At 42.8% G+C, this 72,089-nt stretch overlaps 1 protein-coding gene across 1 annotated transcript; it reads right to left on the reverse strand.

The window, feature by feature from the left end:
• Positions 1-11,638: 11,638 nt before the first annotated feature.
• LOC147621243 (uncharacterized) lies at positions 11,639-51,552 on the reverse strand. Its single transcript, XM_086823953.1, has 8 exons — positions 51,381-51,552; positions 50,862-50,885; positions 48,638-48,743; positions 48,455-48,523; positions 27,858-28,351; positions 27,343-27,604; positions 12,198-12,406; positions 11,639-12,100 (listed from the first exon to the last, which is right to left on the reverse strand). Exons 1-8 carry the CDS (start codon positions 51,383-51,385, stop codon positions 12,034-12,036), a joined length of 1,236 nt encoding a protein of 411 aa, XP_086680079.1. The 5' UTR covers positions 51,386-51,552; the 3' UTR covers positions 11,639-12,033.
• Between the last annotated feature and the right edge of the window lie 20,537 nt (positions 51,553-72,089).

A 72,089-nucleotide genomic window follows, 5' to 3' on the forward strand; every position in this document is an offset into this window, starting at 1 on the left:
GAGATGGAGGAGCAAACCAAGGCAATCCAAAAGGATACTAAAGCTGCTCAAGATCGACAAAAGCATTATGCTGACACCAAGAGGTCTGAAAGGATCTTCAAGGAAGGAGACAAAGTTCTTCTACGAGTGCGACCCCAAACAAAGTTCTCTATCACTTGGGAAATATAAGAAGCTCAGCCCTAGGTATTGTGGTCCCTATACAGTTATCAAGTGTCTAGGTAAAAGTGCCTATAAATTCCACCTCCCAAAGTCCACAATGTATTTCATGTAAGTTTGTTAAAACCTTATGTACCCAGTCTTGATCATATTCTTGATGATGAACAAGTTGTAATCCCTACTCAAGGAGTCCTTGAATTATAGCCTAGTAGGATCATAGATTCTAGGGAAAGGTAGAACATCTCTAGTACAGTGGAAAGATTACCCTGAAGAGGATGCAACTTGGGAAGATGAAGCTATACTCTTAAAGGATTATCCCCAATTCATGACGAGATGAGGACATCTCAATTTCTTTAATGGGGGAAGGATGTAACATACCCATCTTCACTAATAAAGAAATGTCCATGTAATAGATGAATTTATGAGTTTTTCCATCACCTTTCAAAAGGTTTTTATTCCTAGAAGGTGATTCCAACCTTCCTCTGCCTAAGAGATATCAGGGTCAAACCCAAGATATGGGAAGTTCCAGAATGGAAGAAATGTCCTTTTTTTGAAACTCAATCCCCTGGATTTCAACTTCAGAAGTTCCACCCTTGAACAAGAGAGTGAAATGCTATAACTGTCAAGGGTTTGGACATCGCAGCATGGATTGCCCAACTCCTTTTGGATCAAGGCTTTCAGGGCAGGAAAATCAGGGATCAAGATTCCAGACTCCAGCCCCTTCCGTCCAGAGTAATCAGGGTTCTATCCGCCAAAATCAGGGAAATCCCAGAGGTAGACCCTCTATCCAACCTGCAGTTTCAATCCAAGGTAATGGAAGACCTCCACCTCAGAATAGAGGAAGTCAAAGAGAGTTATTCCCAAATCGGCCGTCCACTTCCAAGGCAGTAACGCTGGAAGTGATTGAAGAAGAAGAAGATGATGAAAGAGATCATACTCCACCTACGAGATGAGGACATCTCGCATTTTTTAAGTGGGGTAGTCAAATCCCTCTTCAAAAATATAAAAGATCTTGTTTCTATCAGTTTTGGCCTAGAGAGAGAAAATCTTCTAGAGAGTGATAATTCAATTTTTAAATATTTTTAGATGGAAAAATATCTCTTCTTATTAAAATAAGTTCCCCCAAAACAAAAGTAAAAAAAGATTTTCAGAAGGTGCATTAGAAATCAAGTATAATTTGTTCAAGAGGCCTTATCCTGAGGGTCAAGATTTTTTCAAAATTTTAAATTAAGGTTCCTATGGGCCAATAAGATTCATCCAAATGTGTGGAGGAGAAAAATGGAACAAAGAAAGAAAATCCCCCCAAAAATGAGTAAATGCTCACATAAGATGAAGAGTTGACTATGTACAAGGTTTATTAGTAAAAAACTATGAGTATTACTAAAAAAAAATGAGATATTTTGGGTATAATGATTCCATTTTGACACGTGTAAGGAAGGGGAGTCCCTTTAAGGAGGCGCCTACTTCACATGCTTGAATGAGTTTCAAACTCAAAAATAATGTGATATTTTTATCTCTCCTCTCTCTTGGATCAAACCGAATCAAAAAGGAACCAAACCAAATCAAAAAGGAACCGAACTAGGTCCAAATCTGGTCCAAATTCAACCAAACTGAATCTAGAAAATTCTAGAAATCAGTTGATCTTGGTTAGAGCCTCCCTCTCCTATAAATAGAACCTGAGTCCTTTGTTAAAAAATAAGAGAATTATACTATCCCAGAATTATGCTAAAATAATGATAATTTTTACTATTCTCTAAAATTCTCTCCAAATTGAAGAAATTGGAGCTTCCCTCCTTCTTCAATCTCCATTGGTGGCTCCATCAGCATACCAAACCAATTGATTGGTTGGGGGCCTCTACCGTGATCAAAGAATCAAGCAATTTGTAAGGTAAAGTGTGAATTTTGATCTTTTTCCATAATTTCTTAATGTTTCTCTCTTCTCAACCCCTCTCAAGCTTGAGAAGCTTAATTGGAATGGCTTTTTAATGCTATTGAAGTTAATTGATGAATGGAAGTAAGAAAATACATAAATTTCCATGTATGCTTAATTTTTATGATTTTTTTATGATTTTTGTCTTCTCTAAATTGAATATGATGTTATGCCTCATTGAAAAAGGCATTCCCCTCTCTTCTTTAGTAAATCCAACCATTCTTTATCCTAGATGAATGATTAATGGATAAAATCAAGTTTTTTATAATGTTTCGCTTTGATAAGTAGAAAATGTTTACATTAGAATGATTTAAATACTCTTGGTGAACTTCGAATTAATTTTAGATAATTAAAAATTAAAAAATGATCAACCATACAAAGGAGGTTATGGCAAAATTTTCTAAAATTGTGAAAAATAAGTTTAATTTTTTTTATTCAAAAAGAGTAATTCCCATCGTATATGTATTCTTAAAGTGTTAATTTTCATCCTAGGTATAAGAAAATGCATACTAAAAATATTTTATTAAAAAAGTGTTACTTTCTTTAGAATTAAATTCCATGCATAGAAGGAAGTATATTGAAATTGTTATTTTGATTATAAAAGTGTGATTTTTATCATAAATGATTTTTATGCATAAATAGATGCATAAAAGAAATTCTTTTATATTAAAAGAGTGATTTTCATCATAAATTATTTGTATGCATAAACATATGCATAAAAGATATTTTTTTATATTAAAAGTGTGATTTTTATCATAAATGATTTTTATGCATAAATAGATTGCATAAAAGAAATTCTTTTATATTAAAAGAGTGATTTTCATCATAAATGATTTGTATGCATAAACATATGCATAAAATATATTTTTTTATATTAAAATGTGATTTTTATCATATTGATTTTATGCATAAATAGATACATAAAGAATTTTATTTTTATTCCAAAAGAGTTATTCTTATCAATTTTGATTTTATGCATAGAAAGATGCATAAGGAATTTTATTTTTAATTCAAAAGAGTTATTTTCTTCAATTTTGATTTTATGCATAGAAAGATGCATAAGGAATTTTATTTTTAATTCAAAAGAGTTATTTTCTTCAATTTTGATTTTATGCATAGAAAGATGCATAAGGAATTTTATTTTTAATTCAAAAGAGTTATTCTTATCAATATTGATTTTATGCATAGAAAGATGCATAAAAGATTTATTTTTATTTCAAAAGTATTATTTTTCATTGAAATTAAATTTATGCATAGTTAGATGCATAAAAGATTTATTTTTATTTTGAAAGTGTTATCCTCGTTAAAATGGAATTCATGCATAGTAAAATGCATAAAAGATTTATTTTTATTTTGAAAGTGTTATTCTCATTAAAATGGAATTTATGCATAGTAAAATGCATAAAAGGTTTATTTTTAATTCGAAAGTGTTATTTTCCTTAAAATTGAACTTATGCCTAAATAGATGCATAAAAGGATTTTTATAAAAGTGTTATTTCTACTAAAGTTGTCTTTGTGCCTAATTAGATGCGTAAAGAATCTTTATATCAAAAAAATAGAATTCTCTTACATTCAATAAATAGATGTGATGAGATGTGATAGGAATCAGATAGATGTAAATGGATGGATGGAAGTGATATGAATCAGATAAATGTAAATGGATGAATGGATGAGGATGTTTATGAATGTGAATGTGAATGTGGAATGTGGATATGGATGTATGAATGAGGATGTGGATGTATGAATGTGGAAGTGGAAATGGATGTGTGGATGTATGAATGTGGATGTGGATGTATGAATGTGGATGTGGATGTGGATGTGGATGTGGATATATGAATGTGGATATGGATGTGGATGTATAGATGTGGATATGGATGTGTATGCATACATCCACATCTACATCCACATCCATACATCCATATCCACCTTCCACATTCATACATCCATATCCACATTCCACATTCATAAATGTGGATGTATGGATGTAAATATGGAATGTGGATGTGGATGTATGAATGTGGATGTGGATATGGATGTCCACATTCCACATGCATAAATGTGGATGTATGGATGTAAATATGGAATGTGGATGTGGATGTATGAATGTGGATGTGGATATGGATGTATGAATGTGGATGTGGATGTGGAAATGGATGTATGGATGTGGATGTAGATGTGGAAATGAATGTATGGATGTGGATGTGGATGTGGATATGGATGTGGATGTATGGATGTGGATATGGATGTATATGTATGAATGCGGATGTGGAATTGGATGTATGGATGTGGATGTACGAATGTGGATGTGTATGTGGAATAATGAATGCGAATGTGTATGTGTATGTGAAATGATGAGACGTCGATATGAGTGAATGGATGAGATGTGATGACATGTGAATTGGGATGTGAATAAATGATATGTGATGTGAATGAATCTGATGTGATGAGATGAAAAATGATGTGATTGGATGAGAACGAGTACACATATGAATGGAATGTGGAATAAGTAATGTGGACTGATGAGGGATAATGTGGAAAGACGAGAGTTCATTAGAAACTGTATTTGTGACCTGTTTGTAAATGACTGTTTTATGTCAAGAATGCTGGGGAAGCATTTTGGCCGTCTTGTGATTAAGGTCGTGGAGACCTAACTGATAAAGTTGCAACAGCTAACGGAGAGTCAACGGAGGACGTCTCGCGTAGCATGGTCGGCCGAGGTCTTGACAAGCCTCGGTTTGATTTAAATGGTGAGCTTCCGGTACGGTGGATGAGGGACCAAGGAAGCGGCCTATGAGTGAAGTGCTAGGTGACCCGCGAAGGATCCTAGAGGGTGCTGACCATACGGTGCTCAGGCTCTGGGTCGCCGAAGATACCCACACGTGCATCGTGGAAGATATTGAATCAAGGAGTAAGAGTTGTTTTCTGAAACCGGGCATGGATGTGGTTGATTGACCTTGCTGGTCCTCAACGGATGAGTCCATGGCTCTTTTATATGGATTTTTTGGTTGATCTTGCTGATCTTCAACGAAGATTCCATCTTGATTTTTATAAGTGATTATATTGCCGGGTACTATGAGCTAGGAACTATTGAAAAGGCCCCTGAGAGTGGACAGGTGGTGAGCGTTCTGGTTGTGCCAATGATGCCATAGATACTCCGATGAAGGAATGATTGGAAATTAAGATTCAACCGGATATTTTGGAGGATTGTGATCAGTGATACAATGGTTTCATTAAAGGATTGTTTTAAAGATAGCTAATGCTGAGAAAAAAAAGGCAATTTCATATTGGGTGTATAAGTGGTGTGACTAGTTTTATGTTTGCATGAACATCCGGCTAGGGGACCTGGGAACTCTTTTCCCTGGTACCCGGGATAAAACCTAACCAAATTCCTAATTGGATCCCATCACTACACCATTGATGAATAATAAATAATAGTTGTTGCATGACACTCCTTAAATTTCCCTACACAAGATTGGTTATAGGTTATATGGCATCGATAAAACAAAGGAAATTTGCCCTTTCTTTAATGATTTGATCTCAAGGAGATTCAACTTAGTCGATGCCATCAATGACCATAGCCATAGCTCCTAAGAATGCAAAGTTGCATCCCATTAAGTCATGTCCTATGCTAGGAACAATATTGTACATGCACTCCCTGACTCTTTATTAAAGACTTTTTGCATGGGAACAATTGTTTTGTGACCATCCATTGGGGATAAATCTTGGATAAGTTTTCTTCCCCTATTCATTGAGGAAGATGTTATGGGTTCGAGGCCCATGTGTGAGCACACCAAAGGAAAGGTAGTGCTTGTTAAGTCGCTCATAAAACTAGATGAGCAAATAAAGAGAGCTTGTGTATTAGGAACCTAGTGGTTTCTAAAGAGAAACCTTGAGAAATAGGAGGACTCTTAAGAAGATGATTACATGTCAACAAGAAGTGAACATGTAAGTTGTGAGGTTTATTAGGCCAGTGAAAGGAAGCTCATAATGGAGACGGCACAGACTAAAAGCTTAACACTGTCAAGCCATAGCTGAGAGATTGGTAGTAGGATGACAAATCTCACGACGACAGTGGAAACAGGCAGATGCAGATGGTAGCAAAAATGACTGACGAAGATGCCTAGAGGGACCTTTTTGCCGGACAATACATAGAAAAATTACCCATTCACACCACCAAATCATTTGTTCTTATTAAGCTCCCATTCACATGCTTTGAAACACTTTTATATAAAATAAAACCCAATCATACCACCAAATCATTCGTCCGTATATTAAGCCCCCATTTGCATGCTTTAACATGCCATTCCACATGTATAAAAAAGAACACAATCACACCACCGAAACATTTGTCCTTCTTAAGCCCCCATTCACATGCTTTAGAACACTTTTATACATGTATAAAAAAGAACCCAATCACACCACCATATCGTTTGTCCTTATTAAGCCCCCATTCACATGCTTGAACGCATTTGTTCACACATGTATAAAAAAGGACCCAATCACACATAGTGCACAAACAGTTTGCACATAATCTTTTTCAGTCCTCGCAATCAGGTACGAGATGATCTTTATGAATGAAACCCACACAAAAACTTTGTATGGTGTAAAGGGGACCCAAATTAAGCCCATCTTCACATGCGTGATGCATTATTTTTGCATGGTCATGTAGAACCACAATGGTGCTATATGAAAAGCCCATCTTGTGGTGCCTATGGGAGGCACATAATAGCCAAGACAGCCATAGTTTGGTATGTATATCCCAGCTGATGCATTGATGTATCATATGAGGGTGCCCTGCCTAGGTCAATGAGAGCCTTAAAATGGAAAGTTGCCCCATGAGAGTTGTGACAGAGACATATGTTGTTCTTGTCAGCATAGGAGAGTGTCCAAAAATAACACTAAGGTGGTATGTTGAAGAATAAGGTGTTAGTCTCTTGTGGGATTGTGTCACCAAGGGAGAATGTTAGAAAATATGGTCATATATTTATGTAATTGAGGGAGAGTGTTGGAAGTATAGTTGGGTAATATCAATTATATAATGATGGAAGGACAAGCACATGGGTAGGTGCTATCTTGGAAAGGTGACAATTCATGGATAGCAAAAAGTCTTTGCTCGAGGCTATTTATATTAGAAGGATGCCACATCGCAAAGAGTCTTGGCTAGAGGTTGTTCATATTAGAACGATGACACATAGCAAAGGGTCTTGGCTAGAGGCTATCTATATTAGAAGCCTCTCTCATTGTATGGTTGCAATACATTTGGTTGATTGTACTCATTGACGTCCACATATTTTAATCATGGATTATCTTTATTATTGTGAGCCTCTCTAATCTAATCTCTCTCATTATTTGCATCACTCTTCCAAGCCTATCCCTTGCACCTTACATTCTCAACACTTGTCAAGTGGTAGCATTCAGCTTCTCTGAACCCCTTGCTCTTCAAACTATTCAGAAAACCAGGCCCGTATAGTCTGCTCAGTCTGTCTCGATGCATTACTAAGTTGTCAGGATAGTTCATTGATTCTTTCCCTAACAAAAAGTGACCCTTGCTTGATCCTTCCCAACTTCCAGGCAAGCACATCAGTGTTCGAAAAAAACTATTTTCCCAAAAAGTAAAAAACCTTCATCTAAAAATTGTGCAATTATTTATAAAGAAAATTTTCAAATTTTGAAGGTTTTTGTTCTACAACCCCTCAAAATCTGCAGGTTTTTATACCCTCAAGTTTCAAATTTGAAAGTAGTTTTAAAAATCTGCAGGTGCAAATTACACTATACCCGGGTTTTTTTCGAACACTGAAGCACATCTCCTCTTCTTTCTCCTAGTGAGATTAGGTGGAGCTTAAGGAGTTTTTAGGTGGACCAGGTCATAGGTCGAGGAGGTCAAGCGTAGCACATGGATCCTAGGTCGTAGGTCAAGATGGGCACATAGCAAAGGAGGAGGAAATTTTCAAAAAAGAAACCTGGGATTATATCTTTCAAGTTATACCATAGTGCCCCTTTAAGAGATTTGAGTTGAATAATTACGGTGGAAAAAACCCCTTTAAGGGATCTGAATGGGTAAGTCTTCTTTAGGACTGCTACTACTGTGAAGTGTGAGGTAGAGATTACCATTGGCAATCATAGATTAGGTCAAAAAGGTCATGACCTGCTATCGAAACCTCATTTCCTTAAACTTGACCTAAAAAATCACATGCTCTCAATTGAGGCTCTTAGTACCCCTAGTAACACTCATTTGGCAAGTGTTTTAATTAGGCATATGATGTGGGCATTCTTTATTGTGTAGGGGAAATCTTGTCTCGACTTTAATTATGCCTAGAAAATTATCAATTTGGGCATTGAGTAAATATTACAGGATCCTCCCTAACTTCTTAGAGGGGGTAGTGCATACATGGAGGGTTAGAGGATGCAAATCTAACAAAATTAAGGCAAGTTGTTAATAGCCCTAGTTTGGCATTAGACAAACAATCACCCAAAATTACTAGATTTAAGTAAGTCACATAAATAAAATGTTAAAATGACACTACATGCTAGTGTGTAATATAGAAATTTAAATTTTTATTGAATGTATATATCTTTAAGATGATTGGACTCCCTTGAAGAGTGTGTAGGCTAATGAAGACCCTTGATTCAGTGGCCTAAAGCATTTGAAGGATAGTAGTGACTACCCTTGTGGACTCTAAGGATGAGAAATTTAAAGATGCTCTCGTGACTAAAAGAACAAATCCAAATGGGGAAAGACAATGTAAAAAAAACTTGCACCCATTACAAGAATAGCGATAGAAGAACTAGCGAAAAATAATAGAGGTAAAAAGCTACATAGAATAAAATCTAAGTTTGCATGCCAGTCATGATTTGATGAAAATTTTACAATTATTGATGCAATTGTGAATAAAAGTTTGATCTTTTGATTTCTTATATGGATATGGGTGCTTGAGTGAATATGGGTGCTTGAGTGAATGTGAAAAGAGAGCAAGTTGGAAAAGAGGCTAGATTAAAGCATAATAATGTGACTTGACCATTACCTAACCAACTTGGCTAACAATTCTAGGGTCAAGGCCATGTTAGGATCAACGATCCAAAGAGTAATGCATGTGATTTTTCTATGGAAGAACTAGAGGAAAAGTAGGCTGAGAAATTAAAAAATGCGTTGAACACCCCATTGTAGGGTATACATTCATAGCATTTCTTGTTGTCGACTATAAATATCGTGAGTAATGTATGATTGTACCTTGATCCCATAGAGTAGTAGAATTTTTGGGTTTAGATTTGCATAAATTTCCTAAGGGAACTAGTCAATAGTGTTGATGATTAAGGTGGGTGTGAAGATATGATCATGAGCACGTGTGATCCATCTAAACTCATTCTTTTGAGCTTTGTAGGAACATGAAAAATATGGAGATCTACAAGGGGGTATGAGGGTTTCTACTTTCTTGGAAATGATTTTTAAATGGATTACTTCGTTACCTTGAAGGGTTAAAAATGTTTTACTTTGTAACCTTTAAGGAGTAAAAATTACTTCGTTGGGCGAGCTATTGGATGAGCTTTTTACACAAAAGCCACATTGTTTGTTGCTTTGTCTGTCTATGTTCCAAAACAAAAATGGTGTTAGGTAAAAGATGTCTCCTTTTCATAGGGATGGTTGAGGGTACTAGCTTTTGTAAAGTGGACTCTCTATGAAAATTGTCTCATATCTTGTGTATATATACATGTATAAATGTGTATGATAGGTGAGGATTTTGAACCAACGATTTTTTATCCACACTTTTTGAAGGAAACTCCTTCCAACCCCTAAACCTTCCTAAATATTGATTGTCTGCATGTTAATCTTAACAAAAGATGGGTCTACCATTGCTTAACCCTAAGCAATGGTATTTTAAGTTATTGAACATTGCTAGAGCCTAAGCAATGGTATTATAATTTGTTTGGCCCTATAATACCATTGGTTGAACCTAAGTAATGGTATTATAAGTTTTCAAACATTGCTTGACCCTAAGCAATGATATTATAAGTTTTTTTTAACACTTTTGGTTATATGTCATCAATAACAAAGGAAACTTGCCAAGGTGACAACAGATTTAATGATTTGATTTCGAGGAGATTCAACTTACTCAATGCCATCAATGACCATAGCCATGGCTCCTGAGAATTCAAAGTTGCATCCCATTAAATTATGCCCTATGCTTGCCTTCGAAGGTTTTGAAATTTCAAGAATGTTTCTTTTACTTGATTCCATCGATGACCATAGTTATACCTCTTGAGAATGCAAATCTGCACCCTGCCAACAATGCTTCCCCTCATGAGGTTGTGTTGCCATAGCAAGACGGCAACTACATAGCCTTCCAATAAGTCTGGCCTTGACGCAAAAAGGTAAAAAGGGTCTTGGACAAGGTTCGCACAAGGCCAACGGCTGTTCATAAACAGTGGCAACAATATTGTACATGCTTTCCCTGTAGATTTTCCTGCATGTGAACAATTGTTTTGTGACCATCCATTGGGGATAAATCTTGGATAAGTAGGAGTCATGCATAGAAAATTGACATCAATGAGAAACCTAATTTTGGCTCTTATTTCTCTCTAGCCAATCTTGAAAAGTTTAAAATGATTTGTCTATTTCCGATACATAAGAAGCTGCCCTTTTTAGGTTAGAAATTCTCACCAACTCTGCAACCAAAGTCCATAGTTTCATAATGACCCCCAATGCTATGCCAAGAAGGATAGAAAAGCAACTAGGACATGATATATTAAACAGGGCCTTATATGCATGAAATAAGGCTGTACAAACCATCTTAGGAAAATGCATTCATTCAGCTCTGGAAAAGAATAAGCACCAACCAGCATACTGCAACGCTCAGAAATGTATGGCTATAGAGTTCGTAACTTATATAAGATCCATGCACTCGAAATGAGAGAAGCATTGAATAGCCCAGAAAAGGCTTCACTTGACCATACCAGTGTCATGGTACGAAGATGACTTGGGAAGCCCAAAACACACACAAAGGCCACTCTCGTAAGTTTCATTGCTCCCCAACTCAAAAGCCTATAGCTGTAAAAAGTTCAAAACTTCTACAAAACCATGAATTTAAAATCCAATGTTAAAAGAGGACTCTCCATGGCTTCCATTGTGACTATTCATTTAGACTGGTCACATTCAAAGTTGCAAATCCAATGTTAAAAGAGGACTCTCCATGGCCTCCTTTGTGACTATTCATTTAGACTGATCACATTCAAAGTTGCAGCCATATGCACTGCATGCACACTGCCCATGCTTGACAAAAGGGCAACGTTGCCCATCCAAATCCCCACCTGCCATGGAAATCCTCCCTTACATTAGCCTCCCTTACAACATACAGCTTGACCAAAGCGCACACACGTCTAGACAAAAATCGCTCCTTACCTTCTTTTTAAAGAAAAGAAGAAAGGTTAAAGCAACCTAAAAAACAACATACGACGACATATGCATCCTGTGACAAATTTTGGATTAATTTCATTGAGACCTCATCCTCAGTAAACTCATGACTACAAACAAACACTTCTAATAATGTCTACACCACATTGAGCATTAAAAGTACCATCTCTTTAAACCAAAATACAGACAATGCAATCATTCTCCCTCGACTCTGCTCCTGCCCCCTCTATTCCCTTTTCCTTTATATCCCCTAATAAAATTAGAAAAGTTTTGAGCCATTTCACAAGATACATACAAAGCACTTGTGGTAGGTAACCATCCAACTTGTCTTTAATCCCAATGTTATTCGACCTCGCAGCCATCCCCCAAGAGAGGGAATCAGAATAACAGCAAGTGCTTGCAATCAGCCACACAAACTAGCAGAACTTAGAACATATAGCCACAACTGTTACTGGACCAGCCAAACATAAAAGTTCCAAGTGAACCAAAACGCACACACAAATCAACTATGACAATCAGACCAAGTATCTAAAACACCCGTCTACTCCTCCTCTTCAGCTTCCTCCAGCCATTTGACAAAGGGCTCAAGACCCTTTACAAAGGTTTGCCTGTCAAATAGAAAATCAATGTAATGAATGTCTAGTTCAAACAAAGATAATCATCAAAGAGGATATAATATAATCAACCAAAAAGGCTTGCTCTTACCTTCCTTTTGGGTTAGAACCCTTCCTGAACCACATCAGAACTGTGTCTTCTGCAAGTACGTCTTGATCGTACAAAGCACGAATAATTTCTGGAAACAACTTCATCAGTTTTGCATCTTCGTAACAATAAGTCTGGATTGTGTACACAAGCTCCAACTCAAGCTTCCCCGTAATGGTGAAGGAGCCAAGTAACTTTCCCCATGTTTTCACCTAAATTCAAAAGAAATATTCACCTCTCTCTCTCTCTCTCTCTCTCTCTCTCTCTCTCTCAAAAAAGACCTTGGCTCCTATTTCAGCTCAGATTTTTACTAGCATGTTTCCCTCATCCTAGATTACCCACATCCTCATAGCCATTCAGAAGGCAAGAAACCCCTCTGACCCCAATAATTAATGAGCCATCCTGATTGGCCACACATTGGCCAAGACCTTGGCCCCTATTTCCCCCCCCCCTCTCTCTCTCTCTCTCTCTCTCTCTCTCTCTCTTATCGTCACAGGAAACGGCTGTTTCAGTCCTAGAAACGCAGTTCTCCGTTTCAGGACCCCATCCGTTTCCATGGCCGTTTCTTGTTTCCCAAGTGATTGTGTCACAAGAAACGGTCGTTTCCACCCCTAAAAACTCATTTCCCCATTTCCATTCCTCGAACGTTGTTTCTCATTTCTGGTGACTATGCTCTCTCTCTCTCTCTCTCTCTCTCTCTCTCTCTCTCTCTCTCAAAAAGACCCTGGCTCCTTTTTGAGCTCAGGTTTTTACTAGGGCTCTTTATGAGGGGGTTTCCCTCATCCTAACATCCTCGTACCCATTCATAAGGCAGGAAACCCCTCTGATCCCAATAATTACCAAACCATCATGATTGGCCACACACTGGCCAAGACCTTGGCTCCTAGTTCCCTCTCTCTCTCTCTCTCTCTCTCTCTCTCTCAAAAGACCTTGGCTCCTATTTCAGCTCACGTTTTTATTAGGGCTCTTTATGAGGGGCTTTCCCTCATCCTAGACTACCCACATCCTCATACCCATTCATAAGGCAGGAAACCCCTCGGACCCCAATAATTACCGAGCCATCCTGATTGGCCACACATTGGCCAAGATTTATGGAGCTGAAATCCACGAAACAACAAAGGGCCCTTTGTTTCCGTGTTCTTGCCTCCTCGACGGCAGCCTGTATTGTAAAGATGTGAATGCTTCATCTTGAATCTTGCCCAACTTGTGGCCCTCTGCTGCTGTCCTACCCATGAGCTAAACTAAGCCTCCAACACTGGAAGGCCAAGTGCCAAAATCATAGCTTTTCGTTCACCTGCAGGAGCTTCATTTTCCACTAGAGATGACGTAACACGCGGAAGCTCTGGGAGTCTTCTTTCAGCCCTAAACACCACTGAGAACATGCTGATGCAAAAACGCAGACAGAAGAGAGAGAGAGAGAGAGAGAGAGAGAGAGAGAGAGAGAGCTGGAAATTCAGTATATTCATATGGTACAAAGAGGTACCCTACATCTACAGCCATAGGCTGCCTTACATAAAAGGTGGAATCACCCAAAATCATCCTAATGCTGGACCCACTCCAAAAGGGAGTGAATGAGTCCAACAATGAGCACATGCACCTATTTATAGGCCTTTGGACAAAGGAAGTGCTGGCCGACTGGGCAATAAATGCAACTTCGCCTCTCGACTTGTGCCCCTCCTGTAGCCGACAAGACTTCTGGTACAGCCGACAGCATCCATCTTGCTCTTCTACGCATGACTGGTCCACTGGGTCCTTCTCCTTGTCCAACGCTGGCCACTATTGCACCTCATGCTCCTAAATTCTGGTTCTAGTCATCTTTTCTGGCTGCCCCTTCTGGATTAGCTTCTGGATATGTCCATGGGCAAACTTGCACATGACATCCCCTCTGCTAAACTTGATGACGGGATTCCAACCTGTTCTTGGATGACTGTCATCATCCCATTCTATTCTCGAAGTCCCTCTATCATCCATCCATCTCTAGCAACCCTTTTCACTGAAAACCCGGCCCGGTCTCCAAAACCACTCTGACTCTGAATAATATCTATGCATCTGTTCCATCCAGTCCCCAATCCGTTCCTGCCCCGACTCTGAACACCGTCTTGCTTTTCATTCCTAAGAAATGAGTCTGGCACTCTCACATAACCCCTTGGAGGATAATCCTCCCTTGGGACCGTTGCCCGAGAACCTATCTGGCTCACAAGACTGCCATCCCCTCTGGCTTTGTGGAGCACCACCAACATACCTCTTGGGAGCTCTTCCCGATCTTGTGTTCCTTGCCTTGGGCTTCGTATCCGTGCACTTTCCTGTACCTTGGACCTATACACCATCATATGGGACTGAATCAGTGTTTAGCTTTGCTAAGCCTAATGCTCTGATACCAATGTAACACGCGGAAGCTCTGGGAGTCTTCTTTCAGCCCTAAACACCACTGAGAACATGCTGATGCAAAAAACGCAGACAGAAGGGAGAGTAGAGAGAGAGAGAGAGAGAGAGAGAGAGAGAGAGAGAGAGCTGGAAATTCAGTATATTCATATGGTACAAAAAGGTACCCTACATCTACAGCCATAGGCTGCCTTACATAAAAGGTGGAATCACCCAAAATCATCCTAATGCTGGACCCACTCCAAAAAGGAGTGAATGAGCACATGCACCTATTTATAGGCCTTTGGACAAAGGAAGTGCTGGCCGACTGCTGGTCGGCCAGCCAACTGGGCAATAAATGCAACTTCGCCTCTCAACTTGTGCCCCTCCTGTAGCCGACAGGACTTCTAGTACAGCCGACAGCATCCATCTTGCTCTTCTACGCATGACTGGTCCCCTGCGTCCTTCTCCTAGTCCAACGCTGGCCACTACTGCACCTCATGCTCCTAAATTCTGGTTCTAGTCATCTTTTCTGGCTGCCCCTTCTGGATTAGGTTCTGGATATTCCATGGGCAAACTTGCACATGACAGATGATATGGGGAGTGATGAAAATCTAGAAGGCAATGACTGGCTGAGCTCGGACTCTAGGTGCTAAGTGAGATTTGTAGCACCATTGGGGTCAAACAGGACATAATCCTTATCTCGGACTCGGTTGCAAAGAAAAGTTACAGATGCATCTGGATGCACTTCAAACTTTTTGTGAGAAGAGGATCTCACAATGAATCTTGGTAAAACCAAGATTCATTGTGAATCTTGCTCTTAACACCTCACACCAAGAGGCAGCCAGGCACTCTCTCATATAGAGGTAAGGCAATGGAGATAATTACTTCATAAGTCTATCTGGGGATTACCTTCACCAATCCTACCTTCACCAGTTCCACCTTCACCAATCACTCGGCTACACAGGTCCACCTAGCAATTGGAGATGCTGCCCTAGCACCTTTAGAAGTGCTTCCAAGCCCACTTCCAAGAACCTAGCGAGAAAAATTGGTTGTTTGACACATTAATTAGGCCAGTTATGATGCATGGGGCTCCATTTCAGGGAGGTGATTTGGGAGATGAGGACAGAGAGAGTGCAGGTGATAAAATTTTCACACATGATCAGGAGTAAGCCCTCTATACCACATGAGATAGTCCTGGCTGAGTTTGGGGCAGCATCATTGGTCATCGATGCCCTCTTCCAAGATGATCACCTACATTTCCCATCTGTACGCATTGGGCAGAGATAACCTTCCAAGAATGGCATTTGGGTTTTCTAGACAGCTTGCAGAAAAGGGCCATAGTAGGTCCTCATACTCACAGCTCATCAGCTGGTTCGACATGAATGACCTTCAGTTGCACCACCTGACTACTTTCGAGCACAGTCTGCTCCCGATTCTTGGATCACTCTCTGGCAAAAGATCAACCACATCATTCGCCTAGACTTTGTAAGGGTTTTGTGAGATAAACCATCTAAAGTTGCCAAAGAGGGGTGTGCATTTCACTATGCACATATTCGCACTTCCGAAGGGTCTCATTGGATGGCTTCATTTGAGGGACCAAGAGTATCTCAACAAACATCATCACATGCCATGAGGATCACCACCGACCAATTGAGATTGAGATGGAGGAGCATTACGTATGCAGATGCCCAGTCTACTATAAGATATGCTGAATATTTCATTGCCTCTTCCCAGATGGTTTTGGCCCCCTCTCACATGGTTTTGGCCCCCTCACACAGGTGATGCTGTTAGAAGTCATCTCCTGTCTTTATCAGACACCAGGGCCTCTGTTGTGGGTGTGCCTGCCCTTGTGCTGTCTATTTTCTGCACTCTACTTGCTCTTGTGATCTCAGATTTGGTTATCATTTCCGCTGCATATTTTGACATGGTATCAGAGCCCTAGGCTCTTGAAAGATCTTGGGAGTTTTCTGAGCAAGAGGGGGATATTTACGTTGCTGATTGGTGGACTTTGGACTGTTCGGGAAGAGAAGTTGCAAGAGGAAGGCGGGCTAAGGTGCTGGACAGCCACTTGCAGGTTTAATGTTTTTTTTCCCACCCACCCACCCTTTTCAGTTACATCCCTGCGATGGCAGATTTGTTAGAGATGGCTGAGAAGCATGTGAAGATCTCGACTCTCCCCACGTTCCCAGTGGACCGTCAGTTGGACGGGAACAATTACGGCATCTGGAAGGTGATGATGGAGTCTGTGCTGGAGTCATATGACCTTGCTGATTTCATCGTCATCGGGGTTCCACGGCCGGAAGCAGAGGAAGGGGAGTTACTGTCGATGAAGAAGAACCGAGAGGCATAGGCACAGATGTGGCATCGTGTCAACGCCAGGGTCCGATCATTTATTTTCCTCAATTGCACACCACAAGTAATCAATCACGTAAAGCACATGACACTGGCCAGAGGCATATGGCAGCACTTGGCTTCTCTTTATAACAGGGTATCACCCATGAAGAGGATCTCCTTGGAAGTGCAAATGTGGGTTATGAACCCTGCAAAGTCGTCGACGATGCGGGAACACATTAACAAGCTGCAGGCCCTTCAGCAGGAAGTCCTCCAAGCTGGGAAGGAGATATCATCTGAAGACATGGCCATTAATTTGCTCTCCCACTTGCCTGCTCAGTATTCCGCTTTCTACTCCTCTTTGATTACGAGTGGCAGGCTCAGCACCATTACCTGGGAGGAGCTTGTGCCCATGGTCTTGGACTAGGAGGAACGTTTCACAAACCCTCCTCACAGCGGAGGTTCAGAGGCCTTAACTGGCCAACGGTCGAAAGACCGGAATAACAACAAGGGCAAAGGGAAGGCTTCACTGGAGAAGTCTTCTGAGAAGAAGCCCGACACAGAACGAGAGAAGCTGAAGGCCGAACGATCCTACAATGATTGTGGTGAGAAAGGCCACTATTGGAGGAAGTGTCCTAAGCGGACTGGGAAGAGTGCTGATTCTTCAGCCTCAGCTGCAAAGACTCCTGCATTTGTGCACTTATAGATGATGGACTCCGATGCTTCATCGTCTTCAAGCGAGGAGGCAGTTGGCTTCACCACGAAGGATACCCGGGAATGGATTCTTGACAGTGGTGCTTCCAAGCACATGACTCTGTCCCATGACTTCTTTTTGGATCTGAAACGGCAGTAAGGTCACATTTTTATTGCCGACAACTCCACTATTCCGATACACAGTGAGGGCCGGATGGAGATTATTCTCGACGGCAAGGGGGGCAAGCATGCTTCCCGTGTTCTTTACGTCCCTGCTCTAGGTTTTCATCTTCTGTCAGTGCATGAAGTATGCAAGACTAGCTTTCGGGTGGAATTTGAGGAGCATTCATTTGCTCTACGGGACCGTGAGACTGGCCAGGTTGTTTGGGAAGGCGGTGTGGAGAATGGTATCTACAAGCTCTCTGCACTCTCCTCGTTGACAGGTTCTCAAGTCGGTGATCTGTGGCACTTTCGTTTTGGCCACTTAAATGTGGATGCACTGTGGCAAGCTTTCCGAGACCAGATGGTGGTTGGCTTGCCAGATGTTGGCAATAGGGAAGGACGTTGCAGTTCTTGCATACGTGGTAAGCAGCACAGGGAATCCTTTCCGAAGCAAGCTTCTAGGCGGGCTTCGAAACTGTTGGAGTTGATTCACACTGACTTGTGTGGACCTCAGCAGACACCATCATTTTATGCTGCTTGTTGATGACTGTACCAGATTCACGTGGGTCTCCTTTCTTTCACAGAAGGACCAAGCTTTTGCACGGTTCAAGGATTGGCACGTGATGGTGGAAAAAGAGTCTAGATTGCAGGTAAATACTCTCAAGGCTGACAAAGGGGGTGAATTCTCCTCGACTGTATTTCTCAGATTTTGTGCAGACCCTGGCATCAAGAGGAAACTAGCCAATACAGGATCGCCTTTAGAGAATGGAGTTGTAGAACGCAAAAACAGGACTGTGGTGGAGATGAGAGATACAGATTGTATGATCCAGACAGGAACGAGATTGTTGTCAGCCGAGATGTGATCTTTGATGAGCATGTTCCAGTATCCACTGTCGAGGAGCCGCCACTTCTTGGAGATCCAAAAGAGTCTGATGATGATTCCCAGACCATTGCTCCAGTTGATTAACCTCAGTCAGCACACGAGGTTGTGCCCACAGCTGGAGTAGAGCCCCCGCAACAACAGGAGGCTCCACGATCTGTTCGAGTACCTAGGTGGTTGTTAGACACCCTTCGGGAGTCAGGTGTCACGGAGTTACCCTTCGAGTGGACCACAGAGGACGGCCCTCGAAGATCACACAGAGTCCGAGACAAAAGCAATACAGCGGAGCTTCTTCAGGTAAACTATGCTCTGATGTCTCGTATTATGCGGGACAAGGAGCCCACTTCCGTCAAGGAAGCCCTCTCACAGGATACTTGGAGGAAAGCCATGCAGGTGGAACTTGATGCCATCGAGAAGAACAACACATGGGAGTTGGTACCGAGGCCGTCGAAACAGTCAGTCATTGGTGTCAAAAGGGTCTTTAAGACCAAATATGCGTCAAATGGGTCGGTGGACAAACACAAAGCCAGACTTGTGGCTAAAGGTTATGCTCAGCGGCCAGGCATCGACTACGAGGATACCTTTGCACTGACAGCACGGATGTCCACGATTCGGACCGTTCTTGCCCTTGCTTCTTCTCAGAGATGGCCCGTGTATCAAATGGATGTAAAATATGCGTTCCTTAATGGTGACCTACAAGAGGAGGTGTATGTTGAGCAGCCTCCAGGCTTTGTTGTTCCAGGATCAGAAGGGATGGTTTACAGGTTACGTAAGGCCTTGTATGGTCTTAAGCAGGCTCCCAGGGCTTGGAATCAGAAGATTGATTCCTTCTTTGTTCGGACTGGATTTCAGAGATCGGCTGCAGATCCTAACCTGTATCTCTTTCGGGAACGCGGCATGGTTACGATTATCATCCTTTATGTGGATGATCTCATTCTCACCGGCGGTCATGTGGAGCACATTGGCGTGACGAAGGCTGCCTTGTCAAAGGAGTTTGAGATGACCGACTTAGGCTTACTCCACTTCTTTTTGGGATTGGAGATCTCACAGACCCAAAGGGGGTTTTTTGTCTCTCAACAACGGTATGTTCATGAGTTGCTTGAGGCCTTTGGGATGGACAACCTGCAAGCCTATTACTTCGCCGATGGACCCAAACACAAAGTTAACCGTAAATGATCCTTGTGAGCCAGTTGATGCCTCGCAGTATCGAAAGTTGGTAGGTTCATTGATCTGGTTGCTGAACACCAGATTGGACTTGAGCTTCTCCGTGGGACTGTTGAGCTCTTTTATGCGGACGCCATTTAAGTCTCATTGGGACACAGGATTGCGTATCTTGCGATTTCTCCAGAGTACGAAGGATCTAGGACTCTTTTACACAGGAGGGGATGGAGTCAAACTCCAAGGTTGGAGTGACTCAGATTGGGGAGGAGATCCAGACACGAGTCTCTACTTCAGGATACAGTTTTACCCTCGGCTCAGGAGCAGTTTCTTGGAGCAGTAAGAGGCAGCCAACTATTGCCCTATCTTCGACAGAGGCAGAGTATCGGGCTGCTTGTGGTGCTGCTTGCGAGGTTGTGTGGTTGCGGAGGCTGCTAGGCGAGATTGGGTTTCCACAGAAGGAGCCCACAATCATCCAGTGCGATAACCAGAGTTGTATAGCTATTGCTTGGAACCCGGTCTTCCATGCCCGGACCAAGCATATAGAGATACAGTATCACTTTGTACGTGAAGATCTTGGCCGGTGACATCTTGCTCCTTTAATGTTCAACAGAGGACAATGCGGCGGACCTCTTCACGAAGTCTCTACCTCAGGCTACGCTCAGGCGGCACTCACGCTCCCTTGGGTTGATTTCACAGCCAGGACCTGAGAGGGGGTGTTAGAAGTCATCTCCTGTCTTTATCAGACACCAAGGCCTCTGTTGTGGGTGTGCCCGCCCTGTATAGGTGTTTTATCATTTTTCCTCACTCCCCGTATTTTTTTTCCATTTTTTCCCATTTTTCCATGGTGTGGGTGGCTGCCACAAGCTGGCAAGAGCTTCTGATGCTGGCCGACTGCACTCTTGTTCAACTGGAGCTGGCCGACTTGATCAGAAGGAGTCGTGGGTTTTTTTCTCTGCTGGCCGACTGGCTGTGCCCAGTCATGAGGGCTGGTGGGGCATGATGCGCTGGCCGACTGCACTCATGGGGCCATATAAATAGGCCCCATAGCCCCCACATTGTATTCATTCAGTTTTTCCTCGGGATCTTGTGTATAGAAAAGAGTTATACGCCTATCTCTCTCCTCTTGTGCTGTCTATTTTCTGCACTCTACTTGCTCTTGTGATCTCAGATTTGGTTATCATTTCCACTGCATATTTTGACAGATGCGGTATTGAGAATCGAGATCAGAGATGTTTGGGGCTTGTACTTGATGGAGTTTCGCCCTCGTCAAGAGTTTCTGATGAGACAGCCCTCAAGAAAGTAGGATCTGCAAGGCAGATGTTTGGGCTTGTACTTGACAGAGTTTCTTAGTAATCAGGAGTTTCTGATAACAGCGCTGAAGAAGGTAGGATCAGCAAGACACTTCTCGAACCTCCATTATAGACTTTTTGAATGAGTGCACAAAGCAGAAGCAAGATGAGCACTAGAGTGTGCTAATCTGAGAAGTGCAAGAGAGAGAGATATGAAGCAACTATGCTGAATATGCTGCAATGAAAGCAATCCCGAGCAAGAGACATAAAGGTCTCATAAGTGAGGGATACAAAAGATGACCAAGCTATGACAAAAGTGAAGAGGCTAGCCCACCTATATATATAGGTCATGAAGGGCTGGCCGACTAGAGCACAAGACCTGACCGACTGGACAAATAATATGGCCGACTAGAAAAATACCATAAAAATGGGAAAAAAATAAGGGTGGCCAACCCACAACCAAGGGCCATAAAAGGGATCAAATATGGACACAATACATGGGTAGAATATGGGGATGAATATGCTAACACCCCCTATCAACACCAGATGCTGAATAAACTCCGAAGCCAAAGAAGTCGTCCTTTGTCAAAGACAAAAGAATGCAGCAACAACAGGTACCAGGAAAGCTCCACAAGCAATCTTCTCAGCAACTCAACTACGAAAGTAACAAAACAAGCTGCCAGGTAAACTGCTCCTCTAGAAGAAAACAACCATGTAGGCTGCGTCGTGCTGCTCCAAATATCAGTGCCAAACCCAAATGTAAACACAGTGCCACAAAAATCCCTAGAAGCCTGTAGCTCCAAGAAGATAATACCCTCAAAAGAAAGAGTCCATCTCCTCCAACTCTGTACCAAGAGTAGCCAAATTCTGTACAATAGCATCCTCCTCAAAGGTCGGCATCGCCAGATGTAAGAACTCAATTGCCCCCTCTGAAAACTGATGTCGAGACTCCACAAGCCCAACCAAATCCAAATCCCAATCCTTCAATCCCTGGAAGTACCACTATGCCCCAGGCACGGTCACGGACACACCTAACCACAATCCAAAATCGTCACACAGAGTAAGGGAAATATGAACATTAACAGTAGTGGTAACTGAAGTAGTAGTAGCCTCTTCAATAGCATCACACAGCGTAGAAGCAGGCTCCTCCATAGAAGGCAAAGGAACCAGCAACACATCCTGGTCACTGGTTGTCGAAGAAAGAGTCGGAGGCGAAGCAATAGGAGACAAATCCCCCTCAAAAGCTATGAGCAAAGATAGCCCACTATCTTCCTCAAAAACATTACCAGATATATCATCTTGGCAAGGAGAAGTATGCACAGAAACTAAAGACAAGGCAACAGGAGAAACAAACTCCTCAGATGCAGTGAGCAAAATTAGCCCACTATCCTTCGCTGCAAGAACATCTCCAAAAGAAGTATCCATAAGATCACTGGTTCCATAGCACCCAGAAGCAGAAACCATCTGTCGATCATTAGCATCACCATACAAGTCACAAAGCATCTGCCACACAAAGAAAGTAGAAGCATCATCAGGAGCATAGATGAAGTGTCGAAGAACCGAATCCTGGCAATTCAGGAGGAGAAAGCCATAGTTCTGTCCGTCAGTCTTCCTCCACCGACACACATCCTCCGTAGAGGCAAGGTCCGGCAAGCACCAATTCATGTACGAGAGAAACTCCATCAAACCATACTCCCAGAGAATGGAAGTAACCTACAACTTCCATGACTGAAAGTTACCACCATCCAACTTGTCTACCTCATCTAGAAAATAACAAGAAAGTGGTACAGGAGCCAAATCTGAAGCTATCATCATTGATCCAACCAATAGGACCAAACCTCAAAAGATAAAAAACTGTCCAAATCAGAAAATGATGATGTAGGTCCCTTCCACGCAGCCCTAAGAGACTGGACAGCACCCGAAAATCCTCCTGTAGCAAAAAACGCAGAAGCTTCTGTCGACATACCTCCAACCTTGAGGCCACCAGAAGAGGGAAGCAAAAAATGCACATTTGATATAGAGAGAAAAGCAGCCACACAGGGCCTGGGAATATGCTGTAAGAGGGTGCAAGAGAAAAAGGCATCAACTAGGACTATAGCTCGGGCTCTCCTCAAGAAAAAAAAACGCACAATCTGTCATGTGCACAGTATGTATCTACCGTGTGCTACATGCACACAAGACTAGCTTCGAGGCTTGGGGAAGCTTGGAGCTAGGCAGGCTGATTGGCGAGCTGGGCTAGGGATAGCCTAACGAACGGGCACCCAAGTATGGACAGGCGGACGCCCTTCACGTTGCTTGGCTTTCTTTTGCAGGTTTCGAGTCATGTACCAGGAGCGTTCTACGAGGTGATCCTTTGGGGATTTGACACGATCTCAAAAGAAGAAGTGTCCACCACAAGTACCAAGGTTGCCACCAAAGCCAGAATTACCACAAGACCCTCTCTGCAATAGGTAATGTCCACTGGAGAGGAAAACGCAACCGAACATGGGGTGCAGACCTGAAAATACAGGCCGACCAGTTCCACACTCCTAGTAGAGAAAAACGTTGATGAAAAGGTACCTTCAGGCTGAAAGCGATGAAGCCCAAGTGAAGGCAGAGTGACCAACAGCAACTGTCCAGAAAATGCAGCGACAAGAGGGCTGCAAATTTGAGAAAAAACGCAGAGGTGAAGGGGCTGTAGATAGGGCAAAATCTGGGGCAGCAGAGAACTCAAAACCGGGAGTTTTGCAAGATGAGCACTAGAGTGTGCTGATCTGAGAAGTGCAAGAGAGAGTGAGAGATATGAAGCAACTATGCTGAATATACTGCAATGAAAGCAATCCGAGCAAGAGACATAAAGGTCTCATAAGTGAGGGATACAAAAGATGACCAAGCTATGACAAAAGTGAAGAGGCTAGCCCACCTATATATAGGTCATGAAGGGCTGGCCGACTAGAGCACAAGACATGGCCGACTGGAAAAATACCAAAAAAATGGGGAAAAAATAGGGGTGGCCAACCCACATGCAAGGGCCATAAAAGGGATCAAATATGGACACAATACATGGGCAGAATATGGGGATGAATATGCTAACACTTTTTTGGGCCCCACCAGGCGACCACCACCCAGACTCGCCCGGACCAAAGAGCACAAACGTCACAGCCGAGACCACAACCCTATAGCACCACACCCAAGGAGTCACCAGAGAGGGTGTGCAGTCTCTCCACAAAGCCAAACATCCCCATCTAGACCCTCCCCAGCTCCCGCTCCACATAAGCTGCATTTCAGCTGGTTGCTTACATATAGAGGGTACACAATTTTGGCCCCACAGGCATCAGCTTTGCATAACTGATTGTCTTCAATTATGGATTTGTCTTTGCAAAGGAGTGGATTCACTTGTATGCTAAAGTATCAAGATGGATGACAATCCATGGCTTCTCCGTGTACTACCACTATTTCAGAGCCAAGGGAAGCCACATGCACTACACAAAAGAGTTATTGGAGATGACATCTATCAGATTTACAATCTTAGGACATGGATACAGCCAGAGACCCTACCCCCCAAGATGAGCATAAAACGAGATCAGCTCCTTATGAATGAGTTTTCTCCAGATGCCATGATACTAGGGAGCTCACATGTCAATTACACTTAGGATCTTGATGGGTTGAATTAGAGTGTGACATGCGAGGGATTGATCGTAGTAAAACAACCTTAGGCTTAACTAAGCTTAACTAAACTTCACTTAATTATACTTAAGAGATAGACAATGGTGTCAATGCAATGCAGCTATATTAAATGAATGGTTACAGTGAAGATCTATAAATAGATCTATGATGCTGTACTAAATGAATATCCTTCTCAGAATGAGCGAGATATGCTCAATGCTGATGGTGAATGACTGTTCCTTTCTCCACCGCTGAGGTCCACCCTGTGGATGCCGGCTTTCCTCTATGTAGGAGGCAAGAAAATGACTGTTTGCTGAATGCTTAACTGTACGCTGAATCTGCTGTCTACGACTGTATGCCGCCTATGATACCCTTGCTCTTTACGCCAGACACGCTGAGAAGAGAAGATGATCTGAATGAGATGCGCTTTGCTTATATATGATATACTGATGCTGATCGGGCAGAAGGCTGCTGTCGGCCAGATCTCCACAACTCATAAATGCTAGAAAAGGCCCTTATAAATGCTGTCGGCTGTGTAAGTGTTGTCGACTGGTGGAAACTGCTGTCCATACCAATCGGCTGCCCACATTACTTGCTCAATGCTTGAATGCCATGCTTGGGAACATGCTGTAAATGCCTCAATAATACTTGATGCCCATGAATGCTATCTGATTAATGCTTATGAGTGCTAAGAATGCCATGTCACTTGTACACCGACTGGGTGTGCACGTGACACAGAGTGTCATTGGGCAGGCTTTACATCGAAACTAGAAGAGTGACAGCGCACAAGAGACGTGAGAGCTACGAGTATGTCATTTTCAATGTGCATGAGGTTGAGACCGAGGAGCATGCCATCCTCCAATGCCAGGCAAACTATGAAATCACAGGGTGCTTCCACTGCCCCTTCCAAGAGAGGTTTCGCCCCCTTCGAAAGGTCATCATATATGAGAAGCAAAGATGTGCGAAATCAATTCTACAAGTGGAAACAAAGCATAGAGATAGACCCATGAGAGACCAGAGGAGACACAGAAACCAGACACTCCCTGCATCGTTCTTCCAGAAGACTGATCAGTGCACAGTTAAGAGAGCCAATACTTTCATACATCAAAGGAACATGTTTTTGATTCACTGTTGGATTACTTTGAGTGGATGTGATTGTAAAAATCCTAAGAAGCTAGCTATGTGGAGGCTTGACGAGGACCGCCTGTAGGGTGGGTCGCTCGAGTTGTGGTCTTGTTTTGTTGAGGGCTCTGATGTCTTCCTTGGCACTTAGCACACAAACCCCCCAAAGACGATACGTCTCACTAACCCCATTACCTTGACAAAGAGAAATTTTGCAGCCCAGATTTAGAAAGCAAGCACATTGCATTCTGATTCGCAAGACCATCAAATGAAAGCATGGCGTGAATTTCTCTAATGCACATATATCTTCAAGCATCATGGGATGCTTATGTCACGTGCATCACGCACTTGGATGTCGTGGACATACTATACAAGACAAGCGCAAGGACCTAAGGCCGGAATCCGGATACCGAGCATTTCCATTGTGAGCCCTTGTCTGGGGACGAGGTAGAAGAGAAAGAAGATGAAGGATGGGATCTGAAAGGAAATGGAAAAAACAGGAGAAGAAAGAAGGTGATTGACAAAAGATATTGGGAATAGTAAGTCGTTTGACCAACACGTGACCTGAAATGGGTGGGAAATGCCACGTCTTGACCTGAAATGGGCGGTGCACAAGGGAAATACCAAGTGTTGTCAGGAAAATGGCCGAAACAGCAGTAGAGAAACAGTTGAAAAGGCCAAAATGCACCGTTTTGAAAATAGGAAACAGCAGAAACTCCCAGTACTTGTCACGCCAAGGGAACCCTCATGCGGATGTATCAGTTTAAACCTGGAAAACCCACATTTTGACTGTTTCCCATACCTATGACATGGATCCCTTTCTCAGAGCAAACTTCACCAACATAAATAAAGTTGCTTCTTCTGGATCTTTTAATAAACTAAATCACCCTCTTTAGAGTAATCTAGACCTCAAGCTCAGGGGTGGTTCCAGAAGGGCACCTTCAGCTGGGAGGAGAGTTGCTAGCCGAACTCTATCCTGGTCATTGATCTCGACCCTCGGATTCAATTTACCTAACCCTAATAGGGTTCCAAGGCATGTGATTATTACACTAGGGGGTTGGATAGGCTAAGGACTCATGGGAAACCAAAGGTGTGCATCCCCAGGATGCAGCTTATCGCTGGTAATGAGGGGCACGTAGCGTAGCAGTGTGGGCTTGTGACTTGGGGACGAGAGGTCCCGAGTTCAAATCCCAACAAGCCCCCTATTGACAGTGGCAGCTTTGCGGCCACAAGTTGTAATGCCTTCAGACCAAGCCTTTTCCGGGTAGTTACCAAATTGCAACAGCAAAAAGATCTATTCACCGCGCGTGCGGCCAGGCAGGAAGAGGGGGGGGAGGAGGGGAGCAGTAAGCAAATGCTCCCCTTCCCCTCATTCTTGGCCATCAATGTAAGCAGCCAACCAAACCTCATTGAGTGGCAGTGAGAAAACCAAAAAGGCATGCAAGAGCCTTCACAGAAAGGTAAATTAATGATCCAACAGCTAATATCGCTATTTACCCACCTGTCGCAGGGCCGAATTTATATTCTGCTGTTGATTCTTTCCTGACCATTGGATTGCATCCATGAGAGCATCCCAAACGGTCCGCACAACATCCACATCTGGTAAACTGGCTTCCTTGCAGCGCTGCTTTACAGAGTCAATCACCTCAGTCATGTCTGCATCTTCGGAGATCTGATCAGTCAAAGAGGTCTTCAATTCCTTCAGCTTCACATCAAAAACCTTCTTTCTGTTGTACTCCACAAGTGGACCTAAACCCGCTTTGCTGCAAAAAAATGCATTCAACAACTCATAAAGGACCTTGTTCAAGTCACCACTTGAGTAACAACTTTTACAAACAACCCCCCCACCCCCCCCCCGGCGGTGGGCTTGCGGCGGTGGGCTTGGACATCCACCATCCATATACAACAGGCGGTAATGTTCCCCACCTTTTACAGGTGGGGATCTAATCTATAAAGATCCCTTACACCATTTTTTATTATAAAGTATTAATTCAAACCGAGCAAAAGTCAAGGAACCTGAAATGCTCTGCAAAGGACTCAATGTTTCTCTTTTGCATCGGGAAAAACTCCAGAAGGCGATCCTCAATTTTGGCCCGCTTCAAAAGACCCACTAGATCATCAAAACTGTTCTCCACCAAGTACTCCTTGAAACAGTCTGTTATGAATCCAAGCACTGTCCCCTTGGCAACAAGGCTGTCCTTTAATAAGGCAGAAAAAATGGTTTCAGGAGGAAGCCCTGAGAGCTTTTGGGTGAACGTGAGGGCAGTAAAAATTGCAAGCTTCAACCGATCATCTTGTTCATAGAGCTCCAAGGATTGAAGCTGCCTCTGCATGACATTTTCAAGGCTCTTGATCATAAAGGGACGCCGTCGTATGATCTTCTGAATGTAAAGTACATGTGGCAGGATCTTCTCTCGTGAAGCTTCACAGTTCAAGATAGAGTATGGCTGCCTTTCACCCTCTTCTGGCTTCGTAGTCCCGAGCTGGATACGGCCACCAGTGTAGACCACCTGCGCAGTATACCAACTAGTGAACTTGCCAAAAAACAAGCATTTTCTTCTCAGCTGAAGAGGCAAAAACTCACTTCATCTTCAGCCAGACTTTAACGACCAGCGTTTAGCTGCACAAACTCTAAATCTTAAGAAAAACACTTTTGTTTGAGCAAGTTAAACCCCAACACAAACACGAGTATATCATGCCCCTCAGTCTAATGCCGCTTGCTTGAAAAAGTTAGATCACTATTCTGAACACACATGTTCAGTCTAAAATAGATAAAGTAGAACCCGAGCAAAGTGCACACGGCTATCCTTGGATCAAAAGGCAAAGCTATGAGCTAAGTTTGACCATATGCGCTCACTTCTTCAGCCATAGCTTCACAAGCATTCATGCATTCACATCCTTCAATAGAGGCATCATCACAATTCAAAAGATCACCAATGTGAGTACACTCCACTGCATTTCCACAAAAAAGCCCAGTCTCATGGAAGTGATGCCCAACAACTGGCCTCAAGAAAACCCTCATGGAAGTGGCAAGACCTGTGGCAGCTGTGCCTTAATCCCTTCAGGATAAATTCTTGCATGTGTATTGATCAAGAACAGGTAATGCATGCTCAAAATACGAAACCTTTCAAAACTGAATACACAGAAACCACAAAGTGACACAAACAGTAGGTACTAGAGCACCACCACAAAGGAAATAAAAGCAATTTTTTCTTTCTTTCCCTTACAAATTACTAAGGGCCTATTGAAATACTTGAGACAAAAATCCAAACAATTGGAATAAATGCAAAGTTCAGCTATTTCCCAAACATAACAAAAATCAAAGTGCGATCTGACGCCATGAGAGTCTACTCACCAAGCTTTGAATCATCAACTCCAACACGCGTAGCATAGACTACATGCTATGAAATTGCCACTCACATGATCAGCACCCAGAGTACTCACATCATCAACGCCCACGAGTAGGTACACACCATGTGGATGGCCTATCTGTTAGCCGTTTGCTAGTGTGCCACGGTTGGTCCTGGGTTGCCGGGCAGGTGCTCTTTTTTTTTTGTTTGGATGAGGCTATTTGTGTCACGATTGTGACTTTATCTCTCTAACTACTCTTGATATGCCTTCAATCATTGAAAGGACACCAGTGAAAGGTCACACCCTGTCACATGGGTCATTACTAAAGAGAGACATTTATTGATCAAAGGACTCTGTGTCCAAAGGACATAAATATTCACTCAAGAGTCACACCCTTTCGTCAGGGATGTGCCTCTTCATTTGTACCTATTCAGGTCCTATTTAACAAGGCCTTGTGTCTCAATGCAATACAACACAGCTTTCCGCTCTTTGCCTCACATTTACTCAAGTAATTAAGTATTAATCTCTTTAATTATGTTTAAGAATATTTAATTAAGCTAAAAGCTTAACAATGGTATTAGAGCAAACAAACATCAACTTGTAGGACGCCCATAGCCAAACCCTAACCCTAAAAATCAGCCAGCCTTAACCCTAAAAGTAGCCTTAGCATGGTTTGTATGGAAGAGCAAGAGAGAATGCCCCATTCAATTTTGGCCTTTTTGCCCAATTTTGCTTGATTTGTGATTTCCTCAAAAATATCTAGTAAGCCTTCTTGATTTTAAAAAACACAATGGAAGGTTGTAGATAGTAACTAGGCAACCATTGAAGTCATCAAAGGCTTTGGGAACCCCTTCTTCCCACTTTTCATGCATCGCTTCCTGCACACGGTGACCTCAAGGCTGAATCATCATCATGAAGAGACACCTCCCTTTAGGCAAAAAGCCACGACTTCTCACTTATTAACAACAAAAAAATTTAAGTAATGTTTATAACATAAGGCTTGTACACCTTCGTCTTCTTAACACGCCACCACATCAATAACAAAAGATTTAAAAAAACGACCAGCTCTCACGTATGTGCCCTGAGATTTGCAACAGCATAGAGGGGATTTGGCAGAGGCTAGATTTTCACTCTGGAGCAACCACACACACCCTAGATGCAAGCCTTGGTGAGATTAGCAATCTATTATAGGAGGCAACGCAAAGCAGATTGGCTGGCTTCTGAGAGCAAGAAAGGAAGTAACGCAACGCAAATTGGCTGGCTTCCAAGAGCAACAAAGGAGTATTCACAAGGGTCTTAACTCTCTACAATGGCTTCAGGAGAGTTCACCAGATAGCTTATGGGTTGAGAGTCAGTTGGCCACTGCCCGCACAGAGCTCAAATCCATAGAGAAGCGACGGGTGGAGTACACATACCATGCCAGAGCCGCTTTCTGGACTCAAGCGGGAGACAGGGTAACTAGAGATTTCTTTGAGATTGCATGCCGACACAGACAGAGAGGGTAACCACAGGTTGCGAGGTCCAAATGGATCCATTGTTACACCCCCCTCATGTGAGAGCCATCGCCACAGATTTCTTCAGCACTCTCCTCACGAGTGCCCCCATTTCCTCACAGGTGTTGGATGTGCGTGAGTGCGCGTGGCGGCATACGAGAGAGGTGGTCCCTCACGCTCTCAGGACTTTCCTCCCAACCCCCTTCACATCTGAGGAGTTGGTAGAGGCTATGGCGGCATTACCTAGAGGCAAATGCCCGGAGAGAGACCAGACTTCCACCCTCCTTATTTCTTCGTCACTGGGATCTCATGTGGAAGGCAACCTTAGGGCTGCCTTCAACGAGATAATGGTTATAGGAACCATGCTGGAGAGGTCTAGGGGTTTGATCCACTTGATTCCCAAGGAAGGTGGTGACAAATTGGAGATTCAGCAATGGAGACCATCACCGCCCTAGGGACTCTGGCCAAGGCCATCAACCGGAGACTACAGCCCTTTCTCCCCGACTTGATTCATGGTACAGAGACCGGTTTCAATCAAGATCGCAATATTCAAGACATCTTCACCTTTTGGGAGGGGACCGCATCGGCAAGTATGCGTCAATAGAATCTGATTGTGCTCCTCAATTTCAAGGAAGCCTATGACAAAGTAGATTGGGCTTTTTGGAGGGGCGATGTGCAAGATGGGTTCCTATTCAAGGAGCTAGAGGTGACAAATTTCCGCTTTCTCACTCAATCCAACAGGGGTGCTCTCTAGCACCTTATCTCTTCATGTTCGTCGCTGAGGCCATAAGTAGTTTTCTCACCACCTAGGAGACCGAACCCCAGGGACTACGTCTCCCCATCCAAGAGCAAGAGGAGCTTCTTGATACCGAGTTCGTCGACAACACTGCAACATACCTGTCAGAGGCCCAAGGGAACCTCTAGAGATTCGTCGAGGCAATTGAGATTTTCTGTCGTGCATCCAAAGCAGAGATCAACTAGCACAAGCCATGCTCATCGCCCGCCCCAACTTGGCGTCCAATTAAGGCTTTTCAGAGGGTCCGAAGGGGCACTCCAATTCATTATCTTGGATGCTAGGTTGGCATTGACATCTCCCCTGAGCAGCAACTTGCCCCTCTTCTTCGGAAGAAGCTGCTATACTGGAGTTCTACCAGGCTTTCCTTAGCTAGACGGGTTGTGGTGGTGGCGAACCAAGTTCTTCTCACCACCATGTGGTACATCACCTCATGCTGGTCTTTCTCCAGGACCTGTATTGGTCAAGGTCAACGTTTGATTCAAAACTCTTTGTGGGCTGGCAATGATGGGAGACATGCTCGGCCAAGGCAGCCCAGAGAGTGATCATTCAACCGTACGCAAAAGGGGCTGGGCATCATCGACCCCTCCATTCAGAGCCGAGCCTTATTGGGCAAGCTGATTGTTCGAGGTCTTCTTCCAGGTGGTGAGCCTCGGAAGAACTTCCTCTTGGCTAGGATCTCTTACCACACCCCAATCCTGGGAGGCCCTTGACTTCAGAGCACGAGATGCATTTTCATAGAGATGCGAGCACGTGGATTTAGCCCAGCATTCGAGGACACATTTGCAGCTACTCTTTTGCGCGCTTGGGGTCATCTCAAGGCGGCCCTTCAGTAGTCAGCTCAAGTACCCTCCAAGGAGCAACTTCGACAACCTCTGATCAAGAACCCCATGATCCGTCTGCCTAGTGGTCACAGGCTCGAGGCTCACCCGCACGCATCATGGGGAGCTTTGAGCACGGGCCCTACTAGGTCACTTGGAGATTGGCTTACATTCAGACCGCTACCCACAAAGGCCCAAGAGAGAGGCCTTAGTGGGATCCAAAGCAAAGAAACTTAGCCTCGACATCAACTTCTCCATCCCTCCGGAGTGACTGACCCCGATATCGGGCCCTCCTCCCCCACAACGCAACTGAGAGTGTTCACCAAGCACGATATACCCCTGGCAATTCATGGTGCGGATGAGAGCTCCACCTTACTCTCCTCTCGTGGGCTTCATGGTAGACTAGACTAGAGAGAGGAGAGACTCCCTTAGAGGACTTGATGCAAAACGCAAAGAAGAGATGGAGGGAAGAGAGAGAGAGAGATGTATTTTCAATATATTCATAAAGTACAAAAAGGGTACATATGTTGGCACCCACAGGCATGCCCAAAACATAGCTACAAAACCTATTCTATGGTACTACTGTGACCTAACACCATGAAGGTGTCAGATGATCAAAAGAACTCTTCGCTGAGCCTTATATAGGCATGTGCACACCAACTCATGCTGACCGACTGCTGTCGGCCAACATTAATGGACATAAAATCCATAAATGCTGCCAACTGGCCCAAACCAGCTTACACACTTAGCCGACTGTCACCATTTGGTCCATCTCCATTTTTGGAGCCACCTCTATGGGACTGTCACTCCATAGAGCGGCCAGATTTGTGCCATGTTCACACGGGGCCAGACAAGTGTCCCATGTGAAAGGGCCAGTTTTATGGTCACATGGACGAGAGCCAGATCAGTGCGACCAGTGCTGCGTCACATGGACGGGAAACAGTTTCGTGCCACCCGTGTGTGATTTGCTTCGTGTTGTATGGACAGGAGCCTTGGTGCCACCCGTGTATGGCCAGGATGGTGTCTCACCTATGAGACTGTCACTCCATAGGAAGACCAGGACATATTTATTTATATATGTCGCGCCAGTTTTGTGCCCGACAGGAACCTCTTGTACAAGTTTCATGGAAGGGAGATTTCGTCCATTATTTGTATACGTGCATTTATGCCTGCATGCATAAATTTATTTTTGCATGACTTGTTTGCGTGTGTCTGCCTGTTATGCCGTGCCAATACACTGGACGAGGACGCCCCCAGTGTACCGTGGAATGTTGTTTGTTGACTTGGTGGTGGCGTGTGAACAGGTGGTAAGTATTTTCATTTTGGCCTTTTTAAAAGGTAAAATCCAAAAACTATGGTTAACTTTAATGTTTATAAGCTAATATGTTCACACACGTTTTAAAAAAGGGGTTGGACATTTTCTTTTGAGGGTGCCCAAAGTGTTAATTTGATTTAAGGTTTTATAACCTTTAAAAATAAAGGCTTTTGCATGGAACCTTTTTGGAAATTATCCACGTGTGGGGTTGGTGGCTTTTCCTTCCTCCTTCACGCTTGGTACCGCCCCGCTGTACCCGCCTCCTTACGGCTGCTGTGACCACCTCCTTGCTCCTGTTGTACCCGCCTAAGGAGCTGCTGTACCTGCCCTCTATCTGTCCGTACTATACTGGCTTTGCAGCCCTGCTAGACCCGCTCCCTGTACGAGCTGTACCCGCCCACCTGAATGTGTTGTACCTGCAAAACAGTGTTGCTGCCTTCCTGTACCGGATGTGCTGGCTACCCCTGATGTACCTGGCTGTACCCGCCTGTAGTACTTGGTGTACCTGCTGCTCAACTGTACCTGGCTGCTGAACCCACTGTACCAGCTGTACAAACAATACCTGCTGTACCTGCACATGTGAAGCATTTAATGTACTAGGTGTATCTGCGACAAAGTAAAGAACCCGAATATTAATTGGCTAGCTGTACCTACACGTGAAGTTCTTGACGTGCTTGATTGTACCTGCTACAAATTGTACCGGTTGTATCTGGATTGTACTCACCGTACCAGATGCTCTCATATTTTTCTCATTTGTGTAAATCTGAAATTTGCTAATTTAAATTCAGAGAATGCTTTAAGTTGTGTAGTGCAAGAGCATGGCATGTATATGCTGACCATGTTTAGGAAATTCTTCCTGGTGTGGCTAGTATATTTCCCTGTGTGGTGTTGTTAACGGTGCTCTCGGAGCTTCTGAGAGCCAGTGAAGGTTTGACTCGCCAGGGAATTTGGGAGCAGAGCATCATTAGGGAGAACCAGGCCACGTTCCCTCCGCGGTGTGCTCCTTGGCATGAGTTAGTACGGGCGTGCCTGTTGGTGCACGGTCTCGGAAGACCAATGAAAGGCACGTGTACACCCAGTGAAGGTGGGAATGAGCCTGTGATTTGGGGCTACTCCAACCAACACCTCTTCATCGACTTGAACCAGTTTTATTTGGTTGTTTTCACTCCCTTGTGGAGAAATCTCGCCTGTCAGGCCCGTGACACTTGTACAATTATAAATACTCCAAGAAATACAAAAAGTATTGAGGGGGGGGGGGGGCCTTTCCGAAACAATGCTGGTGTCATTTGTATTTTCAGTATTTCCAGTATTTGTGTTGCTGATGTTGTTTCCATTGTTTAATACCAGTTAAATTAGGTGTTCTAAATATGTGTTTATTGTCTTCCGATCTGTAGGCCTCCTGTAAGGAGCGGTCACACCGACCAAGTCCTAATTCATGGGGATCCTTTCTGGTGTCCTCCAGTGCCCTGCTCATGCCCTAACTCGTTTGTTTATCTGTTGCCCTTCAAGGATTAGCCTAGCATGTCTATGCGCATGCACATGACAATAGATGCCTGGGCATTGGACCTTTACCAACATTGAGAGCCCATGTTGAGACAACCTCTCGAGGATTGGAGTCAACGAGATGCCTCTCATACCTCGGTCACATAAATTTTTTTATTCACATCCGCTGACTAAAGCGGCTATCACTCTAGCTTAGCGGGAGCAATGAGATCATATAGATCACCCCTCACATACACAAACGTGATCCTCTAGCCCCATGCAAACAATGCAAGAGACAAAGAGAGAGAGAGAGAGAGAGAGAGAGAGAGAGAGAGATACTAAGCGCCTACTAAAGACCCAATGGACCTATGAAACCAAAGTGAAACAATACTGTCCATGGCATATCTCATCATGGAACGAAAAATAAAATAGAAACAAAACAAAGGTATCTCACTAGGGTGATACAAAACTATCCATGGAATCTCATCATGGAATACCAGGGTAATATCAACATGTACAAAACACCCCAAGGATTTATGAGACCATGAGTGATACAATTATACCATGGGTATCCTGAGCCATGGAAAAAATAATTGAAAGAAATTATTCAATATCAATCAAATGGCCAAGAGAATATCAAGCCTTTGAGAGAGAAAGTGAGAGAGAGAGAGAGAGAGATTGTTTCTTTTTTGCGTTCTTCTTGTTAGCATCTCCTGTCTATACATATACACCAGGGCCTTTGTTATGGGTGTGCCCGCCCTTATTAGGTGTTTTCTCATTTTTCCCCACTCTCCGTATTTTTCCCCCATTTTTTCCCTATTTTTCTTGGCTTGGGTGGTTGCCCTGTGGTGGCAATAGGACCCTGTTGTTGGCCGACTGCATCAATGTACATACTGGAGCTGGCCGACTCATTTGCATGAGTCGTGGACTTCACAGATGCTGGCCGACACCCCTGCTGCTGGCCGACTATACACATCAGCAAGTCGTGGAGCTTTTTGTGTCCTGTCGGCTGCCCTACAGCAGGCCAACTACTGTTAGGGGGCCATATAAAATGGAACCGAGTCCCCTTGTCATTTTTGTATCATTTCCGGGATCTTCTTGTGTATATAGAGCAGAGTTACACGCCTCTACCTCTCTCTCTCTTGTGCTGTTATTTTCTGCATTGCGTTTTGCTCGTATTCCCAGATCTGGTCATCATCTCCACTGCGTATTCTAACATGGTATCAGAGCCTAGGCTCTAGATAGTTCTTGGGATTTGTGTGAGCAAGAGGGGGACTGTTGTGTTGCTGATTGGTGGACCGTTCGGGACTGTTCGGGAAGAGGAGAAGCAAGAGGACGGCGGGCTGAGTTGCTGGACAGCCACTTGCAAGTGTTAGTTCTTCTTTGTTCCCACCCGCCCACCCACCCTTTTCAGAGTACATCCCCGCAATGGCAGATCTGTTAGAGATGGCCGAGAGGCATGTGAAGATCCCGACACTCCCCATGTTCCCGGTGGACCGTCAGTTGGACGGAAACAACTACGGCATATGGAAGGTTATGATGGAATCTGTTCTGGAGTCTTACGACCTCGCTGATTTCGTCATTGTTGGGGTTCCACGGCCAGAAGTAGAGGAAGGGGAGTTACCGTCGATCCGAAAGGACCGGGAGGCTTAGACACAGATGTGGGATCGTGTCAACGCCAGGGTCCGTTCGTTTATCGTTCTCAACTGCACACCGGAGATAATCAATCATGTAAAGCATATGACACTGGCCAGAGGTATATGGCAGCATTTGGCCTCTCTTTACAACAGGGTATTGCCCATGAAAAGGATTTCCTTGGAAGTACAGATGCAGGTTATGAGCCCTGCAAAGTCGTTGACGATGCACGGGCATATTAACAAGCTGCAGGCTCTTCAGCAGGTAGTTCTTCAGGCTGGGAAGGAGATATCGTCAGAGGACATGGCCATAACGTTGCTGTCGCACTTGCCCTCTCAATACTCAGCATTTTACTCGTCTTTGATTACCAGTGGTGGCAGGCTCAGCACCATCACGTGGGAGGAGCTTGTGCCCATGGTCTTGAACCAGGAGGAACGATTCACGAACCCTCCTCAGGGTGGAGGTTCGGAGGCCTTAACTGGCCAACGGTTGAAAGGCCGTAACACGGACAAAGGGAAGGCTTCATCAGAGAAGTCTTCTGAGAAGAAGACCGTTATTGACCGCAAGAAACTAAAGGCAAAGAGGACCTGTAATGATTGTGGCGAGAAAGGCCACTATTGGAGACAGTGTCCCAAACGGAAGACCAAGAAGGGTGAAGATTCCTCAGCAGCAATCATGAAGACTCCGGCTTTTGTGCACCTGGAGGTGGACATCGATGTTTCATTTTCTTCAGGCAGGGAGCAGGTTGGAGGATTCTCCGCAACGGATACTCGAGAGTAGATTCTAGACAATGGTGCTTCAAGGCACATGACTCCTTCCCGTTCAGATTTACAGGATCTCTGCAAGTATTCTGGTCACATTCTTACTGGGGATACATCCACTATCCCAGTTCATGGTGAGGGCAAGATGGAGATAGTTCCCGATGACAGGGGGGAAGCATTCCTCCCAGGTGTTGTATGTTCCGTCACTTGGTTTTCATCTGTTGTCAGTGCATCAGGTTTGCAAGACTGGCATACAGGTGGAGTTTGATGAGCATTTTGTTGCTCTCCACGATAAAGCAACAGGCCAGGTAGTTTGGGAAGGCAGAGTGGAGAATGGAGTTTACAAGCTTTCAGCACTCTCTCTCCCAGGTCCTCAAGTTTGTGATGAGTGGCTGTCTGGTAATGGCCACTTAAGTGTGGATACGCTGCACGTACAGGCTTTCCGGGACCAGATGGTGGATAGCTTGCCAGTAGATGGCAGCAGTTGGCAGGAACTCTCCAGTACTGATGTTGGTAGTTCTTGTGTTCGTCAGTCAGAGGAAACTGAACAGGTAACTTATGCTCTGATGTCTCGTAGTATTCGGTACAAAGAACCTCCTATAGATGAGGATGTTCTTTCCACGGGGACCTTTGGGAAAGCCAGGCAGGTAGCAGTTGATTACTTGCAGAAGGAGGTGCATACTCCAAGCTTTGTGGTTCTGGATTCAGAGGGGGTGGTTGACAGGTTTCAGAAGGCCTTGCGTGGTCTTCAGTAGGTTTCCAGGACTAGGCTTTGCACCGTACCAGGTGTTGATCCTTGTGAGCAGTGTGCTGCCTCTTTAACTCAAAAGCAGAATGGTTCATTGATCTGGTTGATGGAAACCAGATTGGAGCTTCCTGATGAGGCAGTTGAGCTCGTGGTTGCGGATGACTCTTTGGGAGGCGGATTGCATTTCCTATGGTTTTTGCGGCATGCAAAGGATCATGGACTCTTGTACCCAGGAGGGGGATTGATTGATGGAGTCCGACTCCACGGTTGGAGTGACTCAGTTTGGGGAGGAGATCCGGACATGAGGAGATCTACTTCAAGCCCAGGAGCAGTTTTACGGAGCAGTAAGAGGCAATTATCTTTTGCCTTGTCGACGACAGAGGCAGAGTACCGGGCTGCTTGTGAGGTGGTGAGGATGCAGAGGTTGCATTGCAGGATTGGGCTTCCACTGGAGGAACCCATGGTCATCCAAAGGCACTTTGTTCGGAGAGGACATGCACAGTATGCACCACAGAAGCGGTAGAGGATGAGGCCCATTATATGTTCAGTTGCCCGACTTACTACAAGATACAGAGGAGATTCCACTGCCTCTTCCGGGAGGGATTCAGACCACTCACACGAGTGATAGAATTTGAGGATCAAAGGTGCTTGGGCATGTACTTGATTTGATGGAGCTCAGACGACACACGGATGTAGTGTTGGGGTAGCATGCTGAGAGAGCCCTGGCTAACGACAAGACACCTCTCAGAGAGCCATCACAAATTTCTTTGTAATACACACATCCACATCAGAATCCACTGCCCAAAACAGTTCCTCTACTACGACATCAGAGCCCACCACCCGTACCCACAGTCAAGCTCCACACCCCAAAGGTGTTCTTAACGAGAGAGCTCGATCCATTATGCGAGCCAAACGTCCCCGACCCAAAGCATCAAGTCCTTCCACACACACACACACACAGATTCGTGAGGTTCTTCGCCGACATGACACACCCCATCATAGAGGCCTGACATTCACTCCACCATTAGATCGGTTCAAGCCGAGGCGAGTATCGTCATTAGCTGATCACAGCACATCTCACTCTACACAGGATCATCTGTTGATTACATGCTGTCAAATGTTTTCATTTTACTTTTTCTTTCAGTTTTCCATGGCTCAATATATCCATGGTACCATTGTATTACTCTTGGCCTCATAGGCCCTTGGGGTCTTCCATAGACGTTAATCTCTCTCTCTCTCTCTCTCTCTCTCTCTCTCTCTCTCTCTCTCTCTCTAGGGCCAAAAGATGGCACTCGCTTCTTCCAGATATCACAAAGTTCCTCACTGCTTCTGTTTTCTACTATTCATGTGTGGCATATGGAACCTAACATGACATACGTGTATGGCTTGTGGAGCCTAACATGGTGTGTTTGTATGGCATATGGAGCCTGACATGATAGTACATGTATGGCTCATGGAGCCTTACATGACAGTACACATATGGCTCATGGAGCCTGACATGATGTGACAGTACATGTATGGCTCATGGAGCCTCACATGACAGTACATGTATGGCTCATGGAACCCGACATGACGTGATTTCCCGCATCTAGCTATCTGTCAAAATACGCAGCGGCTCTATACACAAGATCCCGAGGAAAACTGAATGAATACAATGTGGGGGTCAGCCCTGAGAGTCTTTACCTGCAATCCAGACTCTTTCTCCACCATCACGTGCCAATCCTTGAACCGTGCAAAAGCTTGGTCCTTCTGTGAGAGAAAGTAGACCCACGTGAATCTGGTACAGTCATCAACAAGCAGCATAAAATAGAGAGATCCTCCCAATGATGGTGTCTGCTGAGGTCCTCACAAGTCAGTGTGAATCAACTCCAACGGTTTCGAAGCCCACCTGGAAGCCTGCTTCGGAAAGTATTCCCTGTGCTGATTACCACGTATGCAAGAACTGCAACGTCCTTGCCTACTGCCAACATCTGGCAAGCCAACCACCATCTAGTCTCGAAAAGCTCGCCCGCAGTGCGTCCACATTTAAGTGGCCAAAACGAAAGTGCCACAGATCTCCGACCTGAGAACCTGTCAACAAGGAGAGTGCACAGAGCTTGTCGATACCATTCTTCACACTGCCTTCCCCAACAACCTGGCCAGTCTCACGGTCCCGTAGAGCAACTGAGTGCTCCTCAAATTCCACCCGAAAGCCAGTCTTGCATACTTCATGCACTGACAGAAGATGAAAACCCAAAGCAAGGACGTAAAGAACACGGGAAGCATGCTTGCCCCCCTTGCCGTCGGGAATAATCTCCATCCGGCCCTCACTGTGTATTGGAATAGTGGAGTTGTCGCCAATAAAAATGCAACCTGACTGCCGTTTCAGATCCAAAAAGAAGTCACGGGACGGAGTCATGTGCCTGGAAGCACCACTATCAAGAATCCATTCCCGAGTATCCTTCGCGGTGAAGCCAACTGCCTCCTCGCTCGAAGACGATGAAGCATCGCAGTCCATCATCTCTAAGTGCACAAATGCAGGAGTCTTTGCAGCTGAGGCTGAAGAATCAGCACTCTTCCCAGTCCGGTTAGGACACTTCCTCCAATAGTGGCCCTTCTCGCCACAATCATTGCAGGATCGTTCGGCCTTCAGCTTCTCTCGTTCTGTGTCGGGCTTCTTCTCAGAAGACTTCTCCATTGAAGCCTTCCCTTTGCCCTTGTTGTTATTCTGGCCTTTCGACCGTTGGCCAGTTAAGGCCTCCGAACCTCCGCTGTGAGGAGGGTTCGTGAAACGTTCCTCTTGGTCCAAGACCATGGGCACAAGCTCCTCCCAAGTAATGGTGCTGAGCCTGCCACTCGTAATCAAAGAGGAGTAGAAAGCAGAATACTGAGCAGGCAAGTGGGACAGCAAAGTAATGGCCATGTCTTCAGATGATATCTCCTTCCCAGCCTGGAGGACTTCCTGCTGAAGAGCCTGCAGCTTGTTAATGTGCTCCCGCATCGTCGATGACTTTGCAGGGTTCATAACCCACATTTGCACTTCCAAGGAGATCCTCTTCATGGGTGATACCCTGTTATAAAGAGAAGCCAAATCCTGCCATATGCCTCTTGCCAGCGTCATGTGCTTTACGTGATTGATTACTTGTGGTGTGCAATTGAGGAAAATAAATGACCGGATATGCCTCTTGCCAACGTCATGTGCTTTACGTGATTGATTACTTGTGGTGTGCAATTGAGGAAAATAAATGACCGGACCCTGGCGTTGACACGATCCCACATCCGTGCCTGTGCCTCTCGGTCCTTCTTCATCGACAGTAACTCCCCTTCCTCTGCTTCCGGCCTTGGAACCCCAATAACGATGAAATCAGCAAGGTCATATGACTCCAACACAGACTCCATCATCACCTTCCAAATGTCGTAATTGTTCCCATCCAACTGACGGTCCACTGGGAACGTGGGGAGAGTCGGGATCTTCACATGCTTCTCAGCCATCTCTAACAAATCTGCCATCGCGAGGATGTAACTGAACAGGGTGGGTGGGTGGGAAAAAAAAACTCTAAACCTGCAAGTGGCTGTCCAGCACTTTATCCCGCCTTCCTCTTGCAACTTCTCTTCCCGAACAGTCCAAACAGTCCACCAATTAACAACGTAACTATCCCCCTCTTGCTCAGAAAACTCCCAAGATCTATCAAGAGCCTAGGGCTCTGATACCATGTCAAAATACGCAGTGGAAATGATAACCAAACTTGAGACCACAAGAGCAAGTAGAGTGCAGAAAATAGACAGCACAAGAGAAGGAGAGAGATAGGCGTATAACTCTTCTCTATACACAAGATCCCGAGGAAAACTGAATGAATACAATGTGGGGGCAATGGGGCCTATTTATATGGCCCCATGAGTGCAGTCAGCCAGTAGATGGACAGCCGACTGGACCTGAAATGCCCACGACCTGAAAATACAGCAGTCGACCAGCATATCAAAGACGGCCATCACTCGTGTGCAGTCGGCCAGCAGCAAGGAGCAACTAGGACTGCCTGTGACCAGTCGGCTAGCATCTGGTACAACCGACAGGTCCTACACTGCCTCCCACACCCTAGAAAAATAGGAAAAAATGGGAAAAAAATACGGGGAGTGAGGAAAAATGATAAAACACCTATATAGGGCGGGCACACCCACAACAGAGGCCTTGGTGTCTGATAAAGACAGGAGATGACTTCTAACACTATCCTGGTGATTATTTGTATTTATGTTTTGGGTAGATTCTGGAAGGATCTAGAATCCCTGAACACTTTACTTGATACAACTTCGCAGATGGCTATTTCTTCCGATCTAGCTGCACTCATGGGTGTGTATGTGTATGACTTTGATTTTATATTTGGATGACGTGTCTTGTTTGCCCGGACAAAGACTGAGATTACTGCCTATGTTGTCCATGGGGCCGGGGACGCCTAGGCACCCTGTGGACGTGTATGTGCACACCTGTTTGGGACTGACAAGTGGTCTACATCTATTTTACAAGTGTTAAGTGTCCCTAAAAACTCAAGTTATAGCTTTATGATTTCACATACTAATATTTATTGGTGCAGGTTTACATTCACTTATAAGTGACCGAACAACTTATAAGTTGTACACATTGAGCAGGACTATTTTAATACACGTGGCAACCAAAAGACGAGCATTGGACATGATTTGGGCAATTTGCTTGTAGGGCCCCATCCTGGACCTAAAAAACACACGCTTCAGTTATTATTGGAGGACAAGCTCTATTACTGGAGGAAACTCAAGTTTGGGTGGATGCACATGCTTTTTTGGTGCATAGAGGGCTGGCCAACTTGATCTTGAGCTATCTACCACTAACCACCGCGAGGGATATCAACCAAGTGATAGGAGGGAACTGGTCGACTATTCTAGAGGCTTTTTTGGTGCTGACCGGCTGCTTACAGCCCTTGAAAAGCTGCTGGTCGACTCATCTGTGGACACCAGAAAGCTGGTCGACTTGTGTGAAGACCTCCCTTTGCTGGCCGGTTGCCTTCTAGCATGAAAACCTCTGCTGGTCAACTTCTTCCTGAGGCTTTTGATAGCTGGTCGACTGCTGAAACAGCCCCACAAGGCTGGTTGATTTGCTGTGTGGGCCTGACAGGTGGAAGATGAAGTTACAAGGCTGTCCCAAGCTGATGTGGGAATGCTGTGGGCTGCCCATGGTTGTCCTACGTGTGCTCTAAGCTGGGAAAGCTCTCTTGTTCTGTGGACGAACATCAAATTCAGCATATGTTTTGTTTTTGTTTTCATCTTGTACCTGAAAGAATCAGGTGCTAGCCAATGGAGAATCCCTGGGCACCCGCAAGATTTTATCTGAAGTAGACTCCTTTTTGGTAATCTAACCATAAGGGGTCAGCCCTGATAGAATGTGGAGCGGCAGAAGGGAAAGTGGAAACATAGGAGAGAGTGAGAGAGAGAGATGGAGAGAAAACACAGGTGAGAACCTGCTCTCAATATCATCACCAAAAGAAATACATGTCCTGAGCAAGAGGGGAGAACCTCGTATGTGAGGGACTGCAGCTAGACAAGCTAGGCAAGCAATGAAAATATGAGGGAGGCATGCCGGCTATATATACACCTACATGTAGGCCACCAACTGGAGATAAATATCTCCACGACTGGGAAAAATACCCAGGACCATAAATGGGAAATAAATATGGGTAAAATACATGCAAGGAGTGACCAGCCCCTCAGACTAACATGGTCAGTCCTAGAGGCTAAACTAGGACACCCAATAGGAAGCCAGCAAGTAGGGGATGATGTCTAACATCCCCTCTCAACACCGAATGCCGAGCAAACTCCAAGAAGCCAGAGACGCCGTCCTTGATCAAAGATGAAAGACTGTAGAAACACGTACCAAGAAAGCTCCACAAGCAATCTCCTCAACAACTCAGCTACAAAAGCAATAGAACAAGCTGCCAGGTACACCGCTCCTCTGGAAGAAAACAACCATGTAGGCTGCAACGTGCTGCTCCAAAAATGGTTCCAAACCCAAGTGTAAGAACACTCCCCGAAGCCGAATGTCGTGTATCCAGCCTAGAGAGGTATGAAAAACCTCATAACCAACCAAGATCAGATCCTGTATATAACCAATCCTGGGAGAAGCAAATTGCTCCTCACTGGAACCCTCAAAAGAAATAGAGTCAATCTGCTCCAACTCTGTACCAAGAGGAGCCAAATGTTGTACAAAAGCATCCTTTGAAAAGGTCGGCATCGCAAGATGTAAAGACTTTGTAGAAAAGATGGGGTCCATCTCCTCAAACTCCATAACATGAGTTGCCCAATGCTATACATAAGTACACACCACTGAGGTGGGCTTCGCAAGATGAAAGGACTCCACATCCCCCTCTAAAAACTAATGTCGGACTAGTACAAGCCCAACCTAATTCTGATCCAAATCCAAAAAATTCTAGAAGTACACCACTGTGCCCCAGGCACGGTTAGCAACCACAGATCCAAAGCATCCCACTAGGTCCAAAAAACCATCCTCCAAAACAAGCCTGCAAAACTGGCAGGGGGAGGGGCATCCTCAGAAGCATCACAAAGAGAGGCAGAGGCAAACTCCTCACAATGAGGAAGGGAAGCAAGAATATAAACTGCAGTGGTAACAAAGTCCTCAAAAGCATCACAGATAGTAAAAGACTGTTCCAGAAGTAGAATCAAATCCCAAGAATCAGCAACAAATAAATGATCCATGTGAAAGGATCACACCTCAAGGGCAAAAAACACCCTCCTTGTTCTGCAAATACTGCAAAGAACACAAGCTCGGACAAAATAAACTTTGCTCAAGATCTCTGAAAAGATCACTGCTCTCCTCCAGAAAACTGTAAACTCCTGTCACAGAAGAAAGTCTCCACATATACAAAACAGCTCCCAAAACTGATCCTCAAGTGAAGTAGCTGGAGAAAAACCCCCTTTGAGTGTAGAAAACTCCTGTGGGAAGCAAATGCAGCTAAAACACTGCTATCCAACAAAAAATAGCACTCCACCGCCAACAAAAGGCAAAGAACATGTAGAAACCGGAAAACCGAGTAGGCCAGGAACAAAACACAGGTATAGATGCTCCAAAATCAGCAAAACGCTGACTGAAATCTGAAATTCAGAATCCTCCTCAAATGCCAAACTGCCTCCAAAGCCACAATCCAAACAAGAAACCCCCTCTGCAAGTGATCTGTGTCCACTGGAGAAGAAAACGCAACCAAACAAGGGCTACAAACCTGAAAATTCCGGTCAACCAGTGTCCACACCTCCTATGAGGAGAAACGCTGAAGAGAAGGTACCTTCGGGTCCAACAAATGAAGCCCAAGTGAAGGTAGAGCTACCAGCAAGATCAGTTAAGAAAAACGCAGCAACCATGGCTGCAAATCTAAAAACGCAGAGCTAAAAGGGACTGTAGAATAGGCTGAATATGGAAACGCTGAAGCCTCAGATCAAGAACTGCTACAGAGAACAACCGGGGGGGGGGGGGGGGGGATGGATGGATGGCACAAGATAACCAGAAAGGACAGGCAAAAGGGAGCCTAGAGAGCTCCAAGATCAGGGCTTGGGAAAGCAAGCCCAAACAAGTCAAAAACGCAGCCTGTTTGGGACAGCTATGTTGCTGCCCAGACCTGAAAAAAAAAACGCCTGAGAACCCTACAAGGTGCCGCCAAGAAAGGGCAGGTATGCTGTCCAGAAAAACGCCCCTATCAAGCTGCCTAGAAGCTGCCAATTGACGCCCTGAGGAGGAGGAACTGCAGCCCACTAAATGGGGATGAATCAGCCCTTGAAAAACTTCAATGCATGGAAAAACGCAGATCTGTCCATGGGTAGAAAAACGCAGATCTGAAGAGGTAGAGGAGGGAGCATCCAACGCTGACAATCACCGGCGCTTTGATACCATGATAGAATGTGCAACGGAAGAAGGGAAAGTGGAAACACGGGAGAGAGCGGGAGAGAGAGAGAGAGAGAGAGAGAGAGAGAGAGAGAGAGAACACAGGTGAGAACCCGCTCTCAATATCATCACCAAAAGGAATACATGTCCCGAGCAAGAGGGGAGAACCTCGTATGTGAGGGACTGCAGCTAGACAAGCTAGGCAAGCAATGAAAATATGAGGGAGGCATGCCAGCTATGTATACACCTACCTGTAGGCAGTCGACTGGAGATAAATATCTCCACGATTGGGAAAAATACCCAAGACCATAAATGGGGAATAAATATGGGTAAAATACATGTGAGGGGTGACCAGCCCCTCAGACTAACATGGTCAGCCCTAGAGGCTAAAATAGGACACCAAATAGGAAGCCAGCAAGTAGGGGATGATGTCTAACAAGCCCATCTTCTGGCCCTAGTGTGGTGTACTGTGCAGAGTAGTCTACTTCTCTCTCTTTATCTGCCATGTTCATGTGTTTGACCAGTTTTCATGACTGATAAGATTTTCGTGTTACAATTGCCCTTCCGTTACGACGCACGATAGCAACAACGGCAGCCAATGATCTAGAGAGGTACGGTGGTACCCGTGCCCAAAGATCCACCTCGTAGCTCTAGCCGCCCCATTGTCCCACCTCGACCCAACGAAGTCATCCTAGACCGCGCCCACCAACTACGGTGCACTTGCGTCCACGGACCCGAGGCCCACGTTGGCTCGAGATTAGGGAGATTCTCCAACGATATGGAGATACACCCCACTGAGGGTGGACTTGGCAAGTATATCGACAATCAAGACTTGCCTATGCTTAAAATTCCCCATTGTCCCACCTCGACCCAACGGAGTCATCCTAGACCACGCCCACCAACTACGGTGCACTTGCGTCCATGGGCCCGAGGCCCACGTCGGCTGGAGATTGGGGAGATTCTCCAACGATATGGAGATACACCCCCACTGAGGGTGGACTTGGCAAGTATATCGACAGTCAATAGACTTGCCTATGCTTAAAATTCTAGATGGATGAGGATGATGATCACACCCATATGAGCCCTCCTTTTCTTGTACTATATCCTCCACATGTATTTTCACATGTAACCACATGCTCACCAATGTGCACACCATGTTCATGTTGACAATGAGATAGACATTTAGTTAATCTATCCTTTTGTGTGAGTTTTTTCTCAATTTTGTTAGTCCTTTCCATGGCCCATTACCACAAGAGCTCCTATACCATTTTTGGTCTCATAGACCCATTGGGTCTTTTGAAGACGATTAATATCTCTTCTTCTTTTTTTTAGGTCATGCAAAAACAACATGAAAAAACAAAGACACGCCTTGTGGTAACCCTCCTCTCTTGTTTTTTCGGATTAGCCACGAGGTAAGTAACATGTCACAACTAGCAATAGTGACGAACAATGTGTATGCTGAATGGCAAGTGAAGATGCAATTCTTCAACTTTCCTTGAACACCCGAACCTTCATCTACTCTTAAGCGAGTGGAAATTCTATACACTGTAGGGCGTTGACAATTTAAAGCCCTGTGTGATAGACTCTGATAAAGTCGTCCCTTTTTTAGTCAAGTTTGGGGAGTTGACTCATATGGGTGTGATAGCTTTGTGGAAAAAAGTTAACCTTTATAAATCTTTCAAGAGCTGAGTTATTTCAACCATTCCTTCAACAAACAATGGTCAAGGGGGAGGTTCTTTTGCGTCAATGGCTCTCTTGAAAGTATGTTTTGCGAGAGCTTATTAAGAGAGCTAATTACTTATTGTCCTGAAAGAGAAGGGGAAATCCCATTTAATCAAGTTAAAATCATATGTATTGTCTCCCACCATGCTGCACAATGGTTAGGGAGTTGAAGTCTCAAAAGGCCATTGGGTTCAACCACCGCTCACAGTAGAAGGGAGCAATGCATTAAGCACAATTAACCCATGGTTTTAAAAACCCTCTCAGAATGTGGGCCCGCACCCAGGTGCATGCGTGCGTGTTTAGCTTAGTAAAAGCTGTGGAATACATTATACAAAAGGTGAGCCAGAAAGCATGTCAACCAATAGTATGTATGTTAAGCTGAGCCAAAAAGCATGTCAACCAATATGTATGTGTTAAGCTTAGTAAAAGCTGTGGATTATCACTACATTCTACCATCTACAAAAGGTGAGCCAAAAAACATGTCAACCAAAAAGTTGTGGAATACCACTGCATTCAACCTTCTACAAAAGGTGAGCCAAAAAACATGTCAACCAAAAAGCCCAATTAGAGATTGAAAATTGCAAAAGGAGATAAAAAGTACCTCAAAGAAGGTTTCACCGTATCTTGAAAAATCAAGATCTGAGGCCTCAATGTCTTTGGCAATAAGCTCCTGCCAAAATAGTGTCAAAGGCCAAGTAATAAAGGAACATATAGAAGCAATTCCAACTGTTACGACAACAAATAAAGAGCCTCAAGCAAAAAAAAAAGAGCCTTAGGTCTCTACCAAGTCTCCCCCATGCTCGAGGTAGATTTGGACAATTGCATCCGCAAAACTCGCAGGATCTAAAGGAGCTGCTATATTCCGTTTGCGGGTCTTGATCCGCGTGCCACTATATGGAACCACAAGCAAATAACTAACACAAAACAATGGCATTCCACCTGAGCTTAAAAAGGGTAAAGAGCAACATAATTACATCCCAAAACACCCCCAACTTCCTTCCAGGGAAGCACTAGTTAACAACCAAGATTTATGGTGCAAGAGTATAGCCAACACTGTTATAATGCTTATGTAGCATTAAGGTTTTTTTTTTCTAATGATAAATAAAACATTCACCAAACGCTTGACAAACAACCTCCCATGGGTACAAAAATATAGGCCATACAAACACTACCGCACTACATGATAACACCCTCTCCCATCATTGGCTTGAATCCAGTATTGGGAAAGCTCACAAAAATGCAAATTACTGACCATTTTCCACACATGCTTTAACATCTTAAACTGCAAACAAATTTGGAAACTGTTTTAATATTATGCACACCCACGCATGAACACATGTGCACACATGTATTTTGTGCGTGCGCATGTGTATTTTGTGTGAGTGTGCATGCGCGCGCGCACACGCGTGTAGTATACATGCGCATGCATAGTGGTTGAGTACTTTAGGTACGGTGCGGTATGGTACATGTACGGTACAAGTCCGTAAAGTACGCATCAAGATAAGTACTTTAAGTACGCTCACGTTTTTTACTATATATATATATATATTAAAATAAGGAATATCTAGCATCCATACAAAAATAGCATGAAAGAAAATGGTAATGCTAAAATGAAAACTAATCTATTAACTACTGAGCAATGACCACAGACTAAAATAATTAAAAAATGGGCCAAATAAGTGTTGTACGTTGAACCTCATATTTGGTACACATACCTTATCCGTACGAGGTACAGAACATATGGAGTGGTACGGAAAGTATTGAAGGTACACATCAAGGAGTACGGGTACGGAATGCAACTATGTGCGCGTGTGCCCGAGAGTGAGTGTGTGTGTGTCTCTTCAAAGCTCAAGTTGGCAGGGCTTAGCAATGCCACATCCCCAACACAAAATGGGAATGTTGTACAAGAAGGGGTGTTTTTCTACACTATAGCTAAGCTGTAGCCCTTAAAGCACTATGGTTGCTGGTTTCCTGCGTGTAGAGACCATGAAAGCTACTTGTTCTTGCTGTTTTACCGAGTTTAAGCTTCAAGGTAACCGGTCAACTTATGCTAAGATGTATGTGCCAAAAGACATAAACACAAATTGGTCCAGCCAAGATTAGAGACATGTTCTTCACTTTACATATGCATATGCATGTGCATACACATGTCCATGCGTGCAATACAACACCCTCCAGGCAAAGTGGGAGAGTGATGTACAAGAAAGAGCTGTTTTTTCAACACTAAAGCTAGGATGTAGCCCTTTACCTACAAGACAAGAAGTGAGGATGGAGCACTATGGTTGTTGATTGCCCTTTTTGTATATGCAGAGATCATGAAAAGTGGTGGTTATTATTTTTCTGAGTGTCGCAGAGGACAGCTTCATTGAAAAAACTGGCTACTTACACAGCCACATGTCCCATGCCATGAGAATTGTGATTCGTCAGTTGAGGGTATTTTCTCACCACCTTCTGATAGAGACTGGGAGAGCAAAGCGCACACCACAGGAGGCACGCTTATGCAAATTATGCACTACCCGGAGATAGAGATTGAGGAGCACTACTTGTTCAGATGCATGCGATTCGGGAGATGTTCCACTGAAATTTGGTCCTCTCGCACAGGAGATGCATTACCGAGTTTAGATATGATTGGGCCTCTATTTACTAGAGCTACATCACCACAAAGAGGCTTTACTGCGGCCACCAACAGGGAGATGGTATCAGCAGAACATTACTCAGACATCAATCACCAAAGTGGGGGATGCATGTGCATACACGTGCGAACAAGTGTGCGTGCGTGTGTGTGCATGCGTGTTTATGTCATTTATTTTTTATAAGTATATACATTTAGTTATATGTATATGTAAAAATATACTTCATATATTTGTACTTATTTATTCATTCATATACACACATACCCACATGATATAAGGAAAGGGAAACACTGTGTATCCTAATCCAAAGCAGGGTTCAACTGTAAAGAAAACATTTCGATAATCGTTAGGAGTGGAGAGAAGCTTAATTCTTACCCAAGGGTCGGCCTCTCCTTAGAGCTGCAAATAAATAAGAAAAACAAACCATCAGAAAACGTAACTCCCATTCCAGCATCCCAACAGAGAGACATAAATTACACCACATTTTAGCAGGTGTCTCAATCAGTTTCCTTAATAGGAGAAGCAAAAGTTTGGAATTGAATACTGTCCACCAAAAGAAGTAAATATATCCACTAAAAATGTGCTGGTGAAATTAAGGTGTCCGCGGAGCATCACTAACAAACAGTCATTTACATTAAGGGATTTTTACCAAATACACACAATTAAATGATCAAAATTTGTATTCAAAATGGGCATAATGTGTGGATCGGACGGCCAGGGGAGCCCGGAATGGATCAAAAACCGAGAAAAGCAAAGGACCCAAATGGCAGAAAGGTCCGATCTGGAGAGTCCAACATCCGAAATCTCCAGAAACACATGGAAAAACACACACAGACAAAGCGCACACAGAGATGTAGAGAGAGTAACGGCAGGGATAGAGAGAGAATATCTTACCTCATAAACTATGACTGGGTTGGGGAGAGAAGAGGTCCTTCTAGGGCTGGTGGAGCTCTCTCCCAGCTGCGTATATGCTTCAGCGGCAATGTGGCACAGAAGGGGAGATCGTAGAGAACGTGAGTTTAGAAAGAGAGTGGGCAAAAGTAGCTATGGGTGTGAAGAGGCCTTTGTTCTTTGGCATAGTATAAAACAAATATAGAGGTTTACATGCTTACATTTTTTAATATTAATGTACTAAAATAACCTTTCGTCCTCCTTCAAACCAAAAGGCATTAATTTATTGGGAGAGGACCCTGAAGAACCTCAAGCCATGTGTGAAAACTCTCAAAGCCCTCCAAAGTTGGTGACTCCACTATGTGGTTTTGGTGTCATCTCTTGCTTTCATAATGCACAGTAAATGTCTTTTTCTAGGTTAACAAGGACTTGTGAATCTCAACTCCAAAAAATCTTTGCTTTATATCAAGCAATCATGACATCAATGAAATAGTTACTATTATAATCATCGCTTATAATGCCAATTCTTTGTCTACACTCTCAAGGCCCTTTCTACTTAGTAATGGGCTAATGCTACCTCTACAAGTGATATTCATTTGTTTTTCATCGAGATCTAGGAGTGACAATAATTGAGTTGTCAAGTTTAATCATGACGACAGTCGTGTATGCTCAAAAAAACAATTAGAGGTCCATCCAGAGCTAGGGGGGACAATAATTGAGATATAAATTGATGGGAATGCATGCTAAAAAAACTAGAGATGTGATTTTGAAGCTTTTAGAACCATCCACATGAAGATGCGAAACATGATAAGATTTTTACCCTGGATTCTTCATGTCAACAAAGGGTTTCATGTGGTGATATGGAAATGGACCTCCATGAAATAGATAGTGAAAAGATAAGACTTGCAATCAACCCTTTCCATGTCTTTATTCCCACGCACATGGTGATAGTGCCCTTGAGGCTTATTGATGCTTCACAAGCATTTGGATCAATTTGTGCCTTGACTATATGATTGAAAGCTTCGTATCAAAAAGTGGTGTCTGATTTGAAAAAAATGAAAAATCAAGCTGGTTGCCATAAGCATCCCCAAAGCAACACTCAATTATGAAAGTAGAAAGCCCTTACATTCTTTATATTTATTTTACATAAGACTAAAAGACCCCATTCAAAATGATTATTTATCTCCTACTTCAAACACAAGAAATTTGACATATTACTATATTAGGTCATGCAAAATACTGCGAAACCTATTGTGTGTCCTTCAAACCCAAGATGCACTAGCTAAAGTACTCCACATGTGTAAACTTGCACACATTAGGCCTTCTACCTTTGATTTAATGTACTACATCTCTTAGCATCCCATATAGTAAATACCAAGTGTTACTTCTTTCACATTCTTATGTAGTAGAGAGGCTTACTTTTCACAAGAAGATAAATGCCCCTACAAAAGGTTAGTTTTTCTCCCATATGAATGACAAAACTTGAAGTCTTGGTTGTTGTACAATGCCTTAGCTCATGTATATTACTTTTAAGGAAATGGAGCATTTCAAAGTGTTGTGTGTCCATTCCTTTAGTATTAGCCCACGACGAGTAACCTATCAAGAGATGGGTGGTTGATTTTTTTGGATGAAGTCTCAATCAACATTTACATGTTTAATGCATTTAAATGAGTTAGGGTAGAATACTAAGATATATAGGAATTCTTTAACAAGGTTAAAGGGGATTGTTATTTAAATTTACATGTATGCTATGCATTTACATGTTCAACAACTTTAGAAAACAAGGAAGATGATATAGAAAGGACATTTGTAATGATATGGATGAAGGGTAGGGTAGATATTAATAGGAAGGGTATATAGGCTATATGATAGCTATTAGGCTTTCATGTTAGGTAGGAGTTTTATATACTACTATTATAGGGGATATATAATATAATTAAGTATTGTCTGTATAATATACAATTCAGTATTATATATTGTATATTGTAAATTATACTATGAACCACAATATAAATAGGCATGCCTTTAATTTTTTATAAGATTTTATATGTGTGTACATGTGTACGTGTACATGCATGCATGTGTGTGAGCGTGTGCGCACACGAGAGAGAGAGAGAGAGAGAGAGAGAGAGAGAGAGAGAGAGAGAGAGAGAGAGAGAGAGAGAGAGAGAGAGAGAGAGAGAGAGAGAGAGAGAGAGAGAGAGAGAGAGAGCTCAATTTGTACGAAAAAAACTAAACTTTATAAAAGAAAAATAGGTACAAAGCTATAGCTTTATTATTGGAGAGAAGGAGGACCACTTTTGAAAATCTCTATAAATGTCTTTATTATGTACTCTCAAGATTATAGGAAAAAATCACATCTTTCATTTATGAAGGATTGACCTTTTTAATATCTTCTTGAATGTCTTTGTTAAGTTTCTTTCAACATTCCACTGATTGACAATTTAATAAATTTTTGATTCAAGACACCTTGACTATTTAAAAATTGGAATGCCAAAAACAATTTGTTACTACTTTGTAATTTTTATGTGGACCTTACAAAAGAGTTAGGAATCATCATTTAGCAAATTTAATAATATTAAGGGGATAGAAAGACACCACATGTATTTGGAGTGCGTAAGCTTACAATATGCAAGCTTGGGCTAGGATGGTGATGTGGCATGTGAGTGGGTATAAAAGGAATATGCTCTTTGTATATGAAGAAAGTATTGTAGAAGTTTAAGACTAGTGGCGCTCATTCTTTAATAAATGCTCTTATCATTTGTATTCAAACCCCTATATAAAACCCTCCTTATACATTTTAAAGAATTTTTAGGACCTCCTAATATATGAAATCACCTTTTAATTAGAGGGAGTAATGTATGTATATATTCTTCCTCCTATATTTTAAACACCCCATTTGTATACATACTCTAAAGTCCTATAAATACAACTCTTGTATACAATGTACAATGATTGCTTGATTTTATGATATCTTATGTTGGGCCGCAATTTTGTCCTCAAAATTGAACCAAAGGAGCATATGTGGAAAAAACACTTGGAGATATCAATGAAAGTCACTAACTCGTGCTCAAATGTAGGACAAACAACTCCTCGTGCTCAAATGTAGGCAAACAATAACTTGTGCTCAAATGTAGGAAATTTATAGTTCATGCTCAAATGTATGCAAATGAGAGCCATTCAAGGGGAACACATCATCAAGCATGGTCAATCTGATATCACTATCGATTTTTGCTTAAATAATGCATGTGCATATGTTTAATTCGTTTGTATTAAGTATATAAAGCTGTGTATCATGTGCTTTAGTAACCTTAGATGTGTGTATAGGGAACATGGAGTCCAAGTAGCAAAGGCCAAGGTGTGTGGAAAAGCTAAGGGGCCAAGGACTAACCTAAGGAGGATAAGGTGTTGGCACCACCAAAGCAACCACTAGCCTTACCACCCATACTAAATGCTTCTCAGATAATGCATAATCCACTGTCTACATATTAAAAGATGATACTGCTAGAGCGACTACCAATGCCATACCCCACCTTTGCTATTACCACCCCAATCAACCACACTAGTACAACAATACTTGGTGACATTGCCATTGCTAGTGGACTCCAAGATTCCAGAACATGAGAGCTATAAGTTATATGAGCAATATAATTCATATGGATATCCAAAACATGAGAGTTATAAGTTATATGAGCAATATACTTCATATGGATATCCAAAACATGAGAGTTATAAGTTATATGAGCAATATACTTCATATGGATATCCAGAGCATGAGAGCTATAAGTCATATGGATATCCAAAGCAACCTCGAGCCATAGACTATACCTCTATATTTGAAGCCATGGTGTAACAAAGAGGCAGAGACCTCAATAATATGGCATGCAAGGCACCACTGCAATGTTTCCATTGTAAGGACTCACATCATGTTATGGAGGGTCCTCATAGAGCCACCATCGCACCAAGTCTCCAAACCAAGTCGATAGCAATCTCCAGACCAAGTCAATAGAAGCATTCAAGGCAACGAAGAAGTAGAAAAGCTCAAGCTTCAACCTTAAATCTAGAAACCTAAGGCAGAGGCACAAGCCTCAAAGGCTGCACCAGCCTCTAAAAATACTAAAAGGAGAAGACCTCGAAGAGATCTCAAAGAGCACGTGAAAATATAAGGCACGATCAATTGTCAAGGGAAGTGATGTCGGGACCATCGAAAGCGGTTCAGATGATGATAGCTCCGAAGATGCCTCCCTCATGGAGACAACAAGCAATCTCTCGTTCAAACTAGCTCTTCCCAAGGAGAAGAAACTCATTGACTTTAAAAACCTTCCAAATAAATTAATCCAACACTGTGTTAGAGAAAAGCAAACGAAACAAGTCCAAGAGCTTATAAGGAAGGTGCAGGTTGAACTAGAGCCAATACTTTACCAAGTGGTCAAGTATAAAGTAATCACCAAACCAATGAGGGGACCTCAGTGCCTCTACCAATCATAGCAGATCCCTAACCCTATTCCAGAGCCAATCTCACAAAACCAATAAGGGGATCTTAATGCCTAGCAACAGCCGTAGTCAAACCCATAACCATTCTTAAGAGCCCACAAAAAGAGCCAGTTTCAGAGCCTTTGCCTCTTTGGAACCAATCTAAACATTGCTAGATGTAGTGAAGGAGGACCTTGTGGGAGGTGAAAGTTGGCCTTCCATGGGTCATCATAGTCACCAAAATATTTTATTTGATGTGACAGGTGATGACTCCATTTTGATCCCATCAAAGGCACCACATCCCAAGGAAGGATCACTGCACATCCCCTACACATTATGGCACCTTTGAACGAGTACAACAAAAATGAGTGTGAATATCGCACAAGGGATATAGCCAACATCACAGCCTTCTTATCCTCGGAAGTTTGAGTCCCAATATGTTCTCTTTTACAAGAAAATTATCAACTTTGCATAAACTATCAAACTTGATTGTGAATCTAAGAGCCCACACAAGTGAATTTGAAGAGGAGGAGGAAGATGAGTCGTGCTACATTGAGTGCTCTCCTCTCTTACCCAAGACAAAAGGATAACAAAAAGTGCCCATGAAGGTGTGTAACTTGTGATTTATAAAGGCACGATGGTCCTTCATAACCTTGGATGGTGATTATGCTTGTGTTAGTATAATCACCAAGGATTACTCGGAGGCTTGGGGAAGCCCACCACTCATAGACACAAAGCCTCATGTGATCAATCTTATTGATGAGAACACAACTAAATCTTTGGGCAGGATGCAAAGATTAAGACCTTCGGATTAAGCTTCCACCACACATTCGTGGTGATGGATTTTCAGAGAAGAGGGTTTTACACAATGACTCTCAGAAGGCCTTACATCAGAGATGCAAGGCTGGTTCATGATTGGGAAACCAATCACATTTATATATGTCCTAGAAAATAAACTTGTAAACAGGGAAGACTCATGCTAATTCTTGTCAAATGAGTCTGACACAACCATTCCAACTGCTTTAGTCGATATTTGTAGAGTATGCAATGTAGAAGCTCACACCATGTTGATTAATATCTATTTAGAGTTTGTAAAACAAGATGTTTGATGGCGAAGATGACGACCTGGAATATGAGCCCCTCTCAAAGCCTGCCAACTCCAAAGACTGGATTCACTGACACTCTTCCTTTGGGCAAGGTTTTCATGATTGGATAGTGCTAACACCACCACTATCTAATCACATCCCTGTTTGTGCTTGATGCATTCGAAACAGAACCAGCGGTGGCTTGTCTTGAGTTAGAGCTCCCCCCAAAAGATCATCTAGCTGTGTGGCTTGCCTTGGTTGACACACAAAGTTTTGTCATAGACCTTGTTAGGCCACCCACCCCTCACACCATCCACATTAACCATTACTATGGTAATAATTCTCAATCCATGACTGCTAGTAGTTTTAAAGTGGAGTTTCTTATTGGATCTAAACCTGCATCATGCAAGATTTATTTTACCACCCATAGGGACATTGAAAGAGAGCATCATCCTTGGGAAGCAATAGATCATGGCCTTATATTACATTATTAACTAGTAAAGAATGATTACAATGCTCAAGCTCCTCTATATAATGGTTATCATACCCTTAGTGGATAAGGGCATCGTGAACCTATCATTGTCCCAAGCCTCGTCCTCCACTTATAAGTTCACTTACAAGCCACCACATCAAGTACACTAAACAATACTCTCATCTTGCCATGTTGGCCACCCCCTTAAACCATTATAGAGATCATAAACCTTGTCAAAAAAGGTGAAGACCACTCCCCTAAACCTTAACCTCATCAATCCTTTAGGGAGGTCTCTAAGGAGGATACCTCTAAGAGGACCCTGACTAGCAGTCAAACTACGATGCCCATGCAAAGATGGCAGCCACCATTTAGCCCAAAGCCTAACCATGAGCCGAGATCTGCCAAATGGGACCCCCATGCAACAATCTTCTACCTAAATCCCAAGCCTTGTTGGCTCCTCATCAAGCTTTCTAGAAGCCCAAGGCTTCTATAAAGGGAACCCGTCTATTTGGGTCCCAAAAACTTCACCGTTCGCATAATCTAGAAGCCAAAAAGATATAGGCAACAGCCTCTGTACCGAGTACCACCTCAAAATTTGACACTTTGTTGGATCTCGATAAAATTACTAAAAGCATAAGGCTTCTACAAGGTGAACCCCCACATCTAGGTGCTAAGATCAAAGAAACCTATGCCTCAAACCCTCCCAAACGTATCCTCGAATGTTAAATCTAAGTGGATGTCGAGACCCAACGCCATGCCTCTGCTGAGGCTAACTTTAAAGTTTAAGTAGGAATGGAGAGTAGTGTCTTCCACCTCGCCTCATGTCTCAACACCACCTTTAGAAAATCCATGCCTCTAAGGCCAACTTTAAACCTAAGCCAGAATGGAGAGCAATGGCTTCTTCCACCTCGACTCATGTCCCAACACCACCTTTAGAAAAGCCATGTCTCTGAGGCTAACTTTAAACCTTAAGCTAGAATGGAGAGCGGTGGCTTCTTCCACCTCAACTCATGTCTCGACACCACTTTCAAAAAGATTGAAAGAGCTCGTGGACTCTGAGCAGTAAGAGGCAACACCTTGCCCATGTGTAGTAGCCTTACCCATCCCTATTCCCATTAAAGAAGAACCACCCATGGTGCCAAACCCCAAAGAAAACTGTGCACACACTTTTGTGGCACCATGTAACCCTTAAGATCAAATAGATCACCGTGATCCTACAACAACACCTATGTGTGCCACCTTGCAACATCAACTCGCAAGCTAGAATTAGAAAAGAAAATCTCAAGCAAGCACTGTAGCAAAGTCGCCTCCACTAGTGTCTAAGCTTTCATCGTGGATGGATAAATGATTTCCCACCTTGGCCCACTTAAAACACAAACCCTAAGCCCAAGTTATGTGACATAATCGCCCCCCTCAAGTGTATAGGCACTATCTTCACTAGGAAAGATGAAAAACACAAAACCCTAAAAACATAATAGAAACGTCAAAAAATAACTAATACTTATATGTAATTTCCCATTCATACATTGGCATGCATACGTACACACACCCCACCCTCTATACACATACACATTCATTCATTCACACACAATTGCACCCCACGTATCATCATCTGCCCCCCATACATGTGCATATACATCTTTACATGCACTATGATGCATCTAAGGATCTATATATAATGAGTAAATGTGTTCGTTCGTTTGGAAGTGTCAAAAGAAGGCATTGCCCCGACTAGACTACACACAAATCACTAGTAATAGTGCCCCATCCTTCAATGGTCTAATAAGTTAATGTCAAAAAGCCTGTGCACACAAGTGGGCTAAGCATGTGTCAACACACTTCAAGGGAAAAAGGCCATCATCTCATGAGCTTGGATTCCTCAAAAAAAATATCCCTGCACCATTGGTTGTCTTTTGGAATCCTAGGGTGTGGGTAGCCCTTTAGATTTTCTGCAACTCTATCTTTTAATGTATGATTTTCTGCAACTCTATCTTTTAATGTATGATTTTTTTTAAAAGCAATCCAAAACGGCTGCGTAGATGGTCACTCGAGCTTGGCCAAGCCTAGAGTACTTATTCAAGACAATTATGTGACTACACATAAACCACTACTAATACAACCACGGAGAACTAGGCCTGGCCAGGTTGACCAAAGCAAAAGTCGAGCACCAACCACACCACAAGAGTGGATTCTACACCAAAAAATGTAGCGCACAATCTAGATTTGAACTAGCCTCAAGAAGTGAGGGTCTTAAGCCCCCTCCACTAGCCAAGCAAGCCCATGCGAGTTTGCATGTTGGTATAGTCTTTAGCTAATGCTATAAGGCACTTCTTATGTGATTCTAGTCCTTTGCACTATGCACCGCTGCCATACAATGACTAGATGATGTCCTTGGTGTTATTCTCATTACACAATCGGTTGAATCCCTCTCTCCTCCTCATGTAGGTGCAAGCGACACAATGCTATCTCTCTTAGGTATACACGGATAACAGAGAAAGAAAACGAGCTTTTTCTTCTTATTTAATTCAACCCATGCTCAGTCTTCCAAAAATATTGTTCTCCCTTACAATGGCCAAAGGCCAAGCCTTTATAGGCTTCCAAAAAAAACAAGAGCAAGTTATGCTTTTCCTTTAAAAACCCATGAGACTTCTTTAAAAAACCCATGGGACTTCTTAAAAAAACATTTTCTTCATACACAATATACAAAAGCTAAGCTAAAATAACAAAGGCAAGTGAACCCCTTCCAATAATGCCAAGTGACAAAAAAACGATGCAATGAATACTATACCACAAACAATAAAGAGACGATGAGAACGATGTCGAGCATTAGTGCCGTCGTATCAGGAAAAAAGATTGCTCATCTCAACACATGATGAGATAAAAAAAAACTTGGACGAACGAACCAAAGTTGACACGTTGAACATGAATAGAAAAGAACAAAGCCAGTGTCAAAAAATATGGGTGCACACACATTTTCGACCAAATGTGTATCAGAAACCCAAGCAAATGATTCTCGTTATATTTTACCCATGCATTAGCCGCCCAGCCATTCCTGACTCTTTCCTCTTTTCCTTCTCTAACCGTTTTTGCATTCATTGATATGATGGACTGTTTTCGATAATAGTTGCATTTGACTTTGTTCTTATGCTTATCATAGCCCTTCTCATCCTTGCTAGAAGACTAGGTTGATATTTTGCCTTTGGCTTATAGCTACCCTGAGAAAAGGCTTTGCCTTTATCTTTTTAACTTGCACAGAGAGCGAATGCCTAATCTCCCACACGCATACTAGTTTAGTTTTGTTAAGATTTCTCTTACAAGAGCACTGCAACCAACTCATCAAACGTAAGGGCATTGGGATTACCCTTCATCTCATTACCCAAAGTGTAGGTGCAAAACCCTGGTATGAATTCAATAAAACTGTGAGAGTAGACACCAATGAACTATCCATCAATAAATGCAAGATTCTCTCTAAGATCTTTAATCCTTGTGAGCAACTCATCCATTAAATCTCCCTCATTCATTAATACATGCAAGCTACTCCCTAAGATCTTTAATCCTTTTGTAAGGAACTCATCCATTAAATCTCCCTCATTTATATTCTTGGACTCTAACTACTTACACAAGTAGGCCACTCGTGCCTCATTACGCACAAGGTAAAGTAGAAAATGCTTGCTTTGCAGTTTTACATGAGCGAATATGAGTTATATGTGTCTTTTAAGTGTTGGAAAAGACGCTTTGGGTGTTATTCTCTTGCAAAAATGTGAACAAGGTTTTATGCAATCAATCTATTACATTGGTGGGTGAGTGATGCTTCCTATACGGAGATGAAGTAAACGGATATGGAGAATTTTGGTTTGGTTCTTCATTTTGCCGGTAAGAAAGCTTTGTTCATATCTTCTTCCTAAGAACTTTACAATTTTCTTTACTTCAGCTGCTATGTCTTATTTGGTGAGAAATATGACTCCATTAGGCAAGTTTGTTTTGTGGTTGATGGAAATTCAAGAGTATCATTTCTCATTCTTAGTAAAGGACTCTGCACATCTTAGCAAGGAAGTAATATGAGAGTGAGAAGGAGGTGGTTTCTTCTCCACAAATACTTCATAAGGTTTCTTATGATTTGGCTCCTCTTAACCATGCATGTGTTCTTTATTTTGATGGAGCACCAAGCTCTTGCCAAAGGTAGTGGAGGTATGGTGCTACTTGATAGTGATGGCCATGTGGTCTCTTCTTCCTCCTTTATTTTGGAAGATTATCATACCAACAATGAGGTCAAGCACTATGCTTTGATTCATGCATTGAGGTAGTGCAAGGACCCTAGGATCACACAGCTCAACATCAAAGGCGATTCACTTCTTGTGATATGTCAACTTCAAGGTACATTGAAGGTACACAATGTGTTCTTTATGATGAGATGTTTGATTTACTTGGTGCCTTTCAAGCATATCATTTCATTCATGTGGCTCATTTAGAGAATTCAAAAGTGGATGAGTTGGCCAAGAGACTTCTCTATGTTAAGGTCTCTTTATGTACATTGGGGATTGGTTTGGAGTCATTGGAAGTTATGCATGAGTATCTTTTGAGTGAACACCCCATCTGTTAATCTCATTTTGAATTAATAAGTATGCTTCTCAAATTGAGGACATTAATAAGTGTTATGAAAAGGTACTATAAAAGTTATACATTTTGAGATATTGGCCACCCAAGGCCTAGTTAAGTAAGTTTTGGGCGCCTAAGTGTAAATAAGGGCCAAATGTATATAAGGCATTTTCTCAAATGAAAAGACATAATCCCCCTTTGTGCTATTGAGAGCTCTTCCTTGTGTCTTGAGAGACATTAAGAGAGAGAGAGAGAGCATTCTAGCATTCCTGCCTCTTCTATGCTTGTATGATTCGTGCTGGTGTGTGGGGGAGAGAGAGAGAGAGAGAGAGAGAGAGTGTGTGAGAATGAGTGATTACCTTATGCAATGGTGTGAGCAACTCTACGGTGACAGCATGGAGGTGGAGCTTGGAGGTTTGGAGCTTAACAACAAGTGAGCTTGGAAACCTCAAGGGACTCAAGTTCGAAACATTGGTAAGTGCCCTACGACAGTTGTGTTCTATTACTCATCCTTAAGGTGAATGCATAGAGTTCCCTCTTGGAGGTGTGGTAGCCCATAACACCGTCATGTGAGATGTGTATCTATAACTTTTTGATGGGTGTTATACCACCAAACACCTCGCCACATGAGAAGAAGAAGCTTCTCAAAGAAGGCTTTATGGTCCAATCAAGTTTTGAGACAAGTTCCCAATGCTCAAGAGAAGCTCCTCAAGTTTTGGGAGCATGTCATGGACATGAATATGGAAGGCACTTTGCCCATGATGTGCAATGGTTACAAAGATTCATACTTTGGCCTACTATGCACAAGGATGTTCAAGAGAAGCTCCTCAAGTTTTGGAAGCATGTCATGGACATGAATGTGGAAGGCACTTTGCCCATGATGTGCAACGGTTACAAAGATTCATACTTTGGCCTACTATGCACAAGGATGTTCAAGAATTGTGTCATAGTTGCTGCAAGGAATGTTAAATCTTTGGATGTCAATAATTGTTGAGTGGACCTTTGAATCCTATACTTGTGTTTGCACCAGAAGTAGGGGGTTGATTTTATTGGGCCACCTCCCCACTCTTCTATTAGCAAGGTTTACATACTTGTGGGCTATGGATTACATGACGAGGTGGTAGCACAAAGCTATCAGTGGATTATAAGCCATGGGTGGCTCGAAGTCTACAATACTCACCAGCATCTAAACTTATGTGAGTCTACATTATATCACCCTTTTGGAATTCTAAAACTATACTCTAAAATCTATAAACACTTAGAATCCATGTTAACTAATGTACTCTACACTTTTGATGCCACTAATATTGAATATCCTACCATAGATCCTGTGGATATCTCTAACCTTCAAGAGTTCATGAAATCTCACAAACCAAGCCACCCACTCCCCAGCACAGGTCATGGTCAGGAAGAAGCATCGTCTTCATCTTCCATCTCCACTTGCACTGTATATTCTAATGTCACTAGTAAACTACTTAACCCCTATCCTAATACCCCACCTACTAACAAATCTCAAGCCGACTGCATATTCTCTACTTTCACCTACCCCACCTTTACAAATAGATTTTCCCACTAACCCTCTCGGCCCCAAGGAGATACTTGTACTCACCCGTCTCCCCAATGGCAACCTCAGGAGGTACTCTATACTGTTCCCCAAGACAATATTGAAGCTTTTACTGATGATACAGTTTTGGAGAATTTATCTGGTGCAGAATATAAAGGCTTCATTCGAGCTGGCAACCCACTGTTAAATTCGAAGCTGATTTTCAAGGTACTAATGCAAGTAACATCATTTGAGCCAACTCGAAAGATTTTACCAGAAGCCTACTCCGAGGTCACACCAACAAAGTAGCCAAATGTACCATACCCTCTACAAGCGCCTCGCCCAGATTTAGAAGAACTACTCCCCTTGACTAGAGAGGGTACATTGTGAGCTAATGTGGCATGGCACACCAAATTAGCCAATCCCCAATTGGCTTACCTCTACTGGAGATCAGGATTATCACTTTCATGATCAGTTATTACTTCCGAAAGGTGGAGAAAAGCTCACCCACCACACACCAGTACACACAAGAGGCGGCTATGCAACTATTATCACAGATGATGCACATCCAAAATTAGAAGATTTTAGAATACAACAGACTTGAGGAAAGAATACTTAACAATTCCAGAATATAGCCAGGTCTATATGTGCATGCCACCAACTCAGCGAGTTAACCCATTATAATTGCCACTAAAGAGAATATGTACTCCCCTGAAGTTTTAGGAGGCCAAGCAGCACGACTGTTATGGCTCACCCTAACCCTCCTTGAAACACATACAAAAAGATATTACCTCATGAACCGCAACTATCGTCGTGAGGATCTTTCCAATGGCCGAGCTCGTAACCCTTGAGGTCTCCAAGCTCCACAACTCCTTGTGAGAAGAAATTCCACCGCATCCCCGCGAGCGTTGTCACACCGCCAAAGAGGATTAGCAAGAGCAAGACTCAATTGCATAATGGGAGAGTATATTATATTATGAGAGAAATTCACTTATATACATGGCCATAAGTGTTCATACTCACTTAAACTATGGCCGGCCGGGCACGTTAGGCTCATAAGAGGCCTAATGCTATTACAATGATTACTCTCATAATATATCCATGAAGTACATCACTTAGGACTTTATCTTAACTTTCTACCACACGCTCTTGAAGCGGGAATCGCCATAAATACTCCGTCACACCATTACGAGTGCTCGTCCAAGTTGTAGCTTTGGACACTATTGCTTTATATCTTGAATGTATGACTCTTTGGTGTATCTACCATGACTCCTTGATGTAAGATAATGGCGGTAGCTCTTGTTAATCCTAGAATTGGACTAACATTCCCCCCTTCTTGATGGTGATTGCGTCTGCGTGATCGCATTGAAGACCTTTGTGTGGGGAGAATGAACAAGCTTGTCGATGGCTTTGATGTTAAATGACATTATATGGTCTTTGTTCCTGTGGAGGAAATAAGAAAAGCTAGTTAATGAATGAAGAGGTTAGTTGTGTATTGGGAATTCTTAACGGGGTGGGGGGTTTTTGCGAATAATTGCATTTTTATATTTGTGTGAGCCTTTTTTTTTGCCCACTTTGTTTTTGGCAATCATCGGCAAAGTTACATGTGATTTTTATTAGTAACACTAAGATATGTTAATAATGGGAGAGAAGAGAGAGAAGGATCTGGAGGAATGTAGACTTAATCATCAGAACAAGATGGTGATTCTCAGTTCCTCATTTGATTCATTAAAGCGACATTTATCATTTGAAGTAATTAGCTTGTGATGATGTCCCTTTGGCAGGATTCTTGTCAAATGTTGTTGAGTAGGACCTGATCCTATCTTCTTCTGCCCATGTGCTTTTTATGTTTTTATGCATAATTAAGAGCTCTTAGAAGTAAATTTTCATGAAGTACAAGAATTGAGACATATAGACTCTTATTAAACTGTTCTGTGTTGTTGAAGTAGCCACTTGTAGGATTGAAAGAATTATGTTGACTTGCGAGGCTAATATAAATATCTTCACTAAGGATTAAAGATCATTGATTTGTGAAGATGGTGGCATCGTTTGGAGAGGTTTGTAATTTGAAGGAAAATTCCAGGTGATGGGTTGTACCATTGACCAGGCTTTCGCCCACCATGGCCCCCGCTCCAGAGATGTACCTGGAAGTTGTTGATGGTGAGACTTTGGTGCAAATGTTCTCCAGTGCATGAGTATGGGTATTTACTCATGGAGCAGTTGCTACATTAATTTAGACAAAACAATAGTAAGCAATAAGCTAACAAATATATAATGGCTATTGAAGATTATTGGAAAAGGTTAATGCATGAGATGTCTTAATTCGTGATGAGGCTTAAATTATGAAAGTGCAGGTTCTTAAGCCGTGAGATGGAACTCTGTGAATTATAATTCCGCGAGATGGAATTTTGTGAATTTTCAGATTTTGACCCCTTTTTTTATAGGTCATCTACGTCATGATTTGCAAGCAATAAGTTCTTATGTGCTCATTTCTTACCTCCAAAGGGGTGACAAGAGCATTGTTATTCTATTCTTGATGTGCTCCTAAGTCTCCATATTGCTTCTTGAATTTGTTGTTGAAATGATATCGAGGCAGTAGAGAAGACTGTTGATTGTTTGCTTGAATAGACAAGCTCTTGTGTTGGTGGTGAATGCACAAGAGTGGTTGAGTGATTTGCTTGTTGTTTCTTGGGCCTCCATTCTTGTCAAACTTTAGGTGAAGTTGCTGGGGTTGAAGTCGGTGGTAAGGTTTTCTTCACATTGTTTGATTTTGGCAATCATATGATGGAATTACCATCATAGTATCCTTGTTGTACATGCATAGACACCCATCTTTGACGAACACTGTAACTTGGTTGCCAATGTGCTTGGTGTTGAGGCTTTCTTCTTTGAGCAAGCTTAGGGGACTTTGTTATGCGCTTGGGGACCCAAGCTTTGGTATTCCTTTGGTAGTACCCTTGTGCTTGCAATAGTGTTTTTGGTACCCACACTTGTTGCATTGGTAGAGTTCTTTGAGGAACTCGCATAGGCTTTTGTGGCAGTGTTGTGGAGTACTCTTATTCTTCCTTGGCTTTCGAGTGATTCATTGGAAAAAGAGGTTTTGACTGTCGAAATTTGATTGGCACCTTCATAGTAGCCTTGAGCTACAAGTAGCTATTTCTCCACCCACATTTTGATACTAATAAGATATCGTGATTGTGGGACTCCGTGGAGTTTTCTTTAGGGTTGATGTGGAAGGTTTGGGGCCTTTCTTGACTTTGGCTAATGCTGAGGCTGTGGGTTTGAGACTCATGGGCATTGTTGGTGATGATGAGGTTAGAGTCTCTTGTGGAGTGGCTGTCGTTGGATGACGAGTCCTTTGAGCATGTGGTTGTCTCCTTTGTTGAGGTTTGTCGATGAAAATGCATAGGCTCCGGGGTCTTTCCTTGAGTTCCATGTTAGAGATAGATGGTTGGACTCTAGGAACTACTTCATGAATAGTTACTGATTGCGAGGTTTTGGCATCGAACTTTGTAGGTGAGGATGGGATTGAAGGAGTTGATGCTTTATCGGAGTTAGTCGTCGTTGACGCAGATGGTAGGTCCTTGTGTAGAGGGGCATTTGTGGAAGAGGCTTGTATCCATTTGCATTCAGCATCATAGAAATCCATTAAAGTTGGATCCTCTTCCTCGTAGTATGGTATTGTCAACTTTTGTCATTGACCATCATGATGACTCTATCGCTAGCAAAGCACATCGGCGCTTGGGCAGCAATAGTCCATTTATGCCCCAAGATTAAATCTTCTTCCAACACATAACCACAAAAAACTTGCAAAAGTGAGGGGATTAGTTTCAATATACATTGTATGTTCAAAGTACCCCACACATGGCATGTTCAAGTCTTGTGTAAAGGTAATCCTTTCAGGATGTGCCATGAGTGTTGGTTGACCTAGCAAATCCCATAGCTCGAGGGTCATGAGATTGTATTCTCGTATTAGATAAAGCTGTGCTTGAGCTGTGGTGATTTTATTTACAATTTCCAATCCAACAAAAATCCTAAGGATCTTTTCAGTAAGATATGTTGGAAGTTCCAGCTCTTGCAAGGTTTCTTCCTCCCGTATAGCAATTTTACAGTGCTTGTGCAGGAGTGTGCAAGGTAACTGTTTGCATGGATTCATCTAGTGAACTTATCCAAGGTCCACCAAATACATCATACTCAAGGGAATCTAGGGTAACATGAAATGTAAATTCCATATCGCCATCGATTGTTTGAGAAGTGTCTGTAAAGTAACCTGAAACTTCAATGTTTTGTTCATTGGTTCCTTTTGCAAGACTATTTCTTGTAAGGATGAGTTTAGGTTGTCCCAATGATACCCAAGTGTCTATTGTCATGATGTTTAGACTTGCTCGAGGGCTAATCAATGCGTGTTTGCACTGAACATCATTGCCTGTCGAGAAATCCAACCATACCATGATAGAATCTTCCAAAGGAACCATGGATGTTTCGGTTATTGACTCGGTTTCAGATCTTGTTTCTGTTTCATATTCCCATTCACTTTCATCCTCTTTTTGTGTCTCAGTTTTTTCAAGAGTACCCAATGCCTACACTGGCACACTTGGCCCTTTGACAATTCTTAATGAGGGTTGTTTGGAAACTTGCAAATCTTCACAGTCCTATTTTATGGAATTTATTATGTCCTTGTATAACTCAGGTTGAGCCATTAAAGGTGCAAGTGTTGATGTGATGCTGGCTTTATCATGAGAGAAGAGCATTCCTCCAAATGAGGTTTTGAGAGATTGTTTTAATCTTGCAAGGGAATTATCGAATTCCTCACGTGCTTTCTGAAGCCTATAGTTCGTACAATCTATCTCAAATGACTCTTTTGTAGAGAGTATGTCTTCCTCTTCAAAGGGAAAGCAGTACTTTTCTAGGCTTTGAATTTTGGTTGCTCTTTTAGGATTGGCATTATGAGGACCAATCACAATCGGTGACACTGTAAGACATTCAACTAAGCTAAGCATGCTCTCCTGAGAGCTTGCTTTTTGGGTTTTGCATACGTCATGTAATCATTATTATCCATTTGGGGTGGTTGGGTGGGTTCTAGTTTCTTGATTGGTCTATGTGGTGCACTGAGAGCGAAGATTAAGAACTTGTTTCATCCTCACTTAGTGATGTACTAGAACTTGTTTCATTCTCTGACTTTCTTTGGTTTGTCAATTTTTCATTATGGTTACCCATGCAACGAGATCGAATTTTCTTTTAGGTTTTTGTATCATGTGTCGTACATATGGGTGTTGAGGTTTGTGTGGTGGTCTTTGATGTGGATGCTTCTGCATCCTGTATAGCTTTTGGCTCTTTCGTGTTTATGTCCCCTTTTGGGTTTATGTCCTGTATAGACTCCTTTTCCCTACCTTTTAATTCAACCTTGGTTTCGATAGTTTTTTGTCCCTATTCTTTCTTGGTTTTAGAAGGTTTTGCTCCTTCTTTTGGGTTTTGTTTTGAAGCATGTTCTTCTACCCATGTTGAGGTATTGTCTTTTGCATTCTTTTTTATTGTTTGTCGTGCCTTGGCTTGTAAACGTGTAAGCACATTCAATGGCACTATGGCCAATTGCCCATTTTGTACACTTAAGATGTTAAGAGTTGTATTTTGTGATACAAGTTGCATTGAAGCAACTCGTCTTGGGCAATCTTGGAACATGTGATCAATGCCACATCGTTCACACATTGGTCGCAAAGTGTCAGTGACTATGGGCATGGAAGTATTCTAAACTGTGCAGTCTGCCACCTTGTGAGGTCCACGACAATAGAAACACTGAAGTGTCTGATTAATTGCTTCGTGAGCAGTTTCTACCCTTTGGACTATCTCTGTTTGGTTAATAGGAGATGGAGGTTTTGAGTCCATTGTGGATAAAGCAGGACACTTTTTAGTATCATGGTTAAAGGTTTTACAATATATGAAGTATTGAGAAGGACAGGTGCCTTGTATGCACAATGAGGATTGGGATGGTCGTAGTGATTGCACTCAATACAAGGCATTTTGCTCCTCACTTTTAGAGGCATTAAGGATGTCTGGTTTTGAAGGTTTTCATCCTCTCTTAGAGATGTTTGCTGTAAAGTTTTAAGCAAGGCTGCATAAAATTTGGGAAATGTCAATTTCGAGATCGATCTTTCTTTTGCCATTGCTTCACATGGTTTAGATGAGGAACACCTCGTAGCATGCTCATCTTCTAGCATGTTGTCATCTAAACGTATTGCTTCTTTGTAACATTGATCGAATGTTTTTGGATTGGATACAATGATCAAGTTGTATAAGCTGTTATTCTTTAAGAACATCATGAATGTTTCTGGATTAATGGATACAATGATCAAGTTGTGTAAGCTGTTATTCTTTAAGCCCATCATGAATGTTTCTGGATTGGATACAATGATCAAGTTGTGTAAGCTGTTATTCTTTAAGCCCATCATGAAACATCTCTTCTTTGCAACATTGATCGAATGTTTCTGGATTGGATACAATGATCAAGTTGTGTAAGCTGTTATTCTTTAAGCCCATCATGAAACATCTCTTCAATTGAACATTGTTTAATTTTTCCCATGACTCACAACGTGAGTCCAAGAATTTTTGAAGGATAAAATCTCTAATGGATTCATTTGATTTACGCTCAATTGAATAGAGTTCTATTGCTACACTCCACCGATCACCTTGTCTGGAAAAGCCATGTATAAAGGTTGATTTCAAGGTTTTGAAGTTGGTCTTGATCGTCGGCATCAATGCGATGAACCATCGACTAGCTTTTTCCTCTAAGCAGCATAAGTTCAACGCATGTAACTTAATGGGGCAATTGGGATTTCCAAAGGCTTCACATCTCTGTTCAAATATTTGAATGAATTGAATAGGGTCTGTTGTTCCATCATATTTGTCTATAATTTTAAAAATTTGTATAGTCGTATTTCTGTATGAATCATAGAGACCGTATGTGAGTACTCTTGTGTTGGAAGAGACAGTGAGTCCTTGGGCCACCCCCCTTCCTAGACTAGTCAGTATGTCCAAGGTGTGGGCATCCAGGAAAGGGTTGGTACTTACAGGATTTGCGGGAGTGTTAAGCAAGGGACCAAAGCCCGGTGGGATCGAAGTCATAGGGGGTGTAAAACCTAATGATACGCTTGTAGGCATGGCCAATGGCATGGGGAGGTGAATTGGTGACATAGATCTCAATGGCTCAAAGATGACAACCATTGGGTTTAGTCCTTGTGTGATCCCTAGCACTCCCTTTAGCGTGGCCATGTCGGAGCGTCTAAATACTTCTTAATGAGCAATTACAATTTTTTTGTTTTTTTTTTTGGCTTTTTATGCTTTCCCACAACCCGTTATTACAGCCTTAAGAGGCTTGGCGTACTCTTTGTTGGATCAAACGGGTGTATGTTTGTCCTAATTAGCTTAGGCATTATATGCACATGAACGACCTCAGATTTTATTTATTTTTTTAAGCGTATGCTAAGAAGTTCCCAGATGGAAAAGGAGGTCCTAAAACCTATTTTTCATCATTGTCTCAAGACGAATTTTTTTTAAAGAATTTTTTCCTTGTTTTGCAACACGTTTTTTAGGGTGTTCCAAAAAAGGAATTTTGAAAAACTCTGTATGAGGGAGTTGTAGTATTTTTGGAGTATTACAACTTTGTTTCCCTAAGTCGTCCGTGATTTTATCGTTTAGACCCTCAAAAAGTAGCCCAAATATGGCTCATCGTCATTTTCGTGCTAATTTTTACAAATTTTTGTGGTTTTTGGGCTATTTTTGCCTCGATTTTTACCTCGATTTTCGGGTCAAATTTTGAGGCTGCTAGTCAGAGGCCAAAATGGTTGATTTTAACTTCGAAAGATAGTCTAAAGTCGAAGAGCTTGATGTCAACTTTCCGATGAGCCCTAGAGCGCCTTCATCGGATATATGGTTAAAGAGATACAGGCCTCCAAACAGGGGTGGTTTCCAGAGTTTTTTTTTTCCCTGATTTTTTTTGCCGGAATTGTCTTTCACGGCCGAGAGTTTTCGTCAGAATCGCCTTTCACGATCGAAAATTTTTGGCTGGAAGTGTCTTTTTTTAACTTTTTTTTGGGAGTCTAGTGGGAAATACGAATTTTCCTTTTTGGGAAAGAACATTTTTTGAATTTAAAATAAAAGGGATAGGGCATTTTCCCAAAAAGGTAAGTGGGAATCAAAAAAGTCAACTTTTTAATGATACCCCTTACACCCTTCATAATAAATGATCCCCAAAATGGACAAATTGACAACTCATGAGCATCTACTCATTGAATGCTCATAAGCCTTAATGAGTTATGTAAAAAAGTGATTAAGGATTAATCCAAGATTAATCTTTTCACTAATCTCTCTCTTTTACACTAATCAAGGACTCTAATTAATCACTAATCCCTAATTAATTCACACAATTGAGCACATCATTGGATAGAGCAAGGACCTAATCTTTTTGCATCAATAATTGTGTAAATTAATCTAAATTAGGAGATTAATTACTATAGTCTCCTCTTTTAAGGTAAATTTAAGCAAAGAGA

Source organism: Cibotium barometz, chromosome 30, assembly GCF_041138505.1.
Source record: "Cibotium barometz isolate CiBa-2024 chromosome 30, ASM4113850v1, whole genome shotgun sequence".
NCBI classification, from domain to species: Eukaryota; Viridiplantae; Streptophyta; class Polypodiopsida; order Cyatheales; family Cibotiaceae; genus Cibotium; species Cibotium barometz.

What these genes read in the sequence shown, in the direction of transcription:
- LOC147621243 (XM_086823953.1), bottom strand. An exon ending in TAAATTCGGCCCTGCGACAG is followed by an intron (nt 12,407 to 27,342) that starts GTGGGTAAATAG and finishes TTTTGAATTTAG; the next exon opens with GTGAAAACATGGGGAAAGTT. An exon ending in GGTTCTAACCCAAAAGGAAG is followed by an intron (nt 12,101 to 12,197) that starts GTAAGAGCAAGC and finishes TCTATTTGACAG; the next exon opens with GCAAACCTTTGTAAAGGGTC.